The 60948-nt window shown below is 50.1% G+C and overlaps 2 protein-coding genes and 2 long non-coding RNA genes across 14 annotated transcripts; all 4 read right to left on the bottom strand.

Moving 5' to 3' along the window:
• LOC110387678 lies at positions 569-2902 on the bottom strand. The gene is made up of 4 exons (XR_002432645.1): positions 2849-2902; positions 2140-2296; positions 924-1004; positions 569-815 (listed from the first exon to the last, which is right to left on the bottom strand). It is a non-coding gene; the product is annotated as an uncharacterized LOC110387678 (long non-coding RNA).
• Positions 4045-13394, bottom strand: LOC110387676 (transmembrane protein 45B-like). 10 transcript variants are annotated; one of them, XM_021376061.1, is made up of 8 exons: positions 13260-13385; positions 11027-11108; positions 9186-9427; positions 6434-6638; positions 5983-6195; positions 5316-5500; positions 4771-4916; positions 4045-4527 (listed from the first exon to the last, which is right to left on the bottom strand). In XM_021376061.1, exons 4-8 carry the CDS (start codon positions 6618-6620, stop codon positions 4404-4406), a joined length of 855 nt encoding a protein of 284 aa, XP_021231736.1. In that variant the 5' UTR covers positions 6621-6638; positions 9186-9427; positions 11027-11108; positions 13260-13385; the 3' UTR covers positions 4045-4403. The 10 variants fall into 10 exon arrangements, with proteins under 10 accessions (XP_021231736.1, XP_021231735.1, XP_021231737.1 ...); XM_021376060.1 differs by having other exon boundaries at positions 12417-13362; XM_021376062.1 differs by lacking the exon at positions 11027-11108 and having other exon boundaries at positions 13260-13394.
• Positions 13509-22543, bottom strand: TMEM45B (transmembrane protein 45B). Of its 2 annotated transcripts, none has more exons than XM_021376064.1 (6): positions 22388-22543; positions 17454-17655; positions 16955-17167; positions 15782-15966; positions 14692-14837; positions 13509-14192 (listed from the first exon to the last, which is right to left on the bottom strand). In XM_021376064.1, the coding sequence occupies exons 2-6, from the start codon at positions 17635-17637 to the stop codon at positions 14075-14077; spliced, it is 846 nt and encodes a 281-aa protein (XP_021231739.1). In that variant the 5' UTR covers positions 17638-17655; positions 22388-22543; the 3' UTR covers positions 13509-14074. The 2 variants fall into 2 exon arrangements, with proteins under 2 accessions (XP_021231739.1, XP_021231740.1); XM_021376065.1 differs by lacking the exon at positions 22388-22543 and adding an exon at positions 18857-18880.
• On the bottom strand, positions 25775-31210 carry LOC110387765. The gene is made up of 4 exons (XR_002432712.1): positions 31005-31210; positions 28088-28248; positions 27681-28010; positions 25775-26463 (listed from the first exon to the last, which is right to left on the bottom strand). It is a non-coding gene; the product is annotated as an uncharacterized LOC110387765 (long non-coding RNA).

Raw genomic sequence — 60948 nt, 5'->3', positions numbered from 1 at the left:
TTTGGATCTATTTTCCTACAGCAGATTTTAATGTTGGCTCACAGGGAGGGGGTTCCAGCATTTTATTTTTTTGCAGCTCTTTATGGCCAACACCACAGGGCGGGCTCAGCCCGTCCTGCCAAGCACCAGACTGCCGTGCTCTGCAGTAAAAGAGATAGTTTATTTTTTTGCCGAGATCTCCCAGAAAACTTGGACTTCCTCTTCATTATTTGTACCTAATCTTGTCCTTAGTTGTGATGTTCTTTGTTCTGGATGTATGTTTGTTTTTTTTTTTTTACTATGTATATCTGAATAAAAATACTTTTATTTTTTAACTTTGTGTTGTTTTTGTTTTTTTAGTATAAAACCTTCGGAGGGGGGCTCTGGTTTTTTTTTTTTCCTATGGTAGTATACGTCAGGCGGGAACCTATCTCCTCACTTTTGGTTTTTGGGGGTGGAGGGGGTCTCCCCTGGTCCTCATGCCCATGCTGCAAGTTCCTGCTTGTGTTCTGCATGAACAAAGTCAAGGCTGCTGTCCTCAGCAATGCTGCATACCTGAACTGGACCCAGTGAAGAGCCAAAGATGCAGTTTGCACAAAACATCATTTATTCTGAAGTTTCTCCATTTACAAGTGTCTGGTCGGGGGTCAGAGGTACAGCACAGCACACAGGGTCAAACCTGCAGCACAATGAAAGCCAACACAACAGCTTTGCACTCACATTTATGAGTCCTTTGCTGTCTGCTGGACAGGACAGTCCCCAGCACTGCACTCAAGCATTGTCCAGGAGCCCAGGTGACAAATAGAGACAGTTCCATTCACCTCTGCACAGTTGACCTGGGGAAGAAAGAGGAAATAAAAAGAAATTAAGAGGCTGTTATGCCCAGTTGCTCTTCTACTGAATGTCCCTGGGGAAAAAAATAAAAGTAAAAATCCATTTGGTACCTGTGCTCGGGCAGTTGGAAGAGGATGGGTGTACCTCATGTCTGCAGCTTGCTTGGGCTGACAGTGTGTCCTGGTTGGACCCTGCACAGGAAAGAAAAGATTATTTAAGTACACTGAGAAAGAACAGAGGAAGGAAACAAGTCCTGCTCTGCCTGGGGCACTGCCTTGACTGAGCTTCCTGCAGAATCTCTGCCTTCCCATTCCTGCTGGTGCTTCAAGTGCAGCCATCACAGCGAATGGCTGATTGCCTTAGAACTCCCTTTAAAGAGCAGTAAGTTAATAATAAAAGTCATCTTTTGCCATTTAGCTATTTCTATTCTGCCAGTTCCAGAGCCATTTCCCAACACCCACAGCCCCAACACCGCACTGGCCTTCCCAGGAACCTGCCTGGGCTCCCCTGGGGAAGCACTGTTACCCAGCACACACCCAGCTGCACTCACCCCAGATTTAAGGATTGATTTCCCCCAGTGTTTCCTCAAAGAAACCCCCAGCACAGCTACCCCAAGGGCAGCACTGCAGCACCCTTCCCTCCCCACCTGCATGATCCTCACCCTGCCCTACAAAACAGACAGCTATTACTGGGCTTCAGTTTAAAACCCAGGCTGAAACTGGGAACACCGCTGCTCCGTGCCAATATTTGGGCTCTGTGCTTTACAAGGCAGCTGCTCTTATCTGAAGCAACACGCACATTACATCTTGCCTGCTTGCTAAACAGCCATAAACCAGCAGTGCTGCTGCCAGACACCCAAGAATGCCCCACAAACTCAGCAATTTGTTCTGTGCAACGCATCACCACACCTGGCCTTTAGTATCTTTCCTCCCCAACCTGCAGTTGCTCCTATCTGCAAAGCAGCACTGGGAACAGTGGCTGCCCCAAGTGCACACCACTGCCCAGCAGCACCAGGTCCAACACAACGCACAGCGATAGCTCAAGGGGAAAATGGAACCTTATGCCAGTAACACCACTCTACTGCAAAGTGCCACTGAGACTCAGTGTGTGACTGACGAGCAGCATCCGGGTCTAGAGGCTCAGGAATTTCAGTGCTAAGACACAGTTCTCACAGTCCGTAAGCAAAGAGCGCAGGTGGGAAGCAGGAGGACCACTGCTCCCCCAGCACAAGAGCTCACTCAGTTCCCAACTTTAACTGTGCAATAGAGAACACTGCCACTAAGCCAAGACTTACACTAATAGAGACAACACACAAGTGGGCATTACCTTAGTTCCTGGCTCCAGCGGCGCCATTCAATTAGGCATTAACGGCTTGCAAGTGTGCAGATGGAGGCTTTGCTTTTGGCAAAGATAATTCCAGGAGCCCAAGATGTGAGGTCAATAATTCCACCTGGAGCCGCACATCCACGTCACTGCTGCCTCCCTGGGGTTAAAACATGGAGAGAACGTGAGGGCGCTGCAGGGAGGTGGGTGTCCTTGCACCTTACTTCTACATGAGCACATCCTAACCGCTGCCATTGCCCGGTCACCGAGCTGTGCTGCCTTCCAGCTTGGGGCTAAAGCAGCAGAGGGTATCACTTCTGCAAATGTGATCAGAGCAACACTGATGTGCTTCTTTCTGCACCATTGACTGAATGGACACGAGTGACATCTCAATACTGGGTGCTGCTGTCACCCAGCTCGGTGACGGGTCGTGTTGCATGCAATGCTCAAGGGAAACCTCGGGCATTCACTCTGGGCACAGAACTGAGCTCGCTGCAGCACACAGGCATGAGGATCATTAAGTATTTGCTCTTATTTGTGTTTCTCTGAGGAAATACATCCACTAAAACCTAATCTTTAACTAGAAAAACCTCAGTAAGGGGGATTTCACATTCCCTAGGTGTAATGCTGTAATGCAGTGGAACACACAGCAATGATAACGTATCCGATAAAGCAGCCACGGACACAGGGATAAAGGAAAGAAGCTGCTTACCCTTGGAAGGCCTCAGGTAGGCAGAGAACTCCAGTGAGATGCCCTCACCTCCACTGCCAGCCCTTAAATGAGGGCTGGGAAGGGGTGGATCCTGGCTCCAGCCCTTCCAATCACTCAGGTGCATTGCATGCAGCTGAGCTCCCCTGGGCTGGCCCTGCCTTCCCACCAGGTGCTCCATCACTGGTGCAAGCCATGACTTAGCATTTCTGCTTCACTAGGTAATACCGAAAAACAAAACTGTAAAGTGCAACATTGGTTGATCAAAGGGGGAAGAGGATTTTTTTCCCCTTTCTTTTCAATCAAAGTACAGTACATGGCGTTATAACCTATGCACTCAGCTTCTTGTCATTGGCAGCCAGTCCATAACGAGCTGACCCTGCCTCTGGTCCCACAGGGGCTGTGAATACCCAGAGCACAATGGGCTTCCTGGGGAAATCACAGCGTGTGGCTGCCAGAGCAGCCCAGTGTGGGTCCGAGCTGTGCACGTGTGTGAGTTGTGAGAGCCCGAAGCACTGCACTCACCTCGGTTCCATTGCTCCTCCAGGTCCTTCCCTCACAGGGCACACGGCTGCCAGCAGCACAGCATGGACTTCTTCCAGCCCTGCTCCAAAGGGAGAAAGGACAAAATCAGACGCCAAGTGCTTGCAGGGACCTTGCAGGGCTGGGAATGACACAGCCCTGGGCAGGGTGGGCTCTCTCCCCCTAAGGCCCAGCGGGGTCTGCGGAGCAGTGGGAGGGGTGTGGGCTGTGCTGTCTGCAGATGGCTTTGGGGAGGAGCACAGCAAAGGTGTCAGAAGACAACAAAGCTCACCCGGCCCTTGCAAGGGAACGTGGCACCATCGTTCTGAGCACCTCCGCTTTCTGATGAACTCGCCCTTCTCTCACTAATCCTGTTTAATGACAACATCTAAGTTCGGTTTTGGTCTCGATGGCAGGAAGCGATTCCTTGCTGTTCAGCTGCAAGCCAAGTGAGAGACCTAGGAGGAAACCAAGGCCCCACCTCCCAGGCACACCGTGCCCTGGCACTCCAGCTGCCTGCCCCCAAATGCCTCTTTGCTTCTGATCAAAACCAGCTGCGTGCCCCTGCTCTCCAGCAGCCCCAACCAATACTCCATTTGATCCCAAACAGCCCAGCAGCCAGTCTTCGCTTCTCAGTGCTCTCAATCTCAAGGCATTGTAGTGAGGAGATCCAGAAGAAGGTTTGTTATAGCACTTTATTGAGGATCACGTATACTCTGTGCATGCAAAGCTTTGTACAAAACCTCTGCGCTCACGGCAGAGCGAGCAGCAGGCACCAGGAGCTGCTTCACGGGGCTGTTTGCATCCCTGCTGCTGGGTTCAGAGACAGCCCGACCAGCCACGTCAGGCAGAGCCCACCAGCAAACCAGTCCTGAGAAAACGGCAAACTCCTCGCTGCCGGGAGCACGCAGGAGCAGCTCAGCTTTGGGGCGCTACCTCCTGCTCCTGCTGCTCCCAGTTTAACAGAACAGAACTCAAAAGTTCATCTCAAGAGCCCCAGAGCAGCGGGATGGAGCTGCCACCGGCTGCTGCAGCCTCACTTCTCGTCCGTGCCGCCCTCGGGCAGCAGGGCCCCGCCGGAGCCCTTCTTGCGGAGGCACATGCCGCAGTCCAGCTCCACGTCGATGTCCCCGAATCGCAGCTGGCAGGATTCGTTGCAGCTGCAGGGAGGGACAGGAACACGGCTCAGGTGGATGCAGGCAGCAGAGCTGCTGGCTCACCCCAGCCCATCAGGAAGGATGCTGAGCACCCCTGTGGTACTCAGTCCTCCCCCTCCCTTCCAGCAGCTGCTGCTCCCCACAGACACACGATTTTCATAACCCGTAACACAACGCTGGGTTTCCCAGGGAGGCTCTGGTTTGGAGGTGCTCTCAGCCACCCCAGGGCCCCTCTTGCCCACTTACCAGCGTGACAAGGCTGCATTGGCTGCCAGGGCAGCGAGTGCCCCCGCGTAGTGCCAGCAGAAGCACATGGTGAGGAATGAGAAATTGCTGCCATCGGTCTGGTCCCAGCCTGGTCCTCCCCAGGGAGGGGACAGCACAAACCCGATCTGCTCACAGACAGAGGAGTTAGGCAGAAGCATCAGGCTTTAGGACATTGATGGTCTCAATGGTCCCTTCCAACCACATTCTATGATTGCTCTTTGCTTTTCCTCCTGTTTTGATCCCTTTGCTGCTGCAGCTTGCCATGAGATGGAGACAACATAACCCCAGGGACACCCAGCACACTGCCCTCAGTGCGCTCATCACCCAGAGTGGTAGGGACATAAGGTGCTCGTCTTGGGGAGAGGGATCCAAACATTACTTGAAACAATGAGAGGAATGAACTGAACCTCATAAAAAGAATGGAAACTCATGAGTGTGGTTTCCCATCCTTATGGTCACAGTATACCTGCCCCTTCCTGGGGCAAAGCCCATAGCTCAGAGGGGAGCGCTGGGTTCCCACTGACCTGCCAGAGCCAGGAGCCCTGCAACAGGAATGTGCTGGTCCTGAGATACTCCAGGATGATGTGGTCTCGGAGGAACACCTCCAGGAGGGTGCAGAGGGCTCCAGCAAAGATAGCGAAGGCCAACAGGGAGTGGAGGTGCTGGTCCAGTGCAGCATCGCCATAGTCATGGAAGCAGAAGAGCAAACCTGACAAAAAGTAACACTGCATTAGAAAAGGATGCTCTGGGATTTGTTTCTGCCTTTTAAATTAAAAAAAAATAATCTGAATATTACAGCTATGCTGTAGGTCTCACCAAGATCTGCCTGATGGGTCAAGCAGCAAACAGCCAATAGCTATCACCTTGTTCTGCAGGGACTGTGCAGCTCCCAGCTTTGGGGATCACCAAGCCGTAGCTTTGGGGCACATCTAGAGACATGGGCACCTCCGTGTCCCAGCCAGGAGGGGCCCAGCAATGGGCACCTGCAGCTCTGAAGGCATCAGGGAGCTTTGCATCAGGGTTTGTCCCTTTGTGTTAGAAGGGTCGGTGCATTTTTGTGACACTGGAGAGAGCCAGCTGCTTGTCACTAGAAGTCCAAACCTTTGTGCACACAGCACCCATAATACAGCCTGGTGGTTTTTGGTTGCTGCATGCTGGTGACACCCCAGCCCTCCCCCAGCCCCCATTCACCTTCCATGAACAGAGCCACAGACAGCGAGAGCCGATCTAAGCCCAATGGCAGCTTGAGCGGTGAGTGCGAGACCACGTCCACGATGCCAGAGAGGAGGAAGAAGAGGTACATGGTGGTGTAGTGCCAGTGCGTGAGGTCTGTCCAGCTGTGCGTCTTGGGGCTGTACAGCATCAGGTGGGGACCAGAGGGCACGAACTGCTCCACCAGGATCCCTGGGCAGAGGGCAGAAAGGTCACGTTTTCCTTTCACAGGCAGGAAAAGGCAAACTTGGAAAAGTTTATTAGAGATGGGGAATTCACGGTGATATCTGCCCGGCAGTATTGATAGGAATGGTAGCAGACCATGCCACTAGCTCGACCCCAAGCCCTCCCACACAGGAACAGCTGTGTCCCACCGTGACAGCCCTCGCTGTGCTGGTAGGTGATGGGACAGGGACTCTTCAGCCCTTACCTGCCAGGGCAAAGAAAGCTTTGAATGCCCCTTCGAAGACTTCCACGCGCCGGAGCCCATAGCTTGGCTGGTTCTCAGCATTCGTTTTCCGTCTGAGATACTTCAGAGGGTATCGCACAGACCACCAGAGACCAAAGATGAGGAAGAAGGTGCCCCGGAGGGCACTGCCAAGGAAACTCGTCTGCATTGGGATCACTCCTGGTGTCTGCAGGGACAAACAGACTCAGGTTACGCTGAGATCTTGCTCAGCCTCCTGGGGAGCTGCACCATCCCCTGCAAACAGGGAATGCCAGAGACACGGTGCCAAAAGGAGAAGCTGCCACCGTGTGTACCTCCGTATCTCCGTGGTTGCATGCACACAGTCATCTCAACTTCCTCGTGACAAAAAAAAAAAAGATGTTAACACCCAAGAAAACATGGCAGCTCCATGCTTTGAGGCACCGTAACAATGCTCCTGCTAATAAAAAGCAGCATGACAATTATTTCCTTGGAACATAAGCTCCTTCCCAACTAGATAATCACTGGGTGCGAGTCCAACTGGCGCACCCAGCAGCTCCCATCAGCCAAAGCCCCATGGTGAGCCATGACAACGTGGGCACTGGGGCCCAGAGGAGCCTCATGCATATTCCACACAACCTCTGTGCCACACGCGAGCAGCGCTTTGACATAAGGGAAAGGCGTTTTGTCTCCAGAAGGAAGAGCTCACGGACAGAGGGCATGGAGCCAGGCCAGCACCACCAGGCAACAGAATGGACAGAGGAACTTCAGGGAGGAGCAGCCAGCACAGAAGGGAATAAATCACCACCAGTGTGCTTCTAGGATTAATCAGAGTGTGCTTTTAGGGTTATGTGGGGACGGCCTTGTTCCCTGCAGCAAGACCTCTCTCCTCACTCTCTGTATACATCTACCACCCGAGGAGCCCTCACTCCTGCCCTCCTCGCAGCCTTTCTGCTCCTTTTCCATCACTGGGCTTTGTGCGGAAGACAGCATTACTCATCTGCAGAAAAGCTGCCACGCCGACTTGCATCAGGGGGCCCTTGCATCACAAATCACATCCTCGCCGTGTTTATAAATACCAAAGGAAATGGCAGAGGCTGGATGAACAACTCCAGCACGTTCTCCAAGTCCTCCCACACGAGAAAGTAATTAGCACTGTGAAATAAGGGTAGGATGTGGCGTGGCAAGTGCCTCAGGTGTGGGAGAGCTCTGCAAGACGTCCCCGGCCAGGCTGGGGCTGCAGTGCTAGGGCAGCTTGTGGATTCCAGAGCATCGGCATCCACCGCATCCCCAGGACGGGTGATCTGGGGAAGCTTGGAACTCTTTGTGCCATGCCAAGGTTTCCTCTCCGTGGGAAATTACTCAACAGCCCTTAGGGCTGATGAGAGCTGCGTTGTCCCAGCAGTTGGCTCAGGTTCTCTGCTGCACTTCAGCTGTAGGGTGAGATGGATCGTGCCCCAGGAGGGACCGTGTCTCTGCTGATTATAGCCTGGACACCCACCCAGGGCACTTATCTTTCTTCCGCATGCATCCACGTGCTGAAGTGACTAAGAACAAATGCTCTGCAATCACATCTAAGCAGTGCACAATGGCGTGATATATAACCAAACGTTACCATTGTCCTGCAGGGACGCTAACTGCAAGGACAGCAGCCTGAAGCTGGAGTCAGGAGCGTACCCTGATCAGGACACAGCCACAGTGTTAGCTTTCCATGCCTCACTGGAGGAGAAGAGGAGGAGAGCAGAGACCTTCCAGCACCCAGGCATCCAACCCAGAGGTTTATCTTTCATGGAGCAGAGATTCCCCAAACCAACCCTTTGGCCAAGCAGAGGCTTGGATTCATCCCTCTCAGAAAAAAAAAAGACAAAAAAAAAAATAAACAACAAAAACTTATTTTAAGAAGCAGCCACTATTTCTCAGAGAAACCAGACACGTTTCCAAGCAACAAACCACTCGCACAGCTCACACGTTCGAGGTGCAGCAAAACTGCCACCCCCCTCCCGCAGCCATCCCAGTAAGGCCAGACCCAGCCCAGCACCCAAGCCCACGCTCCCACACAAGCTGGTGAAGCTCTGGGCAAGTCGCAGCCCCAGAGTGCAGTGCCAGGTTATTTATTTTTCCTGCAAGCTACTGTGGCTGTCAGAGGACGTGAAATACGGCTGCAGTCAGAAGTTATTACCTGGGCTGTCCTTCTCCCCCCGCAGCTCGCAGGCTGTGGTGCTCTCCCTGCAGCAGCCATATGGGAGCTGCCCGCTCTCCTTATGGCCCGGCGTGCTGACCGCCCGGCGTGGGCAGGATTGCAGCTCTGCCCGGTTTCCAGGCTCTCCCCTCAAGCTCCATCACACATCAGCAAAGCAGCAACACGGATGGTTTTGGTCCCACGCAGAGATGGATGTGCGCGTACCCACTGGGTGCTGCACCCAGCATCCTCCATGCCTACTGATTTGCCTTCCCCAAATATCCCTCTCTGCAGATCCTCCTCTACCCCTGCTATGCGGGCACATCTCTCTCAGACACAAGACCCCACCTCTCCCTTCTCCTCCTGCAAATCCTCTCCCACAGCCCCAGAACTGAAGAGTCCCCTAAAGCAGCAGAGCAGCAGGGGGATGCCTCCACCAGCACCGCCCCCCCACCCTTCCAGTGGCCACCATCACACAGAGCTGGGCTCCCCACGGCCCTTCCCAAGCTCCAGGAGCCACGTCCTTGCCACGCGTGGCAGCTTGGCCTTTCTTTATGGGCAAAGAGAAGAGTTTACCTGCAACTTCTGCCTGTCCTTCTCCCTTGCCAGACGCGTTGTTACTCAGAAGGGGCAGATAAAGGCAGAGGTGAGGCGGGGAGGTGGCCCTCGGACAGGATGTTTGGAGCTGGGCTCCCCGCGGGCCAGCTCGCAGCACTGACTCAGCCGTGGTTTCACAACCGGGGACACCTGGCTCTGCTGGCAGCAAGGAGTCTCCCAGAGTTTGCCACTAAATCGGGAAGAGCAGCCAATCCTTCCTCCTGTGGAGACCACGTATATTCAGTTATGATGCTATTTTTCGGATGACAGGGGAAAGAGCCAAGGGAGAGGTGGAGGCAGCGTGGCCAGGCTCTGCTGGAAGGGCTCAGAGGTCCCTGACCCGGGCACAATAGCCTCTGCATGGGGTTATTCAGGGGTTGTGCCATACAAAAGGTGCCTGTGGGCAAGAGCTTGGGGTCAGGGCTCCCAAACCAGAGCAGAGCCTTTGTGAGCTCCATCTCCAGCCCCGAGCAACCAAGAGAGGGAGAGGAGGTTGGCCCCACTGCCCCCAGAGCAGGCTCTGCAGCACACAGCAGCCTGGTTTTGCTGCTTTTTCTTGTCTGACACTCAGTGCTGCCCAGTGTTAAGCATTTGCAGACACAAACCATACCAACATGCAAAGCAATCCCTGCACGTCCAGCCTTTTCACCTCACCAGCTGCAGGGATGAGCAAGGAATGCAAGTGCCTCGAGGCAAACAGACACTGTGACCCCAGCATCCCCATCTCCTTTCAAATCACTGAGTTCCTACTGCAAAAGCAACGAGCTCTGCCCAAGGAGCAGATGTAGGCAACAACAAGCACTCAGTGCAGCCACAGCCCAATATTTCTCTGGGTCTCAACACTTGTGGGTGCGTGTCACAGGGCCCAGTGCAACCCCAAAATCCCCCATTTGGGCTGCGTGATAAGCTGTGCCCAGTGCTCAGCCCTGCCAAGAGCTGCACACATAAGCCAACACCCAAGGGAAGCCCTAAGGCTGGAATAGCAGGAGGGGAACCAACATAAGCAGTCCCCCCCGGGGCTGCTCTCCTGCACAGCCATAAAGGCCACCGAGCCGTAGCCAGGAGCCCTTTTACACACGTTATCTCCATATCAGCAATAGCAAGAAGGAGGAAGGAGGAAAAACAGGCAGCTGCTGGCATGCTGCCACACAGTGCGGGCCTCCAGCCCTTCCTGCAGGCAGCTCCAGAGTGTGCAAAGCTCCATCCAGCGGGAGGAAACTCAGTGCTGGCAGGGCAGGGAAATGCACATGGGGACAGGAACACAGTGCTCTCACCCACAGGTGCTGCTCATCCTTCTGCCCGTGCAGAGACGGAGCTCAGCACGCTGCAACAGGAGCCTTCAGCTCAGAGGGGATGCCAGAACATGCAGCTTCACCAAACCAGGGCTGCAGGACCTTGCAGGGTGCTACCCTGCAACTGATCTCCCTAAGTCCCCATAGCAGCTCTCCTTACAGACCCCCCATGAAAATAACAGAGCACTCAGGTTTCTGGCAGAGAACAGCAGCACCTTCAGCAGCCTCTGTGCAGCTCAGTTCCCCTTTCTGCCTTCCTTTCCTTTCTTCCTTTCCTCACCCAGCCCTACAAAGCAGCATCCCAAAAAGCAGCTTACCTCAAAGCTGGTGGCAAGCAGAAGGAACGAAGCCCTTCGAGCAGTGGGAGGACAGAGCTGGGAGGGCAGCAGCTGGGGGAAGAAGGGAGGAAACAAGGCACGGCTGCTCGGAGCTGAAGGTGCCTTTTGGCAGGGAGCTTAAAGAGCCAGCAGGAGCACAGCAGGCAGAGAAAGGGCTCATAGAAAGGGCAAATGGTAATCAAGTGCTTACTGGTCTGTTTTTGAGAGTCCTTGGGGAAAGCCGGGGTATGAAATGCTTGGGGAAATGGGGATTCTAGACATTGAAACAATCCCTGTAATAAAAAGTGAGGGTGAAACTGGGATAAGTGCTCGGGATAAGCTGGGATAAATGACAGCAACCACCCAAAATCATGGAGGACCAACCACACTGTGCTGAAATTGCTGCACGAAGGGATACGCTCAGAGAGTGGCACCTACAGCTCCCCAGCTGCAGGTTGCTGGGGCACAGGGGAGCATTATGAGATGGTCCCAGCAACGCCTGCCCTCCCTGGGCTCCAGCCCTGATGTTCTCAAGCTAAACACCAAACGGAACTGCATTTCGTTTTTAATTATCTTTTTTTTTTCTTGGCTGTAACTGCAACATCCTCTCCCCGAAGGTTCATCACCGGCCTCAGTGCTAATGAAAAAATGTGATAATGTTTGCCTGCTTCCTGGGGGTGGTGGGAGGCACGATCTAATTAAAGGTTTGCCAGCAGCTCGGGCTCTGCAGATGGATGGTTGTTAGGGAAGTGCAAAGTATTATTATTATTATGACGAATGCTAAGACAGGCTTTCATAAACAGGCAACAGGGGAGGTGAAGCAGGTGGTAGAAGCATAGGCTGGGCTTGTTCTGCATCCTACGCCGTCCCTTCAGCCTTACATAAATGCAGCCAGGGAGGGTGGCAGTGGTAGATCCTATCTCTGGTCAGCAGCATGGGATGAGGCCGGTGGATGGGAGGACAGCAGGGCGGGGGATGCGTGGTGCTTTGGGATGATGTTCTGTGTTTTCCTGTCATGCTGAAGAAATGGGGCTAGGTAGCACACCTGCAGCTCTTTCCTGCCTTAAACGAGGTTTCCTACTTCGGGAATGTCAGCATCCCCCTGCCTCAACCAGCACCACCCAGGCTGCAGTGACACACAGCAAGAACCAAACTGCCCCAAACCAACCCTGGGCAATACAGCCCTTCCAAGGCCCCCCACATCAGCTGCTCCAACGCTGGGCCCAGCACCAAGTTTCAAGATGCTAATGGATGATTCAATTTGTACAGTGAAGAACACATTCCAGACCTGTAGGATGATAGCAAGGCTGTGTTACAAGCAATATTCCATTTAGGACTGTTCTGGAATGTCTGTCACGTAAGAAATGAATGTGAGGATGGCTTTTGGTGGTGCCTCACTGTATAACAAACCACCTCTGCCCCACTTATTGTGCTCCGGGCACCCAGAAAAATTCATGCCCTTCTTTGGGCACCTCAGCTATTTACAAACATGTTTTTCAGCTAAAACACAAGACGTTAATTCTCCCCCCTAACCACTCTCCTCCTGTGGTTTCTGCTTACAGGGTCACGGGCTCTCTCTCCTCCTTTGCTGACCTTCATACCTTGGGAAAGAACGTGCTCCCAAGCAGGAAAACAAATCAGCGAGCAGCGCACTGACGGTCCGAGGACGTTTGTAGGGCCGGGAGTTAATGAGGCAGACAGAAGCAATTCCAACTCTCGGCGCTACGGAGGGGAAAAGCGTTTGGGGGCCGCGTGGGGACAAGGGGACACTGGACGGGGCTCAGAGGGGACTGCAGCCGCCGCGGAGACTTCAATCGACCCCTTCCCACCGGGAAGCCGAGGTCGGCTTCCACCCGCATCCCCTCGGGTGGGAGCTGCAAGGTGACCTCCGCCCGCAGCTCCGCGCAGCTCTGCCCTCGTGTGGCCGTGGGGTGGGAAGAGGGCTGCTCGCTTTTCTAAACAGCATCACGCTGAGATGCTTTTGCTGCCCGTTTCGGCTTGTTCCCTGCCCTGGAACCCTCGAGGTGGCTCGGTTTGCTGCCCTGCAATGAGGTTCGCTCTGTGCTTGAGGAGCTGGTGGCTGCACGGTGCTGGGACAGAACCACAGAATCATTAATGTCAGAAAAGACCTCCAAGAACACCTTGTCACCGTCCCCGGGCCCCATATCACTGCAGCCAGGAGAACCGTGCTGTCTGGGGAAAGCTTACCCCAAGCACCTCATGGCACAACGAGTATCTGCCAAATGCTGCTGGTGTCCAGCAGTTACAAGTCATGGCACTTCACTGTGTGGCGTTAATCGCGTGGGTTTGCAGAGGTGAATTGCTCTGCTGCTAAATTCCCTTTGCACTGAGCCCATTTGTGCCTCTTGAGAACGAGCACTGTGAAACAAACCTGCTCCAAAGGCTGGAAACCCAGGGAGGCTGTGTGCCCGATCTCCTCTTACCTGGGAAGTGACCTTTTTGCAAAGAATCACCCAGCCCAGGTGGGCTGAGAACGCAAGGTGCATCCATTTCATTGCACTTTCCCAACTTTGGGGGTTTGCTCATGGAAAGTGGGGCCGTTTGGTGAGTCCTGGTGCTCAGCCACATGCATCACGGGGCTCTGAGCTCTGCTGGTCTGAGAGCTGGGTCTGCCTAAGTGTCTGTTACACGCTCCATAATTTGTCCGACTGAAAGGATATCAGCTCAGCAAGGATTTTTGCTTCATATTTATTCCCTCTTTGAGAATTTAAGTGAATAGAAAACTGTTTTTAAAATGTCTTCAGTTCACAGCTTTGGCAATAAAATTCGTATTGCGTACAATGAAGCTGTGGTGTTGCAAATTTGACATGATCTCACATCACTCCTTCCATCTCCCTCCTTGGGATGATGCCGTGGTGTGGGGGTGTCAGAGGACCTGGCCCCAGCGTGGAGCTTCCCTGCCTTGGGTCACAGCAGGTTGGGCAGGCGGAGAGTTGGGAAAGCCAAAGGATGCCATCCATCTCTATGGAGATGGGGACCCCAAAACCATCTCTTAGCAGTCAATTTCTGCACTTCATTTTGTTGCTAAAATCACTGCAATCAGTGCTTGTGTCAGAGCTGGTGCTATCTGGGTACAGCAGAGGGCAGAGACCGCTGTGCACACAGCGGGATTCCCAGCAGCACAAGGGCAGCTCCTCTCTGCTCTCCCCAAGACATAAACATTTTGTTAGGATTTGTTTGTGCTTTTCTTCTGGAAAACGGATTCTTCACCAGTTTGCAGGAGGAGCTTGCACCCCCCTCACTCTTCATCCGACCCGTTCAGGAATGCAGCCTGGGAGCTCGTGTCATCCTTCTGCTTCCGCACCCCGAGGCTGATGTAGGGCTCTCCGCTGCCTCTCCTGCACCGCTGCATGCAGCTGCAACACACGGGGCAAGACATCACCGACAGCCAGAGCTCAAACACGGAGGGGGATAAACTGTTATAGAGGTCTTAAAATCTGGTGTTCTTGTTGATAGCTCATGGAGGGTCAAATGCATGAAAATCCTTGTGAGGGAGGGGACAAAGACAGAGCAGGAGTCGGGCGGTGATGGGGATGCTTTGGTTTCTCTATTGAATTAAATGCTGACATTCAGGTGTCAGCCAGCACCTGGTGCAGAGCAGCAGCAGCGCACAACACACAGAGCAGCTCGGAGTCATGTTAACTTGTCTTCTCTGTGCTCAGTGCCCGTGTCCCTTGCTGCCCCTATTTTGCATTCTGTACATTCAACAAATAAAGCACACATTTGTTGCTGTGCTCTGAAACCTGCAGCAGGCATAGGCTGCAGATCCAGCTGTGGCTTGGCACACTGGGACCAGCTGCTCACTGCACATCTCACCTCAGCCCTGCTCCTCCTGAGCCCAAGCCCCAGCGATACCTATAAGCAATGCTGTAGTTCACAGCCAGGATGACCACCGCAGCTGCCCAGTGCCAGAAGAAGCACATGGTGAGGAACATGATGTTGTTGTGGTCGCTCTCATCCCACATCGGACCTCCCCATGGCTGGAACAGCACGACCCCGACCTGGGTGGGATGAGAACTTTGTTAGCTTGGAGGGAAAATCAGTGCCCTGAGACGTGAGCCTGAGCTGGTTTGCAAATGGTGTTATTGCTTTCTGACCTTCATAGATGTTCTGGAGGCACGAGAAGCTGCTACAGGAGCTTTGAAGCTCACAATTGCCTCTCTGCATTGCAGGTTCCTAGCCCTCCTTTAAAAGCTCCAAATTTAGAGTCATAGAATCATAGAACCATAGAATCCTAGAGCCATTAAGGACAGATGAGACCTCTGAGATCCCCAACCCCAGCCCACCCCACCGTGCCCACTGCCCATGTCCCTCAGTGCCACATCCCCACAGCTCTGGAACACCTCCAGGGACAGTGACTCAACCACTCCATGGGCAGCTGTGCCAGTGCCTTTGGTGATTCACATTCCCGGATAAGGGCAGCTCTGAGTTATCACAGAAGCCCTGGGACTGAGGCAGAGGAGGAGAGCTCTCATTTCTTGCTGGCAGCTGAGTTTTGGGAGCGGTTCTCCCTGATTTCTTTGTGTCTCCACCACTGAAGCGAGCAGGAGGCCGTGCTCTCACTCAGCCATTTGACTGCTTGGTGGGGATTGCATCTTTCCACTAAGCCACAGGGAGTGCTGCAGGGTGCATTAGACACATTAAGCAATTAGGACTTGGTTGTTAGATACTGCACAACGCCGCTCGCTTACTGTGAGCACTCGCCTTTTCTCTTCCCCCCAGAGAAGCAATAAGCCAAGACAAACAGCCATCTCAGCCAGAGCAGCCATCAGACATGACCTGCGATGAGTAAATTTTCACTCTGGGTTATGATCTATTTATGAAGCGAGCCTTGCAAAATTATTCTTTAGAGACGCGTGATTGAGACGTGATGTATGGCTCCTTCTCCTCTCATCATCGCTCTTCCACCCCAGTGCTCTGCTCCACAGGAGGAGCCAGCCCTCACCTGCCAGAACCACGTGCCCTGGACGATGGTGACGCCGGCTCTGAACATCTCCAGCACGATGTTGTCCCGGAGGAAGACCTCCATCATGGTGCTGCAGGCCCCCGAAAAGATGGCGATGAGCAGCAGGGAGTGGATGTGCTGATCCAGCATGGGGCGGTGGAGGATGTGGTAATAAAAGAGACAACCTGTCAAAACACGTACCACGCTTAGGGTAGCACCAACCACACTAAGCACGACCACTGAGCCCCACTAGAGTAAATCACGTCCCACCCGGATCTCAGGGAGCTTTATCAGATGGGAAAAAGTGAGCCCCATGTATATCAAATCAGCAATCTTGGAGGATGTGGAAATGAAATCATTTCTTATTGTCACATCGGAACAAGTGGCATGGCCATGGGGAGCACCCAGCTCTCCTCTGAGATACCTTTCCAGGATACATTGCCTGGAGTTGGACTCGATGATCCTTATGGGTCCTTTCCAACTCTGGATATTCTATGATTCCCTTTTCTTACGTGCTAAATGTTACCCGTTGAACTGCCCGTGCTGTGCTTCAAACACCACTGAGATAAGGGAAAAGAAAATATCACAATCATAGAATTACCAAGGTTGGAAAAGACCTCTAAGATCTTCTAGTCCAACCATCCACCTACCACCAATATTTCCCCACTAACACAAGCAAGAACTTCATTTCCTAGTGCCTTCTTCCTGCCCTAAGTGAGGCAAGAGGTCTGAAATCTGGGCTCACAATACGCAAGACAGTCTGAAGACATAATGATATTCACGATGTGCTGAAGCCAGAATAAGTCACTTGAATTTGCCACGTGCAACGCAAGCAGATGAGAATGACGATGCCTGCAGCACAATTAATGGCTCTCAGGGGGAACGTGGGGCACAGAAACAGCTCGGTGGCTGTAAGATAGATAGGGTATCCACCAGCCATTCATCATAGCAAGGAAACTCATCCTGCTGTCACACCAGAAACCCCAAACCAGGAAAGCCAGGATGCATCAATGCCTATATTTCCCATCTTGCTGCAGGCAGTCCATGGATAATATATCAGACCAATCCTGTCTTCAGGAGGGCCCAGAGCAATGTCTCAGTTTGCCAAATTTTGTTCCCGCTGTGACTCACCCCAAAGATCCCTCCCCAAATGAAGTGCCATCTCCTACTGACCTTCAACGAACACGGCCACGGATAGCATCAGGCGGTCCAGACCCCGTGGCACCATGGGGCAGAGGTAGGTGCAGACATCCACCACCCCAGAGAGGCCGTAGAAGAGGTACATGGTGGTGTGCTGCCAGTTCATCAGCTTCACCCAGTCCCGTTTCTCCCCGCTGTAGAGGTACAAGTGGGGCCCATCGGGGACGAACTGTTCTGCCAGCATCCCTGCACGGATATACAAGATCATGGCTTATATGCAACGATGGCTGATGCTACCGGTTGCTGCGGGGGCATTCTGAAGGCAGCAGCTGCTGACTTGGGTCAGGACTGGCCGCATTAATGGTAGCTCAGCTTTGGGAAGGGATGTGAGATTTGGTCTCTTTGCATCAGACTCTATTAGAGGTCAGCATCCTTCCAGATCTAGACCCGCTTCTCTGGAGTGAGGGCTGCACCATGGTCATTGCTACAGGATGGGAAGCTGCCGGCATCGCCAACCCAGCATAACCCTTACCTATTAGAGCAAAGGTGATTTTAACTCCTCCTTCAATGGCATCCACTCGCTGGAAGCAGTAATTCTTTTGGGACTTCTTGCTTGCTTTCTGGCTGAGGTACCTCAGTGGGTATTTCACAGACCACCAGAGCCCAAAGACCAGGAAGAAACTGCCTGGAAGTGCGTGGCCCTTGAAGTTTGCCATCCTGACAACGTCCTCTGACTAAAAGGCAAAGAAAAACAATACCATTACACAAACCACATTGGTATTTGGTGTAATGCTGTGGGGGAAACTGGAAGCTTTGTTCCCTTCACCTTTCAGGGAGGACTGGAAGCACTGGAGCCCAGGCTGGTTAAGCAGAGGCCCTGTCCCTGCTGCAGTCTCTGGCATTCCTGCCTGAACCTTGGGGTTGTCCCTCCCTTTTTGAGCAAGACCATCCCCTGCAGCACTGGGACCGGGCAGGAGGGCCAATGCACAGGGAGAACTGGGAGGTGTGCTGCAAGGAAACATCACTGGGGTTGTTTAGCTCATACAGAAGGATTAGAGCAACCACGGGAGTGCTGTGCTATGAGCAAGAATTTTTTAAATTCCTGGAATTGCTTCAACCCAAACGCATCAAAGCAAAGGGTTTGGTGAAAAACAAAGCTGCTGAAATGCCCCCCCAGCCCAAACCAGCTGCACCAGTGCTACCCCTGAGCATCACCAGGCAGCGGGGCTCCCAGCCAAGCTCTGCTCAGCCCTCAGTGCCGGCACAGCTCAGGGCTGCAGGAGCCAGGGGACCCGTTTCCTAGGAGAATCACAGCAATTAAAACCCAGCCGGCTCCTGCTTGCCATTTGCCGGTTTGTTTAATTAGGTGGAGAAACGATTAGCTCTTTGATGTGGGCTCAAGCATATGTTTGGGGGCCTGCCTTGGCACAGTTACAGATCGGCTGTGTCGGGCTGGTCAATTAGGAGATTTTAATTGATAGCAAAGGCTGTGCTGGTGATGCTGAGCAAAGCCTCCTCCATCCCACAAGGCTCTGAGCTGCACCAACAGGAGCCAGCTCATGGCACAGACATGGCCCACTGGAATGGAGAGGGCATATTTGGGGGCAAACACTGCTTCTGGTGCAAGCACTGCCCTGGGCATGCAGCTGCCTGTGTGCCACAATGCCCCTTCCACCAGGCTGGTGCTGCCGGAGCCTTCACCTAATGCCTGCAACATTTTAATGCCAAAAATAAAGGAGGAGGGAACTTAACGCTAGGGAGAAAATGCTGTCCTTTAAAACATTTTTTTTTTCTGCTGTTTTTGATAGCAGCTTTGCAGGAAGGTTTTAGCAGTGCTGCAAGGCTCTGCCTTATTTCGTGACTTAAAAGCAGAGATTTACTGACAATGGGCGCATTGCATAATTAAATACAAAATCAAAGCAAGGCGCTGCTTACCAGCTCTGCTGGCACAGTCCAGCAGGTTAATACAATGGGCTCTTTGGTCCTTTGAAGGAGACAACCATGCAATCAGAGCATCTACCTGTACCCTGCAACAAAGGGAGCACCGTGTCTGGGCCAAGTGAGGCTGACAATCTGTGTGCTGGGGTGAGCAGTGAGCCACATCGTGTACATGCAGACATATCCAAGTAATGGCTGATAGAACAGCAAACCCCTGGGAGAACATAGCAGCAAGGCACTCCTGCAGCCATGCCGTGTTAATGTTGTGACTACCCTGTCATAAAGCTGTACTAAATGTCAAATAAAGAACTTTGCAAACCAACTCCAGCTGCTCTACGGCAAGGCTGGTGTTCATAGGACCTGATGGGCTTCAGTCACAGTGGGGAAACTGAAAGGTCACTGCTCTGTGTTACATGCACAGCCCACTTGTAGGATGAAGAAAAGCCAACAGTTCTGATTTCAGCTCTGAGCAGCTGCTGTCTGTCCATCCAGCTCCACACACAGTGAGGTGGTGCTACCCTTCACACAGGGGAAAAATCCCAAATCCAAAAGCTAGAGATGCAGCTGCTGTTGCTACCACCACTGGTGACCACTGGCACAGGGCATCCCTGCAAGGCATGACTTTGCCATGCTCCCACTGGTCTGATCTGCTTGACAATGCCCCCGCACTCTCTTCCTTGTAATTAATGCACTTTGTCCTTCTGCCTGTTCATTATGCTGAGCTGGCTTAATGATTTACTGTTTCCTCTGCTCTTATCGCCTCCCAGAGGAGTTGGCTCCTTTTTGTCTTAAAGCTAATGCACCAAATCACCCAGGAAAGCATCCAGCACTGTCGGGAGGATGGTGAGCAGCCCCCCAGGGTTTGCTTCCTCCTCTCACCTCCCTGGGGCAGCCCCACACCATTTCTTTTCAGCCAAATTCTGGGGCCATAGAGTTTGCCTTATTTGCTTTCCTTTTCTTTCTTTTTTTCCTTTTTTTTTTTTTTCCCCCAAAGGTTTTATTAGTGCATCAATAATGACTCGGTCAGGGCACCGCTTCCGTGTCGCCAGTTTGGAAATTAGGGTCTAAAGTTCACGATGGGAAGCAGCTCACAGCCATCACCCGTGCAATTAATGCTGCCCTTCAGCCTCCACAAATCAGACAGCTCAGAGCTGTGCTGTCTCCGTGGGACCTGCAGTGTTGGTGTGACAGCAGCAGTCCCCGTGGGAGCGCTGACTCAGGGATGAAGAGAAATGGCTTTGCTTGCAGAAAAGCTGAGCTCCGCCTGGATCCCAGCTGGGAAATGCCTCTGGGGTGCACGGCTGGGAATAACGCGGCTGCCCCAGACCCCCCTTGAGACCAGACCCCCTTGAGAAGGTCCTGGCCTCCTGCTGCTGATTCTGAAAATGCAGGAGGGTTTCAGTGGGGTGACTGGAGGAGTAGCCATGAAAGTGAGATAACTACACCTCTGCAGGTGGAAAAATTGCAAAAGTGGCACAAATGGGAGCTCTCCTGTCTCACGTCCCTGTCTGTCCGAGTGGCTCAGGGGCATTTCTGGGGAGAGCTGCACTTCCATCACTCCCCTGGGAGCCAGATCCCTAATGCATTCACACCAGCCTAGAGCCCCATTCTGAGCCATTTCATCCCATTATCATCATTTTTTCTTGTATTTCCGCCTGCATCCTCACCAGGGAGCGTTAGCAGTGACATCAAAGCATCATGTTATTATTTGTTTCTAATACTTACAAGCCCGGCTGCATCTGCAGCTTTCTGCCTACAGAAAATACGTAGGGAATTTCCTCTTAGGTTGAAAATCATCATCATAATCAGAACCTGCTTTTACCCCATCAGAGAGAAGGACACGAGCCCATGGCCACAAAGCAGTGACCAGCCCCCAGCCTGGCAGAGAAAGCTGAGCAATGAAACAAATTACCCAAAGACATCTTAATGACACAGGCTCAGGGCGGGCGCTTTGTCATCCTCCTGCTTCTCTTCACGATTTGCATTTGTTTATTTGTGGTTTTAAGGAAACGAGGTCCGACTTTAAATATGATCTCTTTGGGGAAACGCACGTTGCCATCTTAAAAGCCATTTTTCTTCCCTTCTGCATTATGCCTGAGAGCTTGGAGTGCTTTCTCAAGGTGCTGGTTGCCATGGGACTCGGTTAGCCCAGGGCCACCGCCCGCTGCCCCACCAATACCAGCACCCACTGCCACTCAAACCCTGCACTGCTGCCACCAGCAATGCCACAAAGTCACTATTTGCGGAAGCCGAGACAACAGCATGTCCTGAAATCATCCCAAAGCTTGTGCTTCTGCAATCTCATACAACTATTAAGGATGGAAAAGACCTCTCAGATCCCCAGTCCATCCCCACCCCACAGTGCCCGCTGCCCATGTCCCTCAATGCCACATCCTCATGGCTCTGCAGCACCCCCAGGGACGGGGACTCCACCACCCCTTGTTCCAATAACCTGTTTTCCAGTCAACCCCTGACTGCTCCCTGCTCCTTCCTCCCCTGCCATCTATCTGGAGGCACAGCACTGCCTTTCTCATGCCTCAAGGAGAGACCTTTCCATACCAAACTATTTAAGAAGCTGTTTCAATTCTGACATACTCAAGGCACAAGCAAGCATCCACCTAAAACTCCCACACCTGGCTGGCTGTGCTCCTTGGCTTACTGGGCACCTGGGGCTGCGCTGCACTACTGAAATGCAGTTGGTTTCCAGCTGGTAGGAAGGAGGAAGAAACCTTCCCAGAGCAGAGCCCTGCTGGGTTAGGCACAGGCCTTGGAGAAGAGCATTGAAAGGCTCATTCCTTCCTCATTTTGGGGCATGAAAAGAGGAATTTCTGGGCAATTCTGCAGGGCGAGGAGGGTGGGGGAAGGCTTTCTGCTTCAGTGCACGTAGGGTGATTTCAGTCCAGCCATCAGACAGAGCCTTTGTGTGTAACTTGGCCAGGAGCAGAGCTGGCAGCGGGGAGGGCTCCCTGCAGGCAGCCCCACAAGGTGCAGGGTGGGCTCGTGGGGACCCCTGTCCTGAGCAGCCCTGCTCCCCTCCACTGCGCTTGGGCCCCACACACTACATTGTATTCCCAACTTCCTCCTCGCCCAGCATTGCTGCCTGGCCGCCCATCACGTCCCACTGCCACGTGCAGCCTCATGAGCCCTTGTCCCCCCCACATCCCACAGCCCCCACACCACTGCTGGGACATGCTGGTGAGACAGCCCAGCAATGGGGGCAGGCAGAACCCCCCACACCCCCACTTTGCTCTCCGTGGAGAGCACCTCCATCCTCACCCACCCACACCCCTCGCTCCTTATGGACTCAATCCAAACACCAGATTTCGAGGTCCACCACCCCAAACCCACTCATGGACCCTTTGGACAACCAGGTGGGCTCCTTTCCCTCCCTACTACGGGATCTGTGGTGCAATATCAAAGGCAGGGGGGTGGTCACCCACCCCACCCCATCCCACCTCATCCCACCCCATCCACCACCACCCCACCCGTGCCCAACACACAGCCCCTGCCCGCAGAGCCCCGCATTACCTGCTGGCCGCTGCCGCACCTCGCCCAGGTGAGCCGTGCTCCGCCTCAAGCACCTCCCCACCCACCTGCAGCCGGGGGCCGGGCACACCAAACTCCCACACCTCGGGGCACACTGAGGCAGCTCGTTTGAAGTTTTCCCCCTTCAGAACCTTCCTGATTCAACGAGCAATGCTGGCTGGCCATGGCAAAGCTTTATGCAGAATCCTTAACCCCAAACCTTTATGAATTTAATCACCACAACAATGAAATATCGTTCTCCAGGTTCCTGCATCACCCACTTTGTGCAGGGAGCGGGGGCACGGGGCATCATCCCCATCCCCAAACGCTGCAGCAGTGAAGGGAGTCACCAAACATCTTCATTTTTCTCATTTTTTTCCTTTCCCACGCATCCCAGGTTGTGATAGATGCTCCTCCAGGGACCCGTGATCATAACCCATATTTCAACTCCGAACGCAATTTTCTGACCAGACCTCCTACAAAACGTAGTTTATCCTTAATAATACTTTCCACTTTCATCTCCAGCCCTGCGAGTGCTTTACAAATGTTAAATAATTAACCCTCACGACACCCTGGGGAGAGAGGTAAGCGTTATTATCGCTATTTGTAACAGAAGCACTGACAGAGCCTTCTGTGCCAGAGCCCCACCAGCCCCTGGCTTAACTCACTTTTATGGGGCAGCACAGATACTTACATCACCCCGAGCACATTCACCTGCCGCAGGGAATTTGTAGGGAGAAAGCAGAGTTTTACTGTCTGGGAGCTTCGTAAATGACTTCATGGTTCAGAGCGCTGCCTGGCTGCCCGGCTGCCCACCCCCGCATTTAAGAAGCGGGGCATTTATTAAAATCAAAGCAATTTGCTCATGATGTTGTTTAAATGGGTGACTTTTGTAAAAAATATCGCCCTGTTAGCTCCTCTTCGCTCTGAGAGCTGCTGAGCTGGGGGAGGAAGGAAGCACCCTGCAGGGATCCTCATGGTGCTGAGTGCATCAGCATCTCGTTCTGCAGCACTGGGGTTGGGTGTGCGTTCGTTCCGGTGGGGAGATTCAGATTGTCCAGAAGCAAAAAGCGTGCTGCAGGCATTCCTCTCCTCCATCAATGCAGCTCCACCATTAAATTGGTTCATTAATGTCAAAGAACTGCAGAATCATTAAGGTTGGAAAAGATTTCTAAGATCACCAAGTCCAACCCCAGCCCCTCCCCACCATGCCCACTGAACATGTCCCTAAACAGAATCACGGAATCCTGAAGGTTGGAAAAGACCTCAAAGACCACCAAGTCCAACCATCAATCTCTAGGTGCACCACAAAACCCTACACCTAAAGCTGAGCAGTAAGTGGTGATGTGGAGGCCTGGAAACGGGAACAATTCTTTCTCTGGAGGGAGGGACTGCCTCTCCTGAGCAAGTTTTTGGAAAATAAGCCATGCGATATCTACACATGTCAATGAAGCATCAAAAATGTGGGGTTGCTCTTTCATCAGTGACGGAAATCCAGGGTGCTGGGCTGGGTTCGTGATTCCACTGTGGCTCCCGTTGAAGAACTGAGCTGCTGGGGCAGAACCCTGATGTTGAAATTGAAGTTTGCCCTCAGCCAAGGCTCTGCTGCCCGTCGTTGCTGTTGCTTGTCTACCAGGAAATTGGCACTGTGAAATATTTGCAGAACGAAACCATGGAGCCCATGGGGCGGGGGAAATAAGAAACCTCTCGGTGTGTATTTATTGCAGCAAACACCGTCCCGGAGCTGGTGGTTAGGCTGAATGCATGCACGTTCAACCTCAGCAATGCTCACATGGTCCAAAGCAAACAGTTCCCAACAAAACACGCACAAAAATAACCTCTAATTTATAGCTATACTTCTGCTAGAGGACGTTTCCTCCACCACCCTTGAAACAACACATAGGCTGCACCTTGCCCAGCAAGCATCTGCCTTCTGCTCTCTGAAGCCGTGGGCATGGGGCTGCCACCAGGGTGGGCTTGGGGTCATCCCACTGCATGCCACGGGCTGCAGACACAAGCCAGGCTCCATCCCAAATGGCAGCGTGCCCAAATCCTGTAACCTTGACGTGAAATCAGCCCTGGCACCAATTCACCATTCCTATTCTAGGATGTGAGGAATCGCTTGGAAAGAGCTCAGAATTAATTGCTCAGGGAAATGGGGGAAATGATGGAGCGTCATGGCCAGGAAATGGGTTCCTCATTTCTGCAAGCTAAGGATGACGGCCTGAAGGTGAGCTGTGATTTTAGGGGGCAGGACAGCGGGCTGATGAGCTGCATGGCACAGCCTTGCAGATTTATGGGCACGTACAAAAGCTGCTGTGCATCCACCGTGGGTAACACACCTCCAGGAAAACGGCTGCATCCCTGCACCCTCCTGGCTGTAAATCCCCCAAAATCCAACTTGGCCCCACAAAAAGGAGTCGCATTCTGCAGACACAGCATCAGGCCGATCCATCACACCAGGGCCAGGAATGCATCCCCTCAAAGCACCCTCTCCTCTCATTAAGCTTTACAGAGGCGTTAGCATTAATATCTCTGATAGCCAGTTTAGAATCAAGGAGGAAAAGAGCACCCTGAAGCTCCGAGCCCCACATTGATCACCATATTTCGGGCCTTGTGGTGAGGGGTGGATTTGAAACCTTGAATCAGTGAAAGCAGGCTGATGGAGAAAGGTAAGAAATAAGAAACCCTTCAGCTCTTGCTCAAGATCGCCATCCTAAGGCAGATGGCAAGATGAGAAAAAGAATCCATCCCATAGGGCACATCTGCAGCCCTGCACAGCCAGATCAAAAGTGTGCAGAGAAGGGATCACTTTAGGGCACAACTTGGCCAAAAGCTGATGTATTGAAACAAAAAAACAAAGGTTTTTTCATGGGATAGCCCCCATGAACACACCCAAGCCCCCATGTGGGTACAAACAGATAAATCAGACTGAATAAAAGTAGGGAGAGCTCAGCCGTGCTGCAATCCCAACTGCATCCATCCAGCAGGACAGCAGCACTGCGTGGTGCTTGGGAAGGCAAAAGCAATTAATAAGGGACAGGAAAAAAAAAAAATCATTAAAAATGAAATAGTGCAGTCAGACAAGAGGAACGTAAGGGAAAGAGAAGGCGGAGTGCAAGAAGGCACAGAGGGAAATCCAGAGAGGGGACGGAGGCTGGTGAGATAGCAGAGAGAAGAGAGCACAGGGTGGGGGGGTGGGGGGGAAGCCTGTGGGAAATGGGAACGCTGGATAAAACCAAAGCAAAATAAGGTAAGAGAAAATAAAATAAGGAATAAAATAATGAACAAATAAAATGAATAAATCCTCCCGGAAGGTTTTGGTTCCCCCTCCCCTCCCACCCTCTACCCCCCACTTCCCTCTGTGAGCAATGCGTGGAGCAAGGGCACACCTCGGTGGCAGAGGGAGGAATGCCAGCCCGAGCCGCTCCGCCCGCCCTGTCCCGCAGGCACCGCCCCGGGGCGGTGCGGGGCCGCCAGGTGGTGCTGGGGCAGCGCGGAGCGGCTCCGAGGGATCGAGGGATGCTGGGGCCCTGCCTTCCCACCGCCGAGCCGGCCCCGCGCCCTCGTGTCCCTTTGCCGCAGCCCTCCCTCCTCCGCGTGGAGGTTAATAGGGCCGGGCACCCCGCGCCCGTCTTTAAGTGATGGGGAAACTGAGGCACAGGGGGATCGCGCAGCCTCCATCCCCACCCTTGTCCCAGTGCGCACCTGGAGCGCGGTAGGGCACTTTCCCAGCAAGCAGGCGACGTGGCCGCACGCTCAGCCCTGAAACAAAAGGGGGGAAAAAAAAGGGAAAAGGCTCAAAGCATCCCGCGAAGAGAGGGATGGGGCAGCGTGCCCACCTGCAGCTGCGGTTTGCTGCCCAGCCACGTGCCCCAGGCAGCAGCGAGGGCGGAGGCTGAGCCCGCACCCTGTGCTGAGCCCCCTCCGGGGTCTGAGGTCGCCTCGTGGTGAGTCTCAAATCGTCTCACCGGTTTCTTCAGACGGGCAGTAGCGCCTGCTCGCAGCTTCTGGGTAACTCACAGTTTTACCGAAGACGATTTCAGGGCGGCAGGGAACGGCGCGATTTTGTTCCACATCTGAAAAGTTAAAGAAAAAAATCATCGCGTGCGTAGTTTGAAAGCTCAGGGACAGGGCGAGCACCAAAGGGGAGAAAAGACGAGACTTCCGTACACGTAAATGGGTTTTCCACCATCCTCAGCTGCCCTGCGAGAACCAAGGGGCTGCTAATTAGGCTGAAAACCACTCAGGGGTCCTTTCTTGCCCCCAGCCCCCTTCGCCCATCGCCTCCCATTCCTCTGTGCCACCCGCGGGCTCCGGTTACGCTGTGGGTCCGTAAACAGCATCTAAAATAATTGTGCAGTTGTCACCGTTGGGCCGGGGGGGACTATTTTAAAACGCTGGCTTAGCCCAAAGGGCCGAGGGGATTGTGGCACGGCCCAGCTGTCCCCGCGGGCGCATCAAAGTGCGGGGCGGGATGCCTCAGCCCTCGCCATTTGGGATGGGGAAGGGAGCCAGGAGGTCGGGGCCGAGCTGATGTTTTGATGTGGGGCTTCAGGAGGAACCCATGGGGCTGAAGGGAGCAGCCGGGGCTGTCAGGCGGAGTAATGGGGGCTGCGTTCAGCCCTGGTGATTTGCAGCGCTGGATTGAAGGGTGTGGGATGCAGCTCAGGAGGCTGCACGTCCCTTTTGCCTTTGCAAATACAGAGGAAGAGGAAAACACAAACATCTCCCAATCCCATGGGATGAGGTTTTGACAACACCTTGGCGCAATGTGAAGGGCTTGCCCAAGATACAAGGCTCCAAACTACCAGTGAGGACAACAAAGGGATGCTCAACTGGGGCAACTCTTCCAGATTTATGCTCTGTGCTTTATTTTGTGTCATTTCTCTGCAAAGCACCGTAGCCCTTGCCAGCACATTTCCCACTTTGAGCTTTCCAGTTGCCAGCAGTGCATCAGTCCCAGTGACTTTCCTATACCCTACACAGCCCCACTGCTATGTATTTAGTTCCCGAGTCAACCGCCCTGGGATGCTGGTAATGAACAGACTGGTGCATAACAGACCCACTGCCTGCATGCTTCTTTCCAAATAACACTTCTCTCAATTTCCCAGAAGTAGTAGACACTACAGCTAGTCCTGAACTTTGATTGCCTTTGGAAAAAAATATCAAAAACATATATATATATATTTATACATATATATATATTTATACATATACATATATATATATGTATGATTGGCATGCTGATCAAAGCTGGGAACTGCTACTTTCACAGCTCCCATTCATCACCCACCTTCTGTCTGCAAAGAAGCTGGCACAGAATTTTCTTGTCTCCTTTGGGTTCTGCACGAGGGCTGGGTCAGCTCTTCACCACCACTTGATCAAGGACAGTGCTGTTCCACCACACACTCTCCTGCAGCACAACCAGTGCCCACTTCACACCGTTACTCCATCAAACATCCCCATCTGTGGGCCAGGCCGTGCCTGGGGATGCGTACTGGACGCCCTTAGCCTTGTGAGCAGTAGGAATGACTTGCCCAAAGCTCTCTCCATGAAGAATCAATTACTCATGGTCTCATGCAAGGGCCATCAAAGACCATTCCCGCATGCCCTGTATGACAACCTGCAGAAATTGGTGACGTGTTACTCTGATCTTTTGGTTAAATGGGGAGAGCTTTGGCAAACTGAAACGAGCCTTACCCAAAGCCATGAGAAACCACAGGGAAACAGCACGCTCATCTCGGAGAGGCTCAGGCTCCTCTCGAGGTGAAGGAGCCATCCCCAGCACCAGGCGAGAGCCGTCTTTCAGCAGCTGCGAGCCACTTATGAGATGGGTTTGAACACTCCCGCAGAAGTCAGGCCTGGGGGACGGAGGTGGAGAGGGGGAGACAAATGTGAAAAAAAATTGCATTAATTACCAGTCCATTTGCATGACGTGAAGCTGGCCCGCTCCGTCATCTCGTCCCGCCACGCCGTGGTTTGTCGGGTCCCACCGGGGTCCCAGCGGGGCCTGTGTTCCCCACATTGCCATAGGGACGGCAGCTGCAGCTGACTTCCCCCGTTAGAAGCAACCGCCGGCGCTCCACAAACCATTTCGGGAGCATTTGTCGCAACAGCTTCTGCTAATCTCTCTTTCATTTGTAATTATTTTCTCGCCCGGCCACTCCGACACCGGAGCCGCGTTCGCTGCCCGCCCTGCGGGAGCACCACCGCCATCGGGGGTCGAGGCGAGATAAAAAGGATGCGCGGGCGGCGGCGGGGACAGCCCCGCGAGGAGGACGGCGGCCTTCAAACGGGCTCGGGCTCCTCTGAAGGCGATTGAAGTGGGCCGAGGGATGGAGCCGGCAGCTTTGAGGCGGCCCGCGCCATCTCGGCCAAGAATCATTGAACAAATAGTTTATCTGGAGAACCGACAGCTGTGGGGAACAGGCGATTTCCAGAGGATTAGGGGAGAGCTGTGAAAGGGAGCTCCCACGGGAAGTCTAAAACCCTCGTCTTGAATGCAGCTCGCCAAGAACACATGTTGGAGCCTTTGGCTTACTTCTTAAGCAGCGTTTCTCCCCCCCTCACCTTTTACCCAAAGGACTCTATAAACCAAATTGGTCAAGTCGTCGAAGCGCAAGGCAGGAAAATGGGGTCCACGGGAGGCTGATGAATTATGCGGCGCCGGTTGATTTCTAAACAGAGTTTTGCTTTGGCGCTTGTTTTATTTTGATCTAATCCTGATGGTGTTCTTGTAACTCTTTTTTTTTTCCCCCAGCATTTCCATTTATTGGGTCTTAAGTTTATTGCAGCCACCAGCAAGGCAAGGAGGCGAGAGAGGGAACTCCAGCTCTGCTGCTTTGCCTTCTGTGCTCACCAAGCAAAGCTCAGCCACAGGGTGAAGCTGTGATGTGCAAACCCCTCTACTTCTGACTGATGTGAGTAGAGACAACTAAAGATGAAGGTCCTGAGAGTGGGTTGCAGCTCATCTATGGAAACTTACACCTTGCCCACAGGGTGCCCCAACCTGGCCCTGAAGGATCACGTCACCTCCTCACCATAAAGACAGCTGCTGTACTGCATCCAGACCAGTAACTCTGCATCCCTCCTTTTTGCAAAACCATCAGCTCTCACCCGGACAGAGATTACAACCTTTTCCAGCACTGTTTGCAAGGTCAAGAGCCAGCACTCACATCTCCCAGAAGCTGAGCTCACGTGGAGGTGGCACTGTGGAACTGGAGATGCTCAGGAAAAGCCTCCAGCACCCGCTGTCATCCACCTGCCACCTCAGAACCACCTCAGTCCAGCTGCAAACCACCACAAAACCGTCCCCATTCGCGTGCAGACACCCACAGTGAAGTGAAACCCAGTGAGCATCACCAGAGCTTAGCTCACCCTTGCCAGAGGGATGTGACTGTCAGAGCTGGGATGAGCTGCTGGCTTGACCTCCCTCTTCATCTCCCTTCATTGTAGAGTCAAGACAACCAGCTACAATCTCATTTTCAGCCAGCTTCAATTAAACATCTCATCTGCAAACAGTGACAGGAGATAAAACCCCTGTTCTGCATGAAGCAGTGCTTTTGCTGAAACCAGACCGTATTTAAAGATGGGAACCTGGACGTGCCAGCACACCGGTCACTGCAGCTCTCCCCCAGCCTGGTGCTCAGCAGATGGGAGCACAGAGCTGGTGGAAAGCGCTAAGTTCAGCGGCACCTCTCCCTTCACACCAGCTCCAAATGTGTCCACAGACTTAATTTGGATCAAGAGAGAGACAGAGTTAACGATCTAATCACTATTTTTAGAAAACAAGTCTCCTGTTGAGTATGCATTTGGCAATCCCTACAGCTGCATCACCAGCAATGAAACCTTTGGGGATGGGTTTTGCCTAACTCCAGTCACTCAGCAAGAAAATAAACTTTTAAGCCCTTCCCTTGATGGCAGAGAACTATTTTTACTGCCTTTTCACCAGAGCATTATCTAGGCTGGCTTTAAATTCATAGGCAGTGAGGAGCTCTGTATGAAATCACAGCAATTTCTAATTTTTTTTTTATTGTGGAATGAAAAAATGCACCAATTTCTAGAGGAGAGATCTGCTGGGAGTTATTAAGCCGGGGCGGATTTTGGCTTAGCAACGCAATAAACCATTGGCTGCTGAAAGCTGCACAAGTTACTGAGCAGAAAGGTTCTTCTGGGCCATACTGCTCCAGGAGGCACAGTTCCCTCCTGCTCTCCCGGTGTCCACAGGAGAGCTGTGGTTTCTGCTGGGTCCCAACACATTGGTAGAGGGGGTGAGTGTGGAGAGGCTCAAGGTCCTCAAAGTATGGATCAGGCACTCAGCATCTTAAAACATTACTGTCAGCTTCTGGGTTGGTGGGATGAGGTGGCAGCTACCAGAAAGCCACGTTTGTGGCAGTTGGAGCAGAGTTCGGTGCAGCGTGGCACAGTCCAAGCAGGGCAAAAAGGGAAAAACAGCTTTTACATTACAGGCAGATGAGAGCCTAACAAAAAGACTCTCACTTGTTGCTTTCTTTTCTTTTTTTTTCCTTTTTTTTTTTTTTTTTAAATGCCATTCAATCATTCCACTCACTGGAGAGACCTTAAATTGAATCTCAGCCCTAGAAAATGCATTACTTACCGCCGAATTGATGTCACTGCCAAAGAATTTTCTCTCGGCTTAAGCTGTCTGCTGCAACACGCCAGGGGCACGTTCGAGACGTTTCCGTATCTGCGGAGTGACATTCCTCGTGCTGGTTCTTTGCTCTTCCCCTTTCTCCCCGTTTTGCTTTAATTCCCTCTCAGTGGGATGTGCTGCTGGAGCAGAGTGCACCGAACACAACAGAACTTCGCTACGGATTCCAGTACATCCCACCTGGGTTTTACCATTACAGAATTGAGGGTTTGAAGGTGCCCAGATCCAACCAGACATCGCTCCATCACCCCTCTAACCTGCTCAAATTGGATTCACACAAGCATTAAAACCACATTACAGAAGCTGCATCTACCAGGGGGTTGGTGCAAAGCCTCTTCCTCTTGACAGAGCTTTCAAATCAGGACTTTTCCACGTGTTATTTGTTTCTGGGGATGTGATAACTCTGGTTTCCCCCCTTTTTTTTTTGCACAAAGTGAGTGGAGAAAGCATTTTTATCATTCAAATGCAATGCCAAACCTTCTCAATCTCTCGAGCATCACTTCCCACCCACTGGTTTCTCCTTCCAAAATGCACCCAAGGAGGTCCCACCAAGGCCCATGCCATGGAGCAAGCTCCAAGCAACTCACCAGGCACCATCTGTTGGGATTCTCCTGGGCAACGTTATTTGCTTTGAGAGAAATGTGCAAAAGTAGAATCATAGAAACATTAAGGTTGGAAAAGACCACTACGATCATCTTGTCCAACCATCAGCCCATCAAACAGCATGCCCACAAAGCAGCTCAAAGCCACTAAGGTGCTTTTGCACATGCTTTCAGCATATTGACATCTGGAAAACACAGACTTCATGCTACAAGTGACAAGGGAGAAGCTCTGAAGAGCAGCTATGCAAAAAATCATAAAGGAAACTACCTCCTAGAGTAGTCAGGAGGGTTTATGATCACACTGGCAAGTGAGCACCAGATATCTGGTGCTAAATACATATTTTAACTATCACATTGAGTATGGGAAATGTGCTAAGCCATTTCTATAGGGCGCTGGACTCTTTTTTATAGGTTCCTTGCCTGAAGCCAGATCAATAAAACAGTGTGTTAAGGGGCTCTCAGTCTGCATTTGGGAAAGATGTTTGAAGCCCAGAGTTTCCCAAATCTGTCTTCCCATCTTTAAGGAGGGCAAATGCAGCTAACCAGCATTTTTGCCAACTCTTTCACTCGCATCTTATTTCACAACCCCTCTGTCTCCCTCCTATCATCCTCCCTCCCTGCACGTACAGTTGCTGATGTCTTCCAAACCAGATGCACACCTGCAGGAAAAGTTGGCATCTTCTCTTTCCAAGCTGTCATAGAGTCAAATAGTTTATGAGCCCATTGATGACAGATAAATTAATTGCAGAAAATATGAATGACTTAATATTTTGTGTGCTAATACATTCTTCTTTTTTTTTTTTCCTCTTTTAAATCCACGTCATGGCATAAGATATATCTCAGGCTATTTGGGTTGTGTTCAGATTCCCATGTCTCAACGCCTACTTAAGGTGGCAGAAGACACCTCATGGAGTGTAATCTCCTGGATTCGATGCTTTAAATGAGCAGCACAGCTCTTGTGGAAAGGTGCATAATGGGTAACACAGCCTGGACTATGGAATGATGTGCAAAAGCATTCCCAAATCCCACTGCGTTCACTGGTACCTGGGTTCACCCCACCCTGCTTAACCTCAGGGCTCAGTCTTCGTAGACACTGGAGAGAGGTGGCAATTCAGATCCCCTCTGTTATTATAGGCAACAGCAGTTTTTCTTCAGTGGGGAAAAAAGCTTTTTAATGCCCTGCTGAGGGATTGGCTAAGCCCTACATAAAACATGGGAGAATCCACAGCTTTTGTGGCTCATCCCTCTGTGACAGTCTCCTATGATGATGACATGAATGCGTAACTGCTCCGAGACAGTCTCTAGTTCAAGCCAAGGAGAGTCATGGGGATTTGTCTGGTTTTGGTTCAGCCCCTATCACCAGGGAAGTGCCTGCAGACTCAACAGGAGCCCAAATTATACATATAGCTGACCTGGATGTGGATGTTGTAAGCCCAGGTTGACTCTGGCCACAGGTGGTTACCCTTATATTTATGTATCGATGACTAACCCATTACTGCCCAGATGGATATCTATAGTCGATGCATTAGATCATCACCTGCTATTGATCCAACAAGCCTCAATTATCTACTTGAATTTAGAAGGATTTCAATCTGTGAATTGAGGACAGCCATCCGTCTGCTTTGTGCAACACAATAAGCAGCAGGGTTGATGAGCAGCCTAGAAACATGACATCTGAGGGAAAACCGAGTAAGAGAGTTGCTCTGTTGAGAAAAGGGAGGTTGGAGAGGCAGAGAAAGGCAGAAGCCATGTGAAATGTTGAAGTGAGGTAGTGAAACAGCCTCTCCACTCTTGGTAGGATGAGTAAGGAATGTAGTTGAATTGAAGCAAAGGGGCTCAGACTGACCCTTAGGAAAACACATAAATGTAATGAAAATAAATGGAGTAGATTCCTTACATGAAGAAGGAACTTGAGCCATTGACAGTTTTTAAGAGCAGGACAGGTAGAAGTGTCAAACATAGATCAGATGGAGCTGTCCCTGCCTTTGCATCTTGAGGTTGCGGGTGGTTTAGATCAAGACTGGAGGTTGCTTAGACCTTAGTGATGGAGACTGAATGCTTTCTATCACTGCCAGACTTTGGCAGATATTGTGAGAGCAGCCCCCTTCTTAAAATAAGGTAACTCAGTAGGAGCGGTGTCTAGAAGTGAGCACTAGGATTAAGACTATGTACATGGACTCCATCCCCAAATCTTCAGCTGATTTTAGAACTTCTGAAACCAAATGATGTAAACAACAGACATACAGAGACATGTTAGGTCTGTAAACTTCATTCCTTAATAGAGATGAATGAGGTCACCCTGCCAATTGCATGGCACTCATTAGGGGCGGGATGCTTTTTGAGCTGCCAGAAGATGTGACTGCCACTCACAACTGCTCCTACACACCAAGACAAGATCATTGGGTCTGCTGTGCTGCCTTAATGCAGCCTGTGCTGTCTGAGCTCATCAGCCACCCTCATATTGGTGGTTTTCCTCCAAATTCAGCCACAGACTTCTACGGCTGTTGTTAAGCCACTTCATCTTCCTTGATTTTATAAAGCACATGATGACTGGCTCTTGGGCCAGGCAGCACTTTAGCAACACTTTCTGGGCTGAGAGCAATGCCATTGCTCTGCATTTGTGACAGACTTTTGCTCAGTGTGGTAATGTACCATGGGAGAATTCCACACTTTCATTGCAATGTTAATTGGGTCCATGCATTTCTAGGGGAATAATTACTTAGATGAGAAGGAGGAGGTTCTTCCCCACTTGCTAATTTGGCCTGTAGGATGTCAACAGACAACAAGTCCTAAGTGGTAGAGGCCAAGCACAAGGCAGGCAAGGACAGCAAGGTCTCTGCCCCGCTCCCAGGGAGGAAGGTTTGTTCAGGTAGAAATTTACAGACCCTAGGGGTGTTGGTTGTTTGTGTTGGGGTGACCTGGGAGGAAATCTGAGCTCCTCTCTTTAGAGCCATTCCACCTTAACGCAACATAAGGAAAGAAAAGCTTTGAAATCAGAGGAGAATAAAGCTGATGGAGAAGAATCTGGAGAGCTGTGCTGCAGAAGACGCTCGCTCTATAAAAACTGACTTTTGATAATTGCTGGAAAAGTGCCGGAGTATTTTGGGAGTGAGGAAAAAAAAATAAAATTAACGGATGACCTAATGTTTCTGGAACCCATCCACCAACCTGGGTGCCCTGTGGCTGTTTAATTTTTTTTTAATCTGCCTTTCCAAAAGGTATTTCACAATCTGAATTGTTTTATGTGCGAGGCAGAGGCTGCGCACCTCCCTGCTATGGGCCCTCTCTGGCCCCTGCCTTCAATGGCTCTCATTCAGGTGAAGAGCAGATAACACCTCTCAAGCCACTTCATCATCAATGGTAACAACCTGAAGACCTCATTAGAATGGAGCCATGACGAAGGGTGATAATTAAACTGCAATGTAATTAGACGGATGCTCGGTAGTATGACTATAACTGCTACTATTGTCAAACAGCAACAAAAGAAGAAAATTCCAAAGGCAAAGTTTGAGCAACGAGTAAATACAGTTATTTATGCTAGCATATGTCATTTCTGCTATGTTTTAATCTATGAATATATCTGGGATGATTCTATGCAGTCTGTGTCTTGGTGAGGTTTCCTAGACCTGCTTTCCCATGGGGAATGATGCAGTGATCTCTTGGCCCCTAACGGGAAATGCTGCAGTCTCCGTGGGTTACACAGTGCAGGATCACGATCTGAGTCTCTCGAGGATACAAAACGAAGTAGGATTAGCAGTGAGATGTAAATGGTAATGTATAAAGTAATTAACCACCAGAGCAAGAGTTCATCCAGCACTGAGGTATTTTGTCAGTTTTCCAGACACAGCTTCACTTCAGAAGTGGTATTTTAGATGAACCCAAAGGTAATGGCTCGATGTAGGAATTAATATGTATTCTTTTCTGGACTGGATTTAGCAAGAAGATGGTCTAGACTGTCATTATATTTGCTTCTAACTGTGAAATCATTTGTCTATATTGACAGTTACTGGGACACCAGGACCATCCAGCAGAACTTGTGACAACATCTGGATGCCCCTATAGGTGCTGGGACCTGATCTCTAGACATCTGTGAGAGCTTGGTCCAGACATGTGCAGAGGTGCTTTGGAGCGTGAATCTTTACCTTCTAACCTCCCCTGTCACACCCTTCTAGCTCAGACTCTGGCTATGCCATATGAGCCCACATTTTCCATTTGATTTTACAGCCCGTGGGGCTGTTTGTACAAGATTGGCCAGTAGGGACGTTAGCAGATTACAAATCAAAGGGAAGGAATTTGCTCCAGAAAATGCAATGGCAGTGACGGCTCCCACCGAAGACTTCATCAGATGCAATCAAACAAAGCTTCACACCAGGAAAATGCTTGTACTTGCTAGCTCCCCTAGGCTGAACTGGCTCTCGTTTCCCATCAGTTAACCCTTTCAGGCACACCATGCATGAACAGACACTGAATGCCCCCAGGCAGCAAAGCAAGCTGCTGTCCTCAGCCCACGCAGGCAGAAAGCCCTCCCATGGGAGATGGCAGCAAGAGCAACGGTTAATGCAGGACCAGAGGAGCCTGAAACAGCAGATTTCATGCCCCTTTTTAGCCCCATGACACCAGTGAAGTGACAGCTGTGACAGCCATTTTGGCCAACATCAGTGGCTAAAACATAGAACCCACCAGACACAAAAGCATAGCTCTCTGTAGTCCATAGAAAACAGCCAGGACTTTAACTATTTGGCCTAAAAGTCACATTTTGCAGCTCACCAGCAGTTATAATTTCTCTCTGCAGTTCCACATTGCTCCCCACTACGTGGGGTCAGTAGCTCCTTGCTACATCACACAGTCCTGCAGCCTGTGACAACACACTGGAAGGGAAAGCAGAAGCTTCAAGAAGAGCTTTGCTGTCATGAGCAATGCAGGAGAAGTTATGAATGCCATGTGTTCTCCTGGCGAATGGGATGCTCGGTGTCTGCAAGCAGCTGAGGAGCTTCAGAGAGAGGAAATAAGCTAGGAGAAAATCTGATGTCCCAAAGTCACCCTGCAGCAAACATTCGGAGGGTGTTAGAGAAGCTGCTGAGAAGATGAAAGGGCTTCCAGTTCTGAAAACTTTGGGACCAAACAGGTGAAAGGTGGAGGACAGAACAGATCAAAAGGCCAATAGCATTTACAGAAAAAGAGCAGGGACCAGGGATGCCTTGGGGAAGCTCTGAAAGAAATCGACAAGCAATAGGAACAAACCCTTTACCCTCCCATAAAATACCTTTTTTCTCTAAATTTTTAGCTTAAATACGCCTGTTGCTCAATAAATATTACCTTCCTGCTGCTGTTCTTCCCTGGTGATGGGTCTGGTAGCACCAAAGGCTAGCACTGACGCAGGACCAGGGATAAAAGGAGGAGGATTGAGCAGCAATGGGCTGCAGGTGTGAAACACAAATGAGCCCCAGGATGCAGCTGGGGTTTGTGGGGGTGATTAGAGTCAAAGCATCATAAAGGTGGGAAAAAAACACTACAATATCTCAAGTCCAACCATCAATCCATCACCACTGCACCTGTGTGGCATTTGCAAGATCATAGAATGGCTTAGGTCAGAAAGGACATCACAGTCCCCAGCCCCATCCTGACATAGGCTGGTTGCCCTCCAGCTCAGGCAGCCCAGAGCCCACCTGTGGCCTCAGACACCTCCAGGGATGGGGCACCACAGCTCCGGGCACTGCCAGGACCTCAACGCTCTCCCGGGGTTAAATGTTTACTGGCCAGGTGTTGCAGTTGGAGCATAACCCACAGTCCCTTCACATTCACCCCTCCAGCACATCTCAGAGGCGATGTAGCTTTGTAGCAACACAGAAAATGGGGAAATCTTCCTTTTTCAGCAGTGCCACTGACTAATTGTGTGGTCTGGGGCAAACCTTGTAACCTCTCTGTGACTCTGTTTACCAGTCTGCACACCAACGAGCACAGCATTTACCTCATCAAGGGTTGAGAGGCTTAATTATTCCCAGACAGATGGATGCTGCATAAGCGCAAAGCATTACGATGACTAAATCTTCCTGGAGGTGCCTCTAATATCTCTGATTAGTTTGTTTATCCCCCAGATTCTGTACCATGGGCATGACAAAGATTACAAGGAGCATGTTTAAGCAGGGGCACGGCCGCTGTGCCAGATACCTCCAGGTTAGAGGGAAACAGATGATGGAAAACCAATTAATTTTTTACAGCGAGAGAAATAGCTACAGGATTAAGAAACATTAATTATTTATTGAACTGCTGCCTTTGCAAAAAAAAAAAAAAAAGAGTTTATACATATAAAATAATCACTCACTGTACACAACAGTATAATAACTTTGGTAATCTGAGCTCCTGTTTTGACACTGCTCTTTTCTCAGAGGTCCATTAAAATAGTAAGAGCAAAAACACTTTAGGAGCCTCAGGAAGAAAAGAGCTGTCACAGCAACGTCACCAAACATTGTCAGTCCTTTAGCCCACGGTGCGTGGGGGCCTGGGATGAACTGCTGCACTGCTGTGTATCTGAGTAAAGGGGACTGATTTTAGCTGCAGCTCTGCCCTGAAATGCAGGTGAGATTCATGGCACGTGCAGCGTTCACAAGACCTCTGAGATCCCCAAGCTCAATGCATCCCACCGTGCCCACTGCCCACATCCCTCAGTGCCACATCCCCACAGTTCCTGAACACCCCTGGGGTGGTGACCCCCCCGCACTCCCTGGGCAGCAGTGCTGATGCAGCACTGCTTTTTCAGAGAAGAAATTGTTCCTAATACCCAACCTGAATCTCCCCTGGTGCAACTTAAGGCCGTCACCTCTCATCCTATTGCTGTTACCTGGGAGGAGAGGCCGACCTCCATCTCACTACAGCCTCCTTTCCTGGGACTCTTAGAGAGTGATAAAGTCCCCCCTGAGCCTCCTCTTCTCATAAGTTTTATGCAGCTCCAAAGAAGAGCTTGGTACATGCACACGTGCTTGGGTCTGAACAGCTACAGAGCTTCTGGGAAGTGAAAGGGAATGTCTTGCAACATCTGCAGCCTGCAGATTGATTGGCAGTGGTGTCTCACAGCTGGCTCCGTCCATGGCTGAGCCAGATTCCTAAGGCCCAACACCCTTCAGCTTCTCACCACACAGCTCTGGCTTTTACCCCCAGCCCTCGGGCGAGAGTTCATTATTTCTTGCTGCAAGTCCCTCCTTGGATTAGGAGCGTTTTGGAGCACAGCCTGATCTTGAATGTTTGCTGAGCTCTAATGTGTTGCATGCACAGCCTCGAAGAGCCAGGCTAAGGTTACCTCTTTGGCCCAAACAGTGAGTCAATGGGTGGGACTTTGCATGACCACATCCCACGGGAGAATATTCCGTGACCTGCATTCAGTGTTCAGGGCAGACCTATTTATATATAAATAATTTAGCTGCAGAAAACTGCTTCTTCTAATTAAAGAGAGGAAAAAATTCAGCAGATTTCCATTTCCATGCACCCAATGGGGCCGTTCCAAGAAGTGCTCAGAAGAGTTCAGATCTCTGCTGCTTCTGGACAAATGTTTTCAATGCGAAACCCCAGCCTCTGCGTCTGCCCTTGATCACCAAACTCAGCATCTTCAGCCGTTCCCACACATTCCCAACATGTGCAGGAGTCTTCTGTCTGCTGCTGGTTTGCTGCCCCAAAAGGACTTTAACCAGTCCTCCCATTGACCTCAATTACTCTTGCCACTTCAGTGGTTTTAGTGAGGTCACTGAATCCAAAAGCGATTCACTCATACATGCTATCACGATGGCAATTATCAATACAGAGCAACAATAACGAGAAACTAGAAGCAATAATTACGCACTTTCCCTCTGTGATTTGAAATGGCAAATAGAACAACTGGGTCTGCTTGTTCAAGCTGGAGCCCAAAACATCTGCAGCTGTTGATGCTGAGGATGAAGGTTCGGTGACTGGAGCGGAGCTGAACAGTTAAGCTAGCTCAGGAACAAGGTTGACTCCTATATTTTATTCCCTATTCTACCACTCACTTTGGAAGTCAGGCCCACGTTTTGGCACGGTGTCTCTGACCACAGGAGTTTGGGGTTTCCAATCAGGATCTGCGAGAGCCAAGGGAATGCCTTGAGACATTTTGTGCCGTTCTCCGGAGCTGCACAGAGATGGTTTGATTTGAGCTCGGTTCAAGTTTGTGGCAAAGTTGCCAGGAGGTGGAAAAGATAAAGCAGAAGGAATTTCCTATGGCTCTTCTCCACCACTCGCCTTTCTCTGTCGACATTTCCCTAGCAATTATGTAGCAACAGTGGTTTTGTCTGAGGTTTTTAACCCCTGCAAGCCCCATCCCCTGCCAGCAGCGGGGTTGTCCACTGCCAAGCATGCAGAGAACCCTGAAGCCACATGCCCACCTGGGACAAGCTCCCTTCCCCTTCCCATGCCTGCTGTCACTCACTCGTTGCATCTCATCTTTGCAACTTATAGCACAAAGTCTCCCAGTAAGAGATGACACAGCCAATTTATTTAAGATACGACCACCAAGAGGCATGGATCCCACCAGCTGCCCACAGGAAGCTCCAAGAATCTCCTGTTAATGAGGTCTGGGCAAAGCCCACTCTGCCCAACCAGCCAAAAAAAGCCAAGAAGTTTTGTACCGTCAAGACAGTGGGATATCCCAAAGCCTACTTACAGCAGTCAAAAGATTCCCATTGGATTTGTGGGGAAAAAGAGAAAGGAGAGAGACCAGGACGAGGCTTTGCCCCGTGAGAACAAGCAGGTAAATGTCAAACTATTTCTCTCCCTGCAGAGGAGGATTAATTTCCTAGGTTTCCCCTGCAGGGAGAAGCGAGTCATTCGGAACAGCCCTGGTCTCGATACAGTGGCACAATCCTGAGGCTTCCAAGGAAAAAAGCAAGAGACAAAAGTTTGATTCATAAAAGCTTGAGGAGGGGGGAAAGGGGGGAGGCGGGAGGAGATGATAATAATAATAATAAAAATGCCTGGGGGAGATTTCATAACATTAATAGGTAATGTAGTCAATTATGTAGGCTTATTTTATTTCAGCAAAGTGCAGGTGGTGAGCTACATCTCGTCGCAGGTGCTTTTCCAATTAGCTCTACGTACTCTAGGTGAATAAATGGCCAAGTGCCAAACCTCCGTGCCACTAGCAACAGGCTAATCCAAACTAATCCAGAGGACTCATCTTGCTTCATGTTAAAGCAGCTAGAGTCTATTTTACTTATTATCTCTTGAAAGATCTCCTCTCGTCTTGGAAAAACAAGGAGGCCTATTTCACATAGGAGTCCATAAATACACTTCACTCGGCATTCGGTAAGGGCTGAAAGACTATCTCTGCTTGAATTCAATTGCTTATTAGCATTATGTAATAGCAGATGAATATCCTGTTCTGCATTTGCTAAATGTTTTCTTTTAATAATCAACTCATATCCACATAATGGGCGAGCTTATGCAATAGGCTTCCTTATGAGCTCTTCAGGGAGACATCTGTTTTTCAGCATCGTTAATTACCAGCATCGGATCATTAAAATGTATTTATTTACTTTTGTTATTACAACTGGGCGAGCCCTATTACTTAGGCAAATGGCAGGCTGATAAGCCATCCGAGTGTAGGCATGGCGTAGGCAGGAATGATACGAGATAGCCCCACACACATACCTGCATCTACCAGGCACTTTGGTTTTAAGGTAAAGCTTGACTCCTCCTAACGCAGCTGCTGATGTAGGTGTGGAGCAGAAGGGAGGAAGAAATGCAGGACCACCATTCTTCCAAGAGCCCAATGACTTCATTGTTCACTTCCATTCCACACCCAGTTAAAATCAAGATGTCATTTCCAGAAAAAAAAAAACACATGCATCATCCCTGGGGGATGGTTTCTGGGGGTACCACCACCATCTTCTGACTGGTCAAGAGGTTTAGAGGTTGGACACCAAGCGCCCAGTAACAGCAGAGCAATACTGAGGGCTCTGCAGCAAGCTGATGATATGGCCTGAATGAAGGACCAACTGTACTCCATTTTGCCCCAGTGCAGGGATCTTTACGCATCACCCACATTTTCTGACATTCTTCACTGTGCTGATGGTGTATCTAAGCTGGATTATTGTGGAACAGAAGTTATTCTCTCCAGTTTTCCCAAAGGGGTTGCCTTACCCTATCAGAGGCACTCAGGGATCCTCAGCTTCCTAATCCCCATTCATTTTGCTGACACTGCAGACTTACGCAATGTTGCTTACCTTCAAAACCCCTTAAATCTTCTTTATTGAGGGGCTTACACAAGCACCTACTCTGTGTCACCAGCAGATCCCCGGCAACTTCAACCAGCTCCACCCAACTCGCTTTAGACACTCAGGGAAGTCCCATCACCCCATCACGTGCCTTTAAAAGAAAAAATACAACCAGCCTCTTCACGCTTTCTAAATGATGACCCCAGGAGCTCGCTGGGGCTCGGGAAGAGGAGCCTGCCAGGATGAGAGCTGCCTGACATCATCCAGATCCAGTCCAGGACCATCAGACACCTGCTGAGCCTCGCGGTGCAATCCCGCTGCAGCTGCTGCCCTAGCCCACGAGCGCACAAGCGGGAACATGAGCAGCTTGGATCACTTGCCTCAAACATTGTTCTCCCGAGTGTTTGAAAAAGGCCTAATGAAATGTGACTCAGAAATAACTGACAAGTGCCAGCCTCACCTTCGTATTGTTTCATCAAAATGGGAAAAGACAGTGAGGAGAAGAGTCAACCTTCTCCGTGAGATCTGCTGTCCCGGCTTGCCCGTAACCTGCAGGCTGAGTGAAATGTTGACACAAAGTTGACATCTCCACTTGATTTATGGAGAGCTTGAACAGCGGGGAAAAAATTAAACATTATAAATCAGTGAGTAACATCCATAACCCCGAAGTGCTTGTTGTAAACAATACAAAACACCGGCCTAATTTTTATACGTGTAATTTACGACGAGCAATTCCTTCCAAATGAGAAAATTTAAAAGGAAAAAACCGTCACTTGTTAGAATACCATTAATTCAATCAGATGAGAACTAAGCCAGCCATTGTTCTTAATGGTGGAATGTTTCGTGGGAGCTAATTGCTTCTGTGCAGTGCCTTTTGGCATCTTCTGGTTCAGCTGGGCAGGGAGCTGGTGGTGCAGGAGGAGAGCTGGAGGTGACAGCAGGTGACAGGCATAGCCCTACCCTCTGGGGCTGTGCCTCCAGGTGTGTGATGCTTCATCCCAACATCTCCCAGCTCGCCCTCCTCACCTGAGACTTATTTAGAGCTGCTGGTCTATAGCAGAGAAAGTCAGCCAGCTAAAAACAGCCAACGGGACTTCCATGCTTCCAGTCAATGGAGAACAAAGGTCTCTGGACACCACCAAGGTGGTCAGCCACCTTGGGAAAGCCTGGTTGCAATGGAGCTAGCCATAGGATTAAGTTGGAGAAGACCTTTAAGATCATCAAATCCAACCGTGTTTGGCGAGTCCCTAGTCATGTTCCCAAAGCCAGGAGCGATGCCCACACTGATGGATGGGGGCATTTTGTAGCTGGGGGTGCCACCTGCCATGCAGCCTGCCAAGCTCTGCCCCTCATTACTGAAAAGGATGTTAGAATTGCGTGGCAAAGAGAATCCCCATCCTGATCAACCATGGCAGTGGTTTGAAGTCATCTGCTTTAAGATTAGGAGCAATCACAACACAGACCACGGTGCTTCATACAGAGCATTCTCATCCTCTTCACCCAGCCCCAAGAAACCAAGCTTGTTTATACCACGGACAGCTTAAAGAGACCTGGTTTGCAGAAACATGCGGTAGAGGCAGGAATCAAACCCTGGCTGAAACCACAGCCCAGAGCTGTGCTCACAAGAGCCCCTTTGTGCTCAGCCCCAGCTCAGGAGCATTTCCACAGCTCTTGTGGCTCTGGGCGCATGGGAACGCTGTTTGCCTTCAGGTGATTAACAGATTCCAGAGGGCTTGGGGATGGAAAGTTCTCTGTAAATAAATAAATGGATCTAACAGAGATGTAATGAGGCCATAATTAATTACTGTTTGCAGAACACCGTGAGAGGCACGATGAAATGTGTTAGCAAAACGCAAGGTATCACTGCAGAAAATGTATTATTGTTGGCACACCAGGGATCATTAGCAAAGCTCTTTGCTTGCTCTCTGCTTGCCCACCGCGCTGTTTCACAATCCTTATTCCTCCTGATGGTTTGAATGCCAGCAGAGGCTTCTCAGGCTCCTCCACTGATGGCTGAGCCCAGTGTGGGCACTGGGAAGGGAGGGCAAAGCTGGTGCAGGCAGCGTGGGTGTGCTGTGCTCGCCCTCTCCCCCAGTCCCTCTTTAATACTTGCAAGCTGCAAACATTTGAAGTCCTTTATGTAGTTCTCTGCAGTTTTGACAGCCCCCAAATCTGATTTGAGGTTCAGTGATTCCAAAGGAAGGGCAGAAATGTGTACACTGGGCGCTACCTCAGCTGTTTCCATACACTTCCATTTTAAAAAGGGTAAAAGATCAGGATTCAGCTAATGATAATTGAGTATTTGGGTGGAGAAAAAACACGTTCACTGGACTGATGTTCAGCCAGGGTGAATCAGCCAGGCTGACTGCACTGAGCACCTCCTCCTTTGTGCTGCCAGATCATCTGCCCTTGTGCGTTAATAGGAGCATATACATTGCAAAGCTAAGACTAAAGGTTTCCTATGAACAGCTATGACTCAGTACTTCTTTCACTGGGAATACTTGGAGAGTGGAAGAAAGCAACCTTACCAAGTACACAGTAAAGTCATAGGCTATCACTTTACATACAGATAAATACACACAAATGCTGCAACAGTGAAGGAGAGGGCAACCGTAACCTTCACAGTACTAGATGTGAAATAAATCTGTTTCCAACTCATCTTGAAGGGGAGGAACTGAGACAGCAAGTTGCATAGAGCCACTTCACGGATTGAGCAATGACATTTGTTTTTCTGGTAAGCCCTTAAACGCTTTGGAAGAGGTGAAACATGATCCATCTACAACATAAGCTCACACTCATTGACTCCAAAGCCACCCTCTCAATTACACTTACAAACGGCATTTTCCTGTAGAGAATTAGGAGGAATCCCCATAATCCCCTGCCCATTGTAGAGCAGCAATGATACCCAGCGCAGCAGGTCTCGTGTGCAGGGCTGGGCTGGGTGCTGCTCAGACAAGGAGACCTCAAGGAAACCACCTGAGATGGCCCCAGAAGTGCTGTGGCACACGTGGGCAGAGAGGGAGAACATTGCAAGAGGTGCCAGCTCCTCACAGCCTGATCATATCCCCTTGCTGGCATTGGGGATCCAGGAGAGCTCACCCCAATGCCAGGCCGATAGCACTCTGCAGCTATTTGGGAGGGATGAATGGGAAGGCAAGGAGGAGCAGCCCTAAATGAACTGACATGTGGTGGAGAGCCTCTCTCTGGTTGCAAAGCATCAGGTTTGTCTTCCTAGCACAGGTAGGTATTCCAAAAGCATGCAGACTTTCAGAGAGGAAGCAGATGAGAAGAAAGCCAGAGGATTGGGGAACGAGTGAACAACCAGAAGAAACTCACTTCCACTCATTTCCAGATTCAAGCCTTGAAGCCCCATGGGATGGCTGCAAAGGAGACCGCTGCCATCCCAGCTGTCACAGCAAAGATTGAAGGGGGAACCTCAAAACCAGAGAGCTTCATGTCTTCCATGACTCAAGCCGTGACCTACCTGGTTGCACAACACTGGTGGAGAGGACACATCACTGTGTCCAGCAGCTGGGACAGCAAAGCCACCCCAAGTGAGCATCTGAACCAGCCTCGAGGAGGTGCAGATGGCCACGTCTTTTACTCATGAGCACTCTTGTGTCCAAATTTCTCCTTACGGAGAAACTTCCCATGTGGGTCTTGTGTTGTATCATCCCAAATGTGACAGTTTTTGGCAGGGTAGCCCAGGAGGGAGGGTGCAAGACAGCTTAGTTGCCAATACCCAATCATAATTGGGGATCCAGAAAACTACTTATCTTAGGAATTGCTTAATAGCGCACTTAGCGTGTGAAGGATTAACACTGCATATAATTAAGTACAGAGAGTTACAGAGAGTGATAAGGATCCTGCGCAAACGGACAAGAAGGAAAGTAATTGAGATTTAAGCTCCTGCCCTGCCAGCTCCTCACCTAGCTCACGGCGAGCTGCCTCAACATGCGTGTCTGGAGAGAGAAGGGCTCAAAGCAGGGAGGGGAGGGAGGGCCAGCAGCCAGCACGTCACCCACTGCTGCCCCATCTGTCCCGGCCGTGCCCACAAAATCCACAGGAAGCCCTGGAGTGCCACTGGGCAATCAGTGCAAAGGAACAATTAAGCCCTGAGGTGTCAGTACCTTAGTGCTGTGGAAGAACAATTAAGCTCTGTGAGCTGTTTTGTCCAACCCTATAGCAGAGTTAGCTGTGCAGTGCTGAGCAGATGTGACACGGGCAGGGGACAAGTCGTGCCCAAACCAAGGGGGGACATAGGGCTGCCACCTGCAGCAGCCCCACACTACTGCCTGTGCTCCGGGGACAGCAGTATCTGTTGCAATACTGAGGATATCCTGCTGGCTGGCACAGGGCGTTGGGAGCTGCTAAGGGTGACGCATGGCATTGCCACCTCTTCTTGCTAAGGCAAAGGAGAATACTGCTGAGGCTGTGTTGGTTTTATTTTGCTGCTCTGCTGGCAGGGGACCCAGAGCAAACATGAAAAGAGAAAGGGAGAAGAGCGGGGAAATGGAGGAGAATACAAATGAGAGGAGAGTTCCCTGCCTGACATTGCTGCTACAAAATTACCTGCCCTGCTTTGCAGTGTTGCTGCCAGCGCTAACATTGCTCAGCTCACTGCAGGAATGGGTTTTCTTCTTGTCCCACTTTCTGGAGTGCCAAAGCATTAGCAGTACCCATAGCTCCTGTTGTGGCAAGCACTGAAAAACCCAAACCCAGAGAACCATCCTCCCTTCAGGGATGATGCAGCCAAGCACACAGTCACATATGTGGGAAAGAGAGGCAGCAAACAAATGAGAGTGGCAGCTGTTGCTCACAATTTTTTTTCCAGCCTTTTGTGCCCATGAGACAAAAAAAAAAAAACACGTAGAAATTGTGTTTGGAGTAGCACAGGGATCAGCAGGAAACCAGGAAAGAACCTGAGGCTTATTTCTCCCAAACCTTACATTCTGTGCACCTATTGTGCCCCAATCCACCCATCCTCGCTGCAGCATCTAACTCCAGCACACAGATCAAGGTGAGCAGCAAAGCAGAGAGAAAAGCTCCGTTTGGATGGCAGATGCTCTGGGCCAGACTCAACCAAGCTATCTCAAAGACAAGAGGACTGTTCACCTTTTCCTTACCCATAGATACTAAAAGAAAAAGCAAATAAAAATGAATTCAAAGGGAAAGATGGTTCAAATCCTCTTGGCAAGATGAGCAGTAAGCAAGCACCGGGCTCTGTACCAACCAGCAAACATATCAGGAAACAAAGCATAGGTGTCATGGAGTGGGAATAAAATAGTTACAGAGCCTTTCACCCTTCCAGCCAACTCATATTTATCCCATGGGGCTCTGACAGTCATCTAAAAACCACACAAAGCCCATTTGTTCCATTGGCCCTGGGGCAGGAGGACCAGTGGAGCAACTCCAAAGGGTGAAAGCAGACATCCCAACGCCACCACTTAAGGGCAGGAGAGGAAACACAGTCATACCCTTACTCACCCAGCCAGCTCCCAGCCTGGTGTCTAAACACACTGCTGAGGCTACACCGCAAGAGCCCTGCTGACAAAATAGTCTTCTCGATAACAAGTGATTTACTCATCCCTCCCAGCACCAGCACTTCCACCGGTGCTGCTGCTCGCACACAGCCTGGCTTTGTGATTCCCAAAGACAGCCAAAAATCAGCTGCCATGCCAGGTGATGCATGCCCATTCCCATGCCCTGTCATTTCCATCTGTTTTATCACAACGCCCAGCAATGGAGAGAGGGGGAAGAGTGACCAAATCCCCACAAGGACGAGAGGAAACAGGAGAGCTTCAGAGCCAGGAATTAGGAGAGCCCAGAGCCTATTCCTCTTTTTTGAATGCTGCGCTCTGCACTTTAACATTGTTTTAATGTCTGACCCTTTCCCTATGTCTTGTAAAACACTTCTTTACCACACAGCCACATCCAGGGGTCCAGATAACCACCACAGGCATCACAGCCACAAGGACAGGCAGAATCAGACCCCCAGCCTAATCCTCCATGACCCGCTGGTACATTTTAGCGGGTGATGAATATGGAGGGGGAGATAATTCTGCTTGCTGGTTAATTAATCCAGCATTACAAGAGCAATGAGAGTATAATGACCACTGGTAATCCCCCTGCAATAACACTGCATGCCACTACTCATACTGGGCCACCTGTTGGGGTGCCACCGGGGTGCTCCAATCAGGGCAGCTACTGCTCATTAGTGCAGTATCTACAGCTGAGGTTTTTATTAGCCAGCATTTGATACATTATCTGCCCCGCACAACTCAATCTGAGCCCAAAAATATCATTTTACAGCATTGATTAGAAGCATTGATACTGGGTGCTTGGTTCACATGCTCCACTATGATTTGTGGGTTGCATTTAATTACTCAACAATTGTGATTTACCACATCTACCTGGTAGCTACTGTGTGTTTAAATCAATTAATGTTCGGTGGCTTTAGCGTGCCTTACTGGGGAAGGAGGGAGAGTTCCTTGTGAACAACTGAACTCCAGACAAGAAAAGTCTGCAGCTATTTCAGGCATCTAAACTGCAAACAAGATAATGTGACCTGGGCATAGTCACACAACAGCTGCTTGGAGAGCATTGCTTTGTTAAGTGTGCTAGTGATTTTTCGTGGAAGATTTAACTAATTAGCTGAGCAGGCCCTCCATAAAATAGACACCAAGTTATGCTTAGCTTTAATTACACAGTAGTCCTGTTGGCCCACTCAGTTGCTGAAAGTCAGGCATGTGCTTTAGTGTTTTGCTGAATTAGGGTCAACATAAATACACATCTCTTGTAAGCATCTAGGAAGCTGCACTAATATGAAATTAATGAACTCTGTGGCTCAGAGAGATTTGCAGCTGAAAAAAAAAATGTAGTAATAATAATGAGGACAAGAAAGTTGGAGGCTCAGCCAGAAGAGCATTGCTGCTATTCGCCCCCAGTTCCAGCCACTCTGCAGCATAACACACACTGGGGCTGAGGGGCAGCTCTCTGGCATGCTGCCCTGTGCAATAGGATGTCCTGCTCTGAGGAGGTAGGGTGGCAGCAGCAGCAGGCCCTCAGGGCTGGAGAGTTTTGCCAGATATCCTCTTTTGTCCCATCTCTACAGCACTCTCCTTGTCCCAGTTCCACCACCAGCTCTGTTACTCTACCATTAGCTCCATCTTCCCCCCACCACCTTACATCAGGCAGCCCTCCATTTCAACCCCAGCTTTTAGGTGTTTTCTGGCTCATTCTTACCTCCTCTCCTTGATTTCTTCTTCCCTTCCCCCATTATTTCCATCATTAGCCCAAGCGTGCCCTAATTTATACCACTTGCCTTTCCCAGCTCCCACCCATCCCCAGTTGGTTCTCATCACAAAACTCGTTGAACATGTGTTTGGCATTTGCTGCCCCAGTTCCTCTCCTGTGCCCTCCTCTGTCTGGTTTTTCTTCTGCCATTGGTCCCCCCTTCTCCTTAAACAGAATGCTTCAATCCTATCAAACCAGTGTTGCCCAAAATAAAGAGGGCCAGCTTTCAGGTGGAAAATTTATTTAACAAGTAAATGTCTTCTTCTGAGATGAATGTGTGTTGCCGAATTGTTTCCCAGCTACTCTGTTTATGTAACCTTGAAGTTATTTTGTACAATCCATTAGTTTTGACAGCTTAAGATTGGCTATGAGCTAATATTTTAACACCAAAATAACTCAGATGTACGAGAGATTGTTGCAGATCTCCCGGACAATCCGTACAGGGAGTAGTGCCGACGAGCACAATATATTATTTTTAAAGGAAAGGCTTTTCCTGGGTTACCTTATCTTCAACTTCGAAGATATTTGAGTAAAGTAAACCCACTCCCTTTCCAATTTGATGGCCTTTAGGAAGTTGAAAATATGCACATGGATACACACTTATTGTCTTTCTACCTGGCATTTCCCTGTGAATAAAGGGCTGCCAGCCAAAGTCAACGAGATAAAATCTTTCAGGAACTTTTACAATGTCACATACTTGTGCAAATTGCTGGGGTGTTTATAGCAACAGGCACCACAACAGACCTCTGTGATTTCAATTAGGCCAGGCGGATCGGGCAACCTTTTCCATGTGTTTATGGGTGCACATTTGCAAAAGATTGCCCCACCGCAGCACAGAGGAGGGGAGGGGGAATCACTGCTCCCCACTACCCCAATGGAAGCAGGAGCCAAAAGTGCACATGGATGGAGCTCTGTCAAAACAAAATGAATCTGGCGGTTTTGGGTCCTTTCCCAGCTTGTAGCAAGACCTTGAGTTGCTTCACCAATTCCCGCCTCATTTTATCTATCTGTACCAAGGAGATTAATCAACACTTAATCACCTTGCTGAAGGTGCTGTGAACTGTCAAAGACCTGGAAATCCTGGGGCATATGATCCAGTGAGAGAAGGAAGTGTTACTATGCATGACTGCGTAGAGCCATCTTGGTGAGAGGTTGCCCAACACGAGATGTGTAGAAATACGCTCCATGTTGCGTCAAGGTGGATGGGAAAGAGAGGCTCTTATTTTGGAACACAAATGTTCTCATGAAAATAATTCTTCCAGAATCTCCATTTTGATAGATACCCAAAAGCAGACAGCTTCTGTGTACTGGCAGGAGGGAGTATATTTTTCTATTTCATGAATTTAGTGATTATTTCTAGGCATGTTGCTGGCAAGTGCTGAACTTGCTGCTTTGCTATTATCCAGACAGTGCCTGAAATGATGGGATTCCATCAACCTGGGCCAGAAAGAAATATAAAAAATATCAGTTAGGTTAAGATGGAAGTGATTCACTTAAGTCCTCATTCACAGAAAAATGAGCCAAAATATGTTTAACAATAAAAAACCTCCTGCTGAATGTGTTTTGCTTTGTTTCAAATATATTGACTTTTTCGAGGAATAAGTGATCTGCTTTAATTTTTCCATTTCCCAATGGAAATTATTTTTCAAGAAGCTGAGTAGAATCTAGTTCCTTTCCAGTGAGCAAGTTCTTCCAGGGGCCAGTCCTGCAGATGGGTAAGGACAGGTGAAGTGAACCCTGGGCACTTGGTCAGCTCCGTGAGTGCTGGAGGAGATGGAGTGCCTCGAGGCTGCACTTCAGAATGGGATGGGAAAGCGTCTGGGCTGCCGCACAGGGGAGACTGGGAAACACGAGCGTGATTTATTGCTTCAAATCACACAAATAAAAATAAGTAAGTGACTCAAGCATGTGCTTGCCTTAGCGGGGGTCAGCGCAGTGAGACACATCCCTCTTCCCACCTGGTGGAAAACTGCCCCGGGGAATCCTCCCAGGATCCAGTTACCGAGCTGGGGAACATCACTTAAGCCAACGTATTTCATTTCCAGTCCCTTGGGATTCCAGATGAACAATCAAAGGGGTGAAAAGGGAAGCTCCACCCAAGTTTGTATTTCAGAGGATGAGAAGTGCATTATCGAGTGACAGTGAAACAAGCCTGAGGCGCAACAAGTGCCAGTGGAGCGCCCACGTACCCCTGAGCTCTGATGAACTACTGCAGTACAGCTTTGTATCTCTCTGCAGCAACCCTTGGATTAAATGTATGCACCCAGAGGAGGCAGTGGACTTGGTCAAGATGGTGGCAAAGGGAGCCTGCTTGTAGCCTGCCAATCCCTCTTGGAGAGAGCCTACAGAGAGAACTGTTGAGTGGTGTTAAATGGGCGCTAAGGGATTGCGCAGGAATGGGCCGTGCACACGCACTTCAGCCAGAACTGCCACGAAAAGAAGAAATGATTCACTCCATCGCCTTTTGGAGTGACACTGTCTCATGTGGGTGGATGAGAGAAAGTACCAACTGCCCACTCTCCAAACCCCACTCTCCTTACTCAGATGAAATTTTTATATCACCGCCCACACACATTCAAAAACCCATGACTCATCTCCATCGATAATGAGATCAGCTTGAAAGTTACAAGGTTTTGAATACAATAAAGGTTGCCTCCTAAACTGTTCTCCTGGAGAAGGCACTTTTTCAAGCTTTTCCCACCTACTGCAAGAGGTGGGGATGATTTATTTCCATTTTACCTCTCCCAGGAACAGGGCTGTTCATGAGACCCCATAGCACCCAAAGCCAAGGGTTTGGACAGCCACCACCTGTGCTTGACCTATAGCACAAAATCACAGGAGCTGGCAATGCCAAGCAAGAACAGAGCAGGCTGGCTGCGATCAACTCCATCCTGAGATGGTTCACTCCTTCCTGCATCTCCTCCTGGCTTGGGGTTGGGATGGAGGTGATGGTGGAGAACTGAGAGAGCACCCAACACCTGAATGGACCTCATGTCAGCTCCCGCTGCATGGCGGGTTTGGGCTACAAACCATGGATCTTTCTAGATGCTGGACAAGAAAACCTTTCCCAGAGGGATCCTGACTCTCAGCTTTATGCTTGAGGTCCCTCACTCCCTCTGACTTTTGTGGTTTTTGTTTTTTTTTGTTTTAATTATCCCTTTGGGCTCAGGGTTTCAATTACTCCTTTTCTTTCATTTTTTTCTTTAATGATTCGGAAATATTTGAGTGACAGATCTCTTATTAAAATACTCTTATCAGAGAGCATCCAAGAAGGGGCAGGGCTAGCACGGCACTCAGGCTTTCCGTGCCTCAGGGGAGTGAAGCTCTTCCTGGCTCTGTCTGGCCACGAGAGCAGAGCTTTGGTATGCAGCCCTTGGTGGAGAAGACAGAAGAATGTGATTCTCCCAAAAGTCTGGAAGGAAAATGAATTCAATTACACCAGACAGGTAAGCAGTGAGGAGAAAGAGATGCTCAGCTCATCTCATTCAGAAGATGCTTCCCATCCCACTCCTGTCAAGAGAGCCGTGATCCAAGGACAAGGTGTGGGCAGCTGATGCCATTTGTCTCATTCTTTGGCCACTTGTGGCAGCAAGGAGAGCTGGGCAGCTGTGGGTGGAGCAGACACATCCTCCTTACTTGCACCAATGCTTCAGGAAACCCAGGCTAAATCTAGGGGGATTCTGTTGGAAGTCAAATTAATTAGATTTGATAGAAAATGAGATTTTACCCATCCATTCTCTTTTTTTTCCCACGAGGTACGTATTTTTTTTTCCAATCCTTCTTTAAAGAAAATTCAAAAATGAGAACACTGCGGCCAGAACCGGAGGTATTTCTGTTTCAAAGCACCTCCCCAGGGGCTGCTGTAGGGTTGCTGCATCTCCTCAAAGCCCTCCCAGCTTCCATGGTGCATTCTGGGCAAGAGCCGGGAAGGATGAGTTCAGCCACTGCCCCCGGGCCATTTTGCTCAGGACAGGTTTGGTTTGGGGATGGAGTGTCAGAGCACACACCTGGCACAGTGCTGCTCTCCTGCCCTCACAGGCTGCTGTGTGCCTGCCCAGCTAAGTCAACATCACACCCAGTACTTGTGGGAGTTAAAAAAAAAAAAAAATAGAACCCCAATTTGCTCACTCTTGCCTATCCAAGAAGCAATTCCAATTATTTAACAGTCTGAGCCTGAATCCACAAAGACCACTGGAGGGAAAGGAGCGCTGCCCAGCTGAGTGCAGTTGGAGGGTCACCCACCACGTCACCACCCACCGCCAGGCAGGAGATCACCGTGGGGTTCTGAGTTCCCAGCGGCGCTCCCCGTTCTCACTGAGATTGGATGGGTGTCAAGCAGCTGTGCTGGAGGCACGGGGCTAAGCCCCTTTCCTCGAGGCCACCCGTCTGTCAGGAGGTGAGGTTTTTGGGAAGCCAACCTTCATCTTTGCTGATGAAAGATGTGAGCAGCAGCAGTGCAGCTGGCATGCAGGGACAGCCCCTGTGGGGGCCTGGGGCTACGCACACCCCATCACCATACCAGGGGGTGCCAAGCACAGATCCATCCTGCTCACACGCTGCCGGGCGCTTGTTCACAAATCCATGTTCCAAAACAACGATTATCGGTGCTTTCGCCTCTGTTTTGCTTGGCTCAGCTGCTCTGTTTGTTGCTTATCACGATGCTCTGCTCTACTCCCAGGCGGCTGCAGATGGGTAACACCGGTATGGAGCAGCGGGACAGGGAGAGGGGTCCAGGCATGTCGGCATTGGCACTGCCTGCCCAGCAAACCCCAGTTCAGCCAACACTTTGTTTTGACAGAGGACTCAGTTTTGACAGAGGAATCAGTTTCCCATGCATTCCCAGCAACAATTGTTCTTCCCTTCGTATTACTTCGTACTGAAATACCCAGCAATAAACGTGCTGGAATTTTGGTTTTGTCTCACTTTGCTTTTCCAATGGTAAATATTTATGTATTTTTGGGGGGAAATCAGGATCCAAACAAAGAACCAGGCAGAACCCACCAACACCACTCAGAGTGGGGAGAAGCAAGCTGGTGGGGAGGAGCGGGGGGTTTTGGCAAGGGGCTGGGCAGCAAGCTGATGGCAAAAGCACCCAACCTGGGGGTTGACATTAGGAGAAAAATGCAAATATATGGGGAAAAATAAAGGAAAATAAAAGAGGGTTTTCTTATCTTTTCTGTTTGCAGATAAAACTGGGGGAAGAAAGCTGTGTGTGCCAAGGGAAAGGGGAGAGGAAACCCAACAGCATGGCCAGCTTGGGGACGTCTTCAGAAAAAAGTGAATCAACCTTTTGTGTTGTCTGGGGAGGGACTGTTCCATCATCGTTATGGATTTCCACCTTCGGCAAGAGCTCAATAGCCTCGCATATCTATCATCAAGGCACTAACAGCCATGCCATAAATCTTAACCCTAAACTATCATTATTCACCGGAGAAAATGAATGGTTTGCAGTGCACATGACAGAGAGCACAGCTCCTGGAAGAGGAACGGGGCTGCTGTCGGGCTCACTCCTGCCTGTCGGGATAAAGGAAAAGGGTCCCATAAATGATAATAAATGGCTTGAAGTCCATTGACACAGCCAGGAAGAGGTGTCCAGGCCCTGTGTGCCCTGCTCCTCCGCCCCAGGATGGCACACAGCCCCACTCCACAGTGCTGGGGCAGCTTCCAAGGCCAGCGAGCCCCGAGGGAGAGCAGGGGATGAGGGGAAACATTACTTTCAGAACAAATTCTTGTGTCATCTTCTTGACAGCACCTTGAAGCGCTGCATGACACTCAGGAATGATGCGGCTTAACCTCACAGTTCACCCAAGGGAGCGTTTCCCCTGGCAGAGAGCGGCAGAATCACTGGAGAAGGGAAGCACTCATAGCCCCCAGCCCCATGTGCCCCCGGCTGCGGGGGGTGAGGTGTGCAGGCCAAGGCTTTCCTACAGCACTCCTTTCCACGCTTGTTATCTGGACATCAGTAGAAAGCCACTGTCTAAAATCCTGAGGATTACAAGTTTAACATGGCCAAGAAGAAGAGGCCTGCAGAGCATTAATTAATGTTTATATGTGGTTTCTACCTTTTCTTTCCTTTTTCTTCACCCTTTGTCTGCCTCAGAAGGCAGTAGGTGGGAACAGCTTTTCCTGTCAATACCAGATTTCACTGACTGGGTCTCTTCCTTCTCCTCTCCAAAATTTATATAGCCATTTAATGCACTGGCTAATGACTCACGTGGCTTTCCCAGTGTTTATCTGCAATTAAAGGCTCCCTTTGTTCCCTAGCATTGCCCTTTTCTTGCAGGAATCTTCTCCATGTGATGATGCCTTTGTCGTGCAGACCCGGGGCTCCTTTAGCTCTGCTGCCTCCACTGCACCTCTCCCTCCAGGGGAACACCCTGTCCCTCGTGAATAAATGCCCACAGACATTGCCCTGCTGTGAATTCCCACGCACCGACTCGTGGTAGCTCACGTGTGTAACCCTAACTCTCTTTATGACTTCTTTGGGTCAAAGCCATTCCTTCTCCATGGGGTGAGCCTCTGGCAGGGAGGACAGCAGAGCAGATAGCTGATCCCCAGCCAGATCCTCAGAGGGTATAAATGGCTCCCTGCTGATTTATGTCAGCCAAAAATATGACTCCACTACGTCTCTGAGTTTCTATATAGCATTGCACTATGCTGCACTTGAACCCAGTAATCTTAGCTAAGAAAAAATTTCAAGCTCCTGCAACAGGTGAAAAGAACAAGGGGGCTGTCTTTTCCTGCCTCGACAGACTACATACTGCCATCTAAATTTATCTAAGTTCCTGAAGTTCTTTACACCTTGTTTTATTATCTGCTTTTCTTCTCCTTGTTCAGTCAGTAGATAGGAAACATTGCACAAACAACACTATATGTACCGAAAGGAAGAGGCTTACACTTGCATATGTAACCATAAACAAACCAGGAAATATCCTTCAGCTGCAGAAACAAGCTGGGGGTGTTTGGCATGGGGCACTTGGCACAGCCCCTGCCCAGAAGAGCTGGTTGCAGGCTGAAGGGTCCATGCATCACTCAATGAACCACTGGGTGCAAGAGCACATCTGTAACACCCAAAGCTCAGGATCTGCTCCATGGGTGGAATAAATCTCCTCTAAACTCATCATCTGGGAAGATAATCATCCCAAGTTTGTTTTATGATCCATGGGAGATGACTTCAGAGAAGGTATGCTTGGCATCTCGGTGATGATTTCTTTCTGGCCAAGGGAGAGCTCTACAGAGTAGACTGGGTGAGATGTGGAAACCTTGCACAATAACAGATGCATTTCTCCATCACTCCAGCCCATCCTGCAGGAGGGAGGGAGCCTGTTCCTCCCTTCTTTACCTGCTGCCACTCAACTCATTGAACTGCTTCCCCAGGGATTTCATCCTTGTCCTGAAATGTCGTGGTGATCCCAACAGCGCTGGAGTCAATAGTAAAATGACACAGTGAGGGCAGACCTATGAGCAACCCATCTTCATTTCGCTCATAACACAGGCACAGAATTAATTTTAACCAGAGGAAGCTCCTTAAGAAGAGAAATTTAGTCTGGATATCAGTATTCCCAGTAACGAAAAATCCATCATAACCGTGGCACGCTGCGTGGTGGCCAGCTGGCCACACTGTGTAAGGTCACTCCTGCTGTCTCCATTGTCCATTCTTTCCATTTGGGAAAATCCAGTAGATGTAAAACTGAGACGCATGTCATTTCAATTTCTGTATTTTTTTTTTTTTTTGGCAAAATTATGTTAATTAAAAAAAAAAAAGAAACACTCCTCCAAAGGCATAATTTTCCAGTAGCTGCAATTACAGCTCTTTTGCTTCTGACTCTGCACCAAGAGCTAATGAATTCGTTGACAATGTGACTGGAATGCAAGGAAAGGGATTTGGCACAGCACAGAACGGTGCCCTATGAATAGAAGGTTTCGTACAGCCTCAGCCACGTTCATTCTGTCTCCATTCAAAAACACTGCCTGAGCATGGGGGAACATTTCCACGTTTGACAGATGGAATAATGGCAACAGTGAGTTATTAATACTCCATTAAGCAACCACAGATAGTTCTCTCCGCTTCCCCCAAGTTCAAAAACAAAGAACAGAAGGCAATGTAACTATTCACAGCCAGTTTAGCAAGATCACCTATTTTTAATGCGTTGCCTGCTATTATGCCAAAGTACCCATCTCTCCTGATAAAAAGCTGGATAAAAATAGAACTTCATTAATTAGAATATGGCTTGACTCTGCTGTCACTTTCCAATCCTGCAGAATCCCAGTAGGGTGAGCCAGGTAGGGCTGTGCACCCAAGGTTGCCCAGGGAAGATCCCTGCACCCATTATCGATGGGCAAGAAGCAATTGGCACAGGAGCAAGAAGGGTGAACTTGAGAGCTTAATGAGGCTGCAGGACTCACTGCCCCACAGTGCTGCTGAAACCCAAGAGCCAAAGTGTAATTGATGTGGATGATAATACCCAGGGCCATTATAGCCAGTAGTAAGAAGCATTTGGATGGCGTATACAATGTCAGGCAGTAGGGCAAAGCCAGCTGCTAGAAGCTTGGAAAAGGGCTGTCATGGAAGAGATGGCTCTGCATCTGCCTGCTACTGTGCTTTGGGTTTGAGGGAGGCTTCTGGGGCCAGATGCTGCCACAAACTGGGCACATCCAAGTGTGTGGACACCTGTTCTTCTAACTTATCCACTTCCACTCTGTGTTGTGGGCAGCATTCGGCTGAGCAGCACCACGTAACCAAGCTCTAAGACATCTGTTTTGCCTAAAGTACCAGGGTCATGGAAGTGAGAGTCTGGTGGCTTCAACTGTCATCTAAACAGCAGCAATCCTAACTCAGGAAGCCAGCTTAACCTCTAAACACAGTCGGAGGCACCTCCAGAGAGCAACTACCTCTGCAGGAGCAGATAAACTGGTTTTGTCTCCTCCAAGGGGCAACGGGACACTCTGAACAGCAGCAGTGAGATGGTCAGAGTCAGGTGAGCTGACCCCAACTCGGCTGCTGCTGGATGGCATTGCCCGAGCCAGTTTCAGCCCCAGACTGAGTGCTGCAGCTGGCCCCCATTCACTGCCTTTGGCTGGGCTTGCAGGTGATAAAGCACTCCCAGAATTCTGCTGTAATATTTCCCCATGCGTCAAAAGCATAGGAATCCTGGTGAATTCACGAGAAAAAGATTTACACCCTGGTTCACCAGCTGAGGCCTTCCAAAGGAAGTAAAATGTTTTTCTTACGAGCAGCTGAACCAGTGCTCGTCTCCTTGTTGCTATCAGACGGGATTCCCAGGCTCTGCCAGCACCTCCAGAGCCTTTCTCCCTTAATTTGGGCAATCTGCTTCACCTCTTTGTGCCCCCAGTTTCTACATCTGTAAAATGGGCATTACACCTAATTTTGCTAAAGCGTTTAAAATGACGATCGTGTAGTTCTTGATTTCTCTATTTCAGCCTGCAGAGAGAGTAAAGTAAAGCTGATTGCTACAGAAAAGAAGCCTTTGGGTCTCATCTTCCTCCATTAGATTATGTTTCAAAGGTATTTTAAGAAACGAGACCCCATAGGAGTTAGTGGTGTCCATTTAAATCTCTCAAATACTTACACACAAATATACCAAGCGCACGAGGATTAACTCTAAATCTAAGTGGATTAGCCAAGAAGCATTGCACGGCAATGAGGAATTGCTGGAGAGAAATATATAAAATTGTCATTTTCGTCAACTTTACAGTACAACTTGATCCCCCGTGCATAATGAGCCGTAAGCCTGGCAATATCCCAGGGTCAGGTGAAGGGAAAACTTTCACTTGGGAAAAAACGATGGAATTCATAGGGTCAGAGCATCAGAGACACGAGGGACGGGAAACCCGAGGCCACCTCGCTCCCTCCCGAGCTCCTCCAGTCCTTCTTGGAAGCTGTAATCACACACATACAATAAAACATATCTTTACACGCTCCCAAGTAATTAAAGACAACTGTGAAAGATGGGGACGTGATTAAACACACAAAATAACGCAAGCAAGCAGACGGCCTTGCTCTGTCCTTTGGAGGCTGCATGCATCACATTGCAAGTAAGAGGGAGACAGTTCCCTTTTGGTGAGTGGGGAGAATATCTAAAATGAAGAAAGCCAACCTTCGTACAACTCCTCTTTTATGGGATGTTTTCAGGGAGCAGAGAGAACCACGTGTGATAACCTCAGTGCCCCACATCCTGCTGCTGTGCTGCCTGGGGTGAAAGGGAGGGGACAACAAACTTCAGTGGGTGACCGAGGGGAGTCCAGCCCTGACAGCTGGCCCCACAGCTCTGTCATGCTGAGCCTGTTGTAGAAAACAGGGAGTCCCATTCTGCTGCCAGGAATGGGGCAGAGCTAAGAAAAGACTGCACGATTTCTTCGAGGTTGAGGTCAAATGGTCAAACTGAACGCAGCCTTTGAGAACCAGGATTGTGTTTGGGCCACAAAACACTCTTCGCTGTTTTTTCTAAGCATTTCCCTGCCTGGAACTGGTGTCAGTGGCTGCATGACTGCCCACAGACCTTGCACAGCCCTGAGCAGCAGGTGTGCCACTGCCTGCTCATTGCATCTGCACATCTCCAGGCTGGCTCTTGCAAGCTGTCACAAAGAAAGGCATTATTTTAGGTAAAATACCACCGCAAAACAGAGTGACATTCAGTTTGACATTTGAGGATAAATTAAGGGTGAGGATATGTTAAAGAAAACTCTGAGCTCCTTCGTCACATTCCTGCATTCAAGGAGAAATGCAGCTGAGTTTCAGTTGATCTTGGCTTCTTCGCTGACCTGTAGCAGTAAATTTTCCCCCTTTTAGTGTTTAAATAGTTTGTCAGTGAATGATCCCATTCATAAAGCGCTGGTGATGACAGCTCTGCAAAGCTAAATGGCACTTAACTGCGCACCTAATAAATCTGCAACAAAAATAAACAGAGAGGAAGAGGGGAAAAAAAAAGATTAACAACACCAAAGAGCTGGAAAAAAAAAAAAAAAGACCTTGGGCAGGTATGGAGGGATATTGTCATCAAAACTGCTGGAAATGGCACTGTGTGGGATTGCTCCCACTCCCTGCTCCTGCCTGGCCGACCTTTGAATTCTCAGAAGGGAGCAGGCTTGGCTGGAACCTGGGAACTCTGCCCCCATCTCCCTGTGCCCCTCACTGGTATCCACTCCTTCTGGGGCCTTTTGAAGTAGGGAAAGGGCAGCTCCGCTCTTGTGGAAGGCAAAGTTTGCCTTTATGAAATGGTAACCTTGATTCTGTGTAGCCAAGAGAATAAATACTCAATTTGCTGAAAGGAGGAATTGGATCCGGGAGGAAATGAGGGCAGAAAAGCCGGAACTGAGACAATTCTGTAAGGAACAAATCTCAGATTGGCTGTGCTGCCAACGAGATGCTTATCACAGAGCTGAGGAGTCCAAGAGCAACACTTGGAATAACACAATCCCGGCAGAGGTGGCACTGGAGAAATGCCATGTGTGCCCAGGACCTGGGGAGAAAACTTGAAGAAAGCAAAAAGACTGAAAATTGACTTTAATACCTTGGGATGGGGAGACTCAAAATGTACTCAAGGAGATTTAGGGAAATGGGACAGTGTGGAAAGAAGTTTGCTGTGCCTCGTCTCTCTCCTCGATGAGATAATGGGTTTTAGAGACAAAGGAAATGCAGTACAGCAGCCATTCGTATGAGGTGTATAGTTCTGCATAGGGAATTAATAACTTCACTGACAAAAATGGGGATTTGTATGACAGGGTACAGGGGCAGGTAGAGGTCAGGAGAGTGTT

This window comes from Numida meleagris, chromosome 23 (assembly GCF_002078875.1).
Source record: "Numida meleagris isolate 19003 breed g44 Domestic line chromosome 23, NumMel1.0, whole genome shotgun sequence".
Lineage (NCBI taxonomy): Eukaryota > Metazoa > Chordata > Aves > Galliformes > Numididae > Numida > Numida meleagris.
This window is presented reverse-complemented; position numbering and strand designations above follow the sequence as displayed.

Excerpts from the sequence above, each read along its gene's own strand:
- TMEM45B (XM_021376064.1), bottom strand. The coding sequence starts at position 17,637 with ATGGCAAACTTCAAGGGCCACGCACTTCCAGGCAGTTTCTTCCTGGTC. Across the intron at positions 17,168-17,453 it reads AATCACCTTTGCTCTAATAG|GGATGCTGGCAGAACAGTTC; the intron begins GTAAGGGTTATG and ends ATATCCGTGCAG. Across the intron at positions 14,193-14,691 it reads AACTACAGCATTGCTTATAG|CTGCATGCAGCGGTGCAGGA; the intron begins GTATCGCTGGGG and ends CGTGTGTTGCAG.
- LOC110387676 (XM_021376053.1), bottom strand. The coding sequence starts at position 13,331 with ATGAAATGGATGCACCTTGCGTTCTCAGCCCACCTGGGCTGGGTGATT. Across the intron at positions 6,639-13,259 it reads GCAAAAAGGTCACTTCCCAG|ACACCAGGAGTGATCCCAAT; the intron begins GTAAGAGGAGAT and ends TTGTCCCTGCAG. Across the intron at positions 4,528-4,770 it reads AATGCAGCCTTGTCACGCTG|CTGCAACGAATCCTGCCAGC; the intron begins GTAAGTGGGCAA and ends CCCTCCCTGCAG.